The sequence below is a fragment of the Topomyia yanbarensis genome, chromosome 2 (genome assembly GCF_030247195.1).
Source record: "Topomyia yanbarensis strain Yona2022 chromosome 2, ASM3024719v1, whole genome shotgun sequence".
Lineage (NCBI taxonomy): Eukaryota > Metazoa > Arthropoda > Insecta > Diptera > Culicidae > Topomyia > Topomyia yanbarensis.
The window spans coordinates 394,716,292-394,777,217 of record NC_080671.1 but is presented as its reverse complement, the minus strand read 5'-3'; the positions used below and the strand labels follow the sequence as shown (position 1 = coordinate 394,777,217).

The 60,926-nt window shown below is 38.9% G+C and overlaps 2 protein-coding genes across 3 annotated transcripts; one reads left to right on the top strand and one right to left on the bottom strand.

The window, feature by feature from the left end:
• Positions 1-17,540: 17,540 nt before the first annotated feature.
• Positions 17,541-20,200, bottom strand: LOC131684834 (uncharacterized). Its single transcript, XM_058968038.1, has 3 exons — positions 18,845-20,200; positions 18,697-18,787; positions 17,541-18,637 (listed from the first exon to the last, which is right to left on the bottom strand). The coding sequence occupies exons 1-3, from the start codon at positions 19,952-19,954 to the stop codon at positions 17,661-17,663; spliced, it is 2,178 nt and encodes a 725-aa protein (XP_058824021.1). The 5' UTR covers positions 19,955-20,200; the 3' UTR covers positions 17,541-17,660.
• Positions 20,201-25,732: 5,532 nt separating this feature from the next.
• Positions 25,733-60,699, top strand: LOC131684833 (leucine-rich repeat-containing protein 58). Of its 2 annotated transcripts, none has more exons than XM_058968037.1 (6): positions 25,733-25,949; positions 34,886-35,953; positions 53,009-53,225; positions 59,847-60,036; positions 60,200-60,293; positions 60,366-60,699. In XM_058968037.1, the coding sequence occupies exons 2-6, from the start codon at positions 35,460-35,462 to the stop codon at positions 60,442-60,444; spliced, it is 1,074 nt and encodes a 357-aa protein (XP_058824020.1). In that variant the 5' UTR covers positions 25,733-25,949; positions 34,886-35,459; the 3' UTR covers positions 60,445-60,699. The 2 variants fall into 2 exon arrangements, with proteins under 2 accessions (XP_058824020.1, XP_058824019.1); XM_058968036.1 differs by having other exon boundaries at positions 25,733-27,253.
• The last annotated feature ends 227 nt before the right edge of the window (positions 60,700-60,926 follow it).

The window sequence follows — 60,926 nt, the reverse complement described above, 5'->3', positions numbered from 1 at the left end:
GGCTTAGGAGCAAGTACTCATAATGAGATAGAGTGGATGATCGCCTGAAACTTATCATTTTAACGTTTGTCAACGTTTATCTGCATACCATTCAACAGGCACCATTGTTCAATATTAAGTACATCATCTTGAAGTGCAACAGAGTCAAGTCCAGAAGCAATGGAACGAAAAATCTTCAAATCGTCGGCGAAGAATAGTTTTCCAGATATGATACGAGCACAAATGTAGTTTATAAATAAAATAAAAATTAGCGGCCCTAGGTGACTTCCTTGAGGGACTCCGGTTGGCATGTCGAGCAAGCTAGAACGTGTTGAACCAATTTCAACGAAAGCACTCCGACTAGACAGATATGATTGCAACCATCCAGTTAACCACGCAGGAAATCCTAGTCTTTGCAGTTTCAGAAGAGCAATGTTGTGAGGTACTTTATCGAATGCTTTCGAGAAGTCAAAATATATTGCATCGGTTTGTTGACGCTTTTCAACAGAGGGAACCAATATGCTAGTGTACATCATCAAATTTGAAGTCGTAGAACGTTGCTTCACAAATCCATGCTGATTTTCGTCGATGATGTGAGAAGCAGCAGCGTACATCTCATTGTAAACGAATTTTTCAAGGACTTTAGCAAAACAGTTCAAAAGTGAGATTCCTCTGTAATTTTCAACATTATGAATGTCTCCAGTCTTGTGAATTGGAAATATAGCCGCTTGTTTCCATACACTCGGGAAGACGCTTTCAGTGATTGAGCGGTTAAAAATAATGCTGACCGGCAATGACAATGATCGTGCACATCCTTTTATGAATATCGGAGGCAAACAATCCGGGGCTGGTCCTTTCGATGGGTCGACACTGGATAGAGCTTTCAACACGTCTGCTTCAGTCATATTCAAGCTAGGGAGACTGATATTGTACGATGGTAATGTGTCTATATACTCTTGTGACGGAGAGATAGCTGGGTTGGTCTGCAAAAAGGTCTACGGATTCGGCTGTGGATTGCGCACTGGCATCTCCAAGATAAACATTTACGGGAATGCCACCAGCGCGTTTTCTACTGTTCACAAACTTCCAGAACGTCGAGGGGTTGTTCCGAAGGTTGCTTTGGACGTGACTTATATACTCGCTGAATGCACTATTCCGGGCTGTTTCGTATTGAAGTTCGGTTCGGCGAAGAACAGCTTTGTTTTCGTCGGTCTTATGACGGAAGTAACGCTTGTGATGTTTTCGGAGAATGTTGCGTAGACGACGAAGCTCGGAATTCCACCACGGATACTTGTAGTCCACCACGGATACTTGTAGTCCGTCTTCTCTGTTGACACGTTTCTTAGGAACCATGCGGCGCACAGAGGAGTAACAAGAACAAATTCTTGGCCAAAAACCAAAATATTTTTTTTTTCGATTTTTTTGTTTCGTTATATTTTTTTTTTACATACCTAAGAACCTACTGTATAACGTGGCAAAATTAGGAGTATATCAAAAATTGTTAAAGAATTTTTGCATGTATGCCCAATGGTGATATTATAATATCCCTTAAATATTTTAATCGTTTTCGTTATATATTCAGCAAAATCTCTTTCTAGTGATGATGACTGTATTAAATAAGACAATATTATTACAAACGTATTTCAACACAACCGTTTGTTTAACTTCAGTTTAAAACTAATTAAAAAAAGTAGACTTGCTGTGTATAGCACCAGCTTTAAAAAATACCCTTTTTAAACATTTTATTCCAAATTTGAACGATAATAAAGTTACATTATACGGCTAGATCCGGCAAAGCTACTGAAGCAGTATTACAAAGCAAGATTTCAGCTATACAAAAAATATTCGAACTCTTCCGATCTTGTCCGATCCACCAATCCCAAGCGATTTGAAAATAGTGAAATTTTTACTAATTCGAGGTACACCGAAATGCTGTAGGGCCAAACATTATGTATGCCAAAATGTATCTCTATGAAAATATGCACAGGCGTCCCTTTTCTTTTCCCTTTCCCACTGATCAAATGTTTATGCAACTGGAAAAACAAATGTATTCCCAACGATCACCTAGAAAATACTAGTATTCGAAAGGATATAGAAAATTGGCCTTTGCACTAGTAAGTGGGTAGATGCCAAATTGTTCCAAAAACTAGTAATTGTCTACTTTTAGTTCATATTAAAGCATAATAACAATTGCAGCAGCAAATAATTTTGGCCAGGATTCGACCCCAATTACTCCTGTGTGCGGCGTAGTATCTCGTATAGAGTTCCGTAGAACACAGCGACAGCATGATCCAGATCGTTTCCACTTAACAGATCGAACCAGTCAACAACATCGAAGGCCGCAGACACTTCTTCAAAATTACAGCGATTGAAGTCAAAATTGAGACCGTTGACGGATTCGGCAAAAGCGTCTTCTGTTTCAACTTGCATGTTAAACCTCAGCACGAAGGATTTATGGTGAGCGTCCACTTTGAGTATATAGGTCGAAGGCTCGAGAAGTTCGACTAAATCGTCGTAGTTCACGAATGCCAGATCGAGCGTCCGTCCATTTGCGTTAGTGAGCGAGTTGATTTGACACAGTCCCCCAGCGACTATCGTTTCCGTGATAGCTATCTCTTGTTCGGTTGTGGCATTTTCAGGCAGGTAACATTTGAGATCATCGTCGAATATCCATCTGAGATGGGGAAGGTTGTAATCACCTACAATAAGTACACTGTCTGAGCTACTAACTTTATCCAGAATTTGTTGAACTGCAGAGGAGTGGGCATTGTACAGGTCTGGACTGCTGTTCGGCCGCAGATATATACAACAAATATATAGAGCGCTATTTGGTAGTGAAATGCGCACAATAGCTTGTTCCAAGCATTCAAAACCAGGCATTTTTATTACAGTGCCCGTGAGATTATTTTTTAGCGCAATAAGAATGCCACCCCCGCGACGTAGTTGACTAGAGGAAGAGTTGCGCTCGCAACGATAGATTGCGTAGTTCATTGAAAGTTCCGAGTTATGTATGTCAGCACGCAGCCAGGCTTCTGTGAGAACAATAACATTATAATCGCAAGAGGAAAACGCCAGCAAGAAGTCCTGAGTTTTTGTTCTCATTCCTCGAACATTTTGATAGTAGACGGACAAGAAACCGTCCGACTTAGAATTGGAATTGGCGGCCGACTTAGGATTGGAATTGACGGCTTGAGTGGGCAGGCGAGGCAAAGTTGTGCCGATGAAGTGTCGGTTTGGAGCTTGGCTTATTTGAACACTGGCAGCATGTGGCGGAGCAGGCTTTGCTTTGCTGCCTTCGGTATTTCTGCTATCAGTTGAGGAGGGGTGGGATTCCAAAACCCCTTGATCGGGTTACCTTCGGACTCGCGGAATCGGATACCAACGGGCCATGTGGAAGCAGTCATCGCTTTGTCTTTTCTATCAATAGGCAATCCAACTTTGAAGGAAACAAATGTTAAAGTGCGCACATCTCGTCTTTTAGGAACCAGCTTGTGTACTTCGACGTTGTTGGTGTCCAGTCTTGACTTGACCATATCTGTTACCGTATCATCTAGTACCTATGGCATTACCCCGGACAGGTACAACCAAAACTTTGGCTCCTCATTCTGAGTAGAAGCTACTGTAATGATCTATAAAGTGGGAGAATATAGAGAATTTCTATACTAGGGGACCCCGGGGTTAGTTGGCGGTTGGGGTAAGTTGGCGGAATCCCTTTTTCTCTGTTTCTATTAGACATATAGCGCTGCCTCTTCTTGTGTTCCTAAAGTTATGTGAAACCCGTTATCCAATGTGGTTTTGTTGCAAAACGATTTGTTTGGTGGAAGTTGTGTGTTTTCGAGCATACCAAGTAAATTTTCTAAATTTTAAATACTTTTCAATCTATTTCCTGAATGATAATATTTTTCGATAGCGCGTGAAGAGAGCTTTCAGTATCCGTATAGATATTACATTCATATTCCACAAACAAAAGTTATTTTTTGAACAGTTTTTAATAAAATATGCGGTTGGGGTAAGTTGTCGGTGCTGCATACGGGGCAAGTTTGCGGTACTATTTACAGTGCAAAAAAGTCTTCAAAAAAATTATTTCTGGAATTCACTCCAAAGTAAGAAAAAAATTTTCTTGTGTATCTCGCCAATATAGGAGACATTTATTCCGGCCTATTGCATGAAGTATTTCCAAAATTTGCTTTTGAATAGTGAGTACGAGGCAAGGTCAAAATGCCGGGGTATTGAAACTGAAATATAATAGCAAATGTCCGTTAATATACAGTTTTCTCGAAAAGACATTCAGTACGTTCCAAAAGGACCCTTGAGGTTATTGAATCTCCATTTGATTGCTTAGTTTTTGGCGTATACTCAAATACCGCCAACTTACTTGTCTCTAAAAACGAAGACAATGCATCAAACACTTCAAAAAAAATCAGAGATGTTCCCAACAGCCTGCTCTTTCATATCGCGTGTTCTATTTTGCAAGATCTACCTATATTAAAGCGGGAAAAATTGAAAACTGAAAACACTGCCAACTAGCCCCGGTCTCCCCTACTGAGTAAATGAAAATAAATATATTAGCTACAGAAAGAAATAGATATTAAATGCACCTAATCTAGTTTTAGGTTTGATGATGTGGTTCACGTGGATTGGATTTCTTCAAAAACTACGTGTTTCAGTTTATTATGTTGAGCTAGTTGAGCATTAACTAGTGGCTGAACAGTATGTTTAAAAAAAGGTTCCATACATAAGAGATTGTCATCACTGTATCTGAAAACAGCGAATCCGATTCAATATAGACGAGTGTTACTCGTCATCTTCACGAACCAGAGCGACAGTTCGAGCGAGTTAAGAGATAAAAACACCCACTTTCAGTCTGATCATCTCTTATAGATGACAGTCCATTGATCTGAATTGAATGAATCGATCACTATGCCCAAGATCAAATGAGTCTTCGACCAGCTGAACCAATATGTCCCTCCATTCGAAAGTAGAAAGATTCATTTCAGCTGTCCGCCAAAACACTCCATCTAATGAGTATGAGTCATGAGATTCAGAGATCAAAGAACCAGTAGGGGAGAGAGGGTAACAGTGGAACACATTTTTTCAATGATTTATTTTTAGAGTAAGAAAACGTTTTTAATGTAGCTCAATATGATATATCGTTTCAAATATTAGTAAACAAACACATATCTTTTTTTTAGAGGATACGTTCAACAGAAAAAGCATTTTTTGAAAAAAATATGGTTGGTAGTAAAACGTTTCAGTGTACCTCACAGGTATGAACAATGAAACATGGCGTCGTCTTCAGTGAAACAGTATTTTATTAGAAAATCTTATCCAATAATAATTTTTTTTTTTTTATCCCTTTATGGGCAGCTAGGGCCGAGGGTGGTGGCTAACAGGTTTCATACATCCTTGACCTGACGGACAAAGCTATGGTGCCTTGAACACAGGCAACGCAGATCCAAGGCCATCATTGAAATGATAAGTTCTGCGTTTGAGATGTACTTCCCCCGGTTGCCAGACGTATGTATGTATGAATCTAATGTTCAGTCCTGGGTGGTGTATGCGTGGAAGGTGTGGTTTTTAGCGTTCGAGTCCAGGAGTGCATATCTGTCTGGGTTAGCGTGGGCGTTTACTAATTGTGTAATAGTGTGATCGCTAAAGGCTCGAGCATATGAATGCCAGCGTGTCTCCAACTTTGCGTGCATAAATCCGATTTTAGATCCGTGTTGCCATTCGCACATTCACGTATATTCTCGAACGATCGCGCGCGGACCGTGAATCTAATAATTAATTTTCAGTGTATGGTAGAGAAACGTGTTGTCCAGTGAATCGGTCCAACTGAAGGCATGAGTCTAGGCTGATCGAGAGTAGAGAATTCCGAACGTAGCCAGTCTATGATCGCGCGAGTGGTGGGTTAATGCTTGAGACCGCGGTTGTAAAGTTATAGGTGCTGAAAAGTTAACTTAAGTAAAGGGGTGTTGGCGAAATTGCGAGCGTAGGTGTGTGTGGATGATTGAAATTGTAATGTAAGTTCGCGTTTTTGACCAGGTTTGTGTTATCGCGAAAGTTAGCGGCGTTTGGACGTTTTGGATGTGAATGTATATGGGAGAATATGCAATTGACTGTGCTTATGAATATCAGTATGAACCCAACTCAAGATACAGTAATAAAAGGAAAAATAACATGCCGAATGTTTCTTTTTTTAGGTCAATAACCGTGCATTGAAGAATGCTCAAAAACTCTGAACTAGGCCCCATCGAGTCCAGTCTGTCCGTCTCGTCCTGTCGTGTCTGGGGTTTCCAGGTTACATGCATTCACCAGATGAGACTAGCTTATGTCAGCTTACTTGTGCACTGGTTTCGTAGAATCGAGGCGATCATCGAAATGATAGATCCTGCGAGTGAATGCACTTGGCCCAGTCACCTGTCAAGCTTTTGTGTATTTGTGTGTGTTGAGATATGTGTGGAGCCTGTAAATAATATTTTAATACGAATAATATTTTATACTTCAAAACAAGAAATGTGTAATATACTACTTGCAGTTTGTTGATCGTTCCTACTTATCTGATTCCATCGAGTATGAGAATACATCTCCATTGTTCTAAAACCTGGCGACGTCCGATGGCAGAGAAGAATCATTGTGGGCAGCAATGTTGCTCTTCTTGGATGGGTGAGCTCGAAAAGGTCATCACAAGAATATAAACGCATGAGACCGAAAATAAATAAAAAAAAATAAAGAGAAGAGTTAGTATTGTTATTGAGTATTAATAATATGCCGATTTTTTTCGAGAGTTGTCCTACTGGAACTGTAGAGCTAATTGATTTAATTAAGGCATGGACCTAGACTTCTGGAATCGAGGATAGAGACCTCCGGACGCGAACGACTCATGAATGCACGAGTGCGGGGGACTGTAGGTTCACGTTTGAGACCGCGTTTGAGTGATTACAAGTGCTGAGACGTCCACATTATCACAGGGATGTTATAATGTCTGGAAGAGCGCGAGTATAGGTTGCGTGGATGGTCGCGAAGGGCTCCAGCATTTTTATATTTGTTTGTCGCGTGTATGTGACTTTGCATTCGATTTTTATGTAGTTTCGCGCGAACACGGGCATTTGGAGGTTCACTCTCGAGACCGGGATTGTTAATTTATAAGTGCTAAACCGTTCACTTAGTCACCAGGGTGTTATACTTTTTACGAGATCGTGGGTGTGGTCGTGCGTGGATGATCGCGAAGGACTCGAGCGTTTGTATGTGGACGTTTTTGTCGCGTGTGCTAGTATGTAACTTCGCGTGGACACACCATTTTTATAAGCGTGCGGCCATTCGCATGTTCGCGCATTCTTCAACGATCGCACGTGGACGTCTTGTCTAGTTTTTATTTCTATTGGTCCAACTAAAGGCATGAATTTGAGCTACTATGATCAAGGGCGGAGACTTCCGGACGCGACCGATTCATGATTGCGCGAGCTTAGGTTCTTAGGTTCCAACGTTCACCTAATCAATCGGGGTGTTCGAATATTGACGAGATCGCGGGCGTTCGTATTTGTGACCAGGTTTGTGTTATCGCGTAGGCCACGTTTGTACGTTTGGAATGAGGTGCCTGCAGAGAGAATTGGGCCCTAAACCCACATTGTATATTATTTGACCATGGCAGTGGATAATAAAGGTCGCCAAGTTAAGTACTAAAATTGATCACAATGTAGCTTAACTAAAAAGAAAATAATCGTATCCCAAGTTTATGTGATATCATCACTGTAATACTGCTTTGGTGGAAAAGCCCCCGGACCACATCAAGGTACAGTATCATGCCGAGGGAGAAAATCTTATCCAATAATAATAATAATATAAAGTAATAAATAAAAGTATTTTTATGGTAACACAGAAAAGCATATTTAATATCATTAAACATTGCATCATTGCATAACATTCACGTCCTTTTTTCGTGGACAAAAGTGGATGTAGTGAAAGGCATAATCGGCGGTGCTTCGTTTAAAATTTATCGTAACTCTCGTTTCCTAGGATTGTCTAAACCTTTTGTTTGCTTCGCTTTCAGTTTGGATACAGGAACGCAGAGTTTGGATGTTCCACGTCCTTTTCTTTTTGTCGGATCGACAGGAACGAGAGTAGACGGTACACTGTCAGGAACTAAGACCATCGGACGCTCATTTGATGATCCGTTTATTTCCAGTGGTTCTTCTTTAATATTTATCTTCTTCCTTGCTGATTTTCCTGTTTTCTCCAAACGTTTCTGCTTGCATTGCTTAGCCTCAAGTTCTTTTTTTACAGATGTGTCGGTCGCAATCAAGCATCTACCTCTTGTTCGACGCTTTCCCAATTTTATATCCCTGCTAGGGAATCCACAAATATTTTCCGGGCGCACCAATGGCAATAGAGAATTTTCTTCTTTTTTTATTTGTACCACTGTTGTGATGCTCGCGCTATTCTTTTGAATTAGTTGCGGTAATTGTTCATTCAGTTCGTATTTAGATGTGTGTGATACTGCAGTGTCCGTGCTTTTTTCGACTGGAAAATCTGGTTGGAGTTCAGGTTGAGCATTAGATGGGTTTGCCCTTTCAGAAACAGCCGACGGTAGAAAATCAATGTCAGTGAAAATATGACGATTAAATGGGAATATTCCAGTTTTTTTGAATGCTGTAGAAATATTCTCGTTAGTCATACTTTTCCTGTACGCAACACCAACACATTCAGCTACGTTGTATATTGTCATAGGACACCCCGGAGTGCGCATTAGTAATGAATCAATAGCCGCATTGTAGTACAAACTGAACGATCGAAACACGCCAACGTCCAGAGGTTGTAGTTTATTGCTGCAGTGTGGAGGAATTGTCAAAATAGTAACACCGTTGTCTTTTGCCAGATCCAGCACTTTTATGGACAAATGGCTTCTTTTGAAGAATTTGTGTATTTTATGAAGTGCGTCAGCACTTCTACAAAGAGCTCGCGATTCATCCAACCTGATGGGTTCGCCAAACCTAAGGTTCCTGCAGGAGCACCGTTTAGCATATTGCTTCGAAAGTGCACACGAGGGAAAATCATTGCAGGTGGCAGATTGTTTCCTGTGGCACCGATAATCGCACATGTCGTTACTAAAGTTCCTCTTTCTCCACTGGTTACCTTGCTGACCTGTTTCTGTCCCTTTTGCGCAATTATTTTCGGTGATTTTTGAACCGTCATTGTTCCAGTCTCATCGAGGTTGTACACTCTGGTTCCATCAGCGAACTGAGGATATCTTTTCATAACGTCGTTCAACAAATCAAAAAACGCATCAACTTTTGTACGATTGAATGAGGAAGCTCTAGCCATGCTACAACCTTCGGGGCTTCGAAGAGACAAATTAGGATGTCGGCGCATGAAACCGTAAAGCCATTCTTTACCCGCTAACTTGCAGTGGTCCCATTTTGGAGGGTACTTTAAATTATTTGCAAAAGCCATTTCATAGGCTAGCTTCCTAACCTCAATCTTCGTCAATCCGTACATCATATTTGCACATCTGATAATGTATTCCGCCAAACTATCCTCAAGGGCAGTACTGAATATTTTGTTCACTGCATAATTCGGGCGCATCATCACCATTTCTTCCGCGTTTTGCCTCTGTTTTTTCACATATCTGTGTAGAGTGGCAAAGGACAAGTGTTTTTCCCTGGCTACTGAACGAATTTTCTCTCCCTGCAGGACTCTGAAAACGGCGTTCCGCATCAAATCCTCGGTAAAATTTCCGATGTTTGATTTTCGCTTGGGGTTCCGTGGCATCTGAAACAGATAAATGTTCTATATTGGGTGAAATTTTACAGTTTGTTTGATCTTACGGTTCTGAGTTTTTCGATCGTAAGATTCTTACCACCGCAGGATCATGCATCGGATAATGTTAAAAATCCGCCCCTTCGTGTACGGCGATGTAAACCTGCAATAATAACTTATTTTTTTTTTCCATACGTTTATTTGACACGGCATTTGCAAAAGCTTTTTACGCCAGTTTCTTTTTTTACATAGCACGTTACAAAAATCCTTAAGACTAATTTTAACTATACTAGTACTTTGTCTAAAACTAACACTGAAATCACTTTATTGTTTGCTTTTTTCCTTACATTGTTGTATTTCATAATGATCTAGTATTTTCGGGTGTATTTATTTACTTTTTTTCTGTTATTGTCTGAATTTAAAAACTAAATATTCTAGGACACCTTAATTGGTGAATGATTAGCCTTGGATGAGAGTATGAGGAGATGTATTTAATTAAATTTTGACAGACGCTGTTTTTAGAAAATGATAGATAAGTTCCATGTATAGAGGATCGCGATACGCCAGGATGTCTCTAACAGGAACATGGATTGGTCTACCTCGGACTTGTAAAGAATCTACTAATTGTGATCTGGCTTCACGATATTCAGTGCAGGACCAAACAACATGCTCAATGTCATGGTAACCCTCTCCACAAGCACAATGATTACCCTCAGCGAGCCCAATACGACGGAGATGCGCATTTAAAGTATAATGATTGGACATGAGCCTAGACATCACACGGATGAAGTCCCGACTTACATCCAATCCTTTGAACCATGCCTTCGTTGATACTTTAGGGATAATTGAGTGTAGCCATCGTCCCATATCTCCATTGTCCCAAGATGTTTGCCAACTAGCAAGTGTCCTCTGTCGAGAAGCGCTATAAAATTCATTGTAAGCGATGGGTCTTTCATATATTTCACCATCTAGTGCACCAATCTTGGCTAAATTATCAGCTTTCTCATTGCCCGCAATAGAGCAATGGGCGGGGAGCCACACTAGGGTAAATTTATAACATTTTCTTGTCAGGTTACTCAGAGATTCTCGTATCTTCCCCAAAAAGAATGGATCGTGATTATCAATCCTCTTTGAGCGTAGAGCTGCAATTGTGCTGAGACTATCAGTGAGGATAAAGTAATGGTTTGGGGGTAAAGTATTAATTATTTGAAAACTATAGTGAACTGCTGCTAGTTCCGCTATATAAACAGAGGCGGGTTCTGCAAGTTTGAGAGAAATTGAAAAATTATTGTTGAAAATACCGAAACCAGTGGCCTCACTGATTCGTGACCCATCAGTGTAAAACATTTTAAGGCAGTCTATGTGTTGATATTTACTTGTGAATATTTTAGGGATCTCCCGCGAGCGTAGATGATCCGGAATTCCACGAATCTCTGCTTGCATGGACGTGTCGAAGAATAAAGTGGATTCAGGAATATCTAGTATATTGACGTATGTGGGAACATACCTAGCAGGCGTTATTTCTTGTGACATGTGATTGAAATACACTGTCATGAATCTGGTTTGGGGTTGAAGCTCGACAAGTCTTTCAAAATTTTCAATTACCAGTGGGTTCATAACCTCACATCGAATAAGTAAACGAGAAGAGAGATCCCAGAATCGGTCTTTTAAAGGAAGAACTCCCGCTAGTACTTCAAGACTCATTGTATGGGTCGACTGCATGCAACCTAAGGCAATTCGTAAACAGCGATACTGTATCCGTTCCAGTTTAATAATGTGAGTGTTCGCAGCTGAACGGAAACAGATGCACCCATATTCCATTACTGAAAGTATTGTTGTTTGATACAATCTTATCATGTCACTTGGATGAGAACCCCACCATGATCCAGTTATTGTTCGCAGAAAATTTATCCTTTGTTGGCATTTCGTTATTAGATACCTAATGTGGCCTCCCCATGTGCCTTTAGAATCGAACCAAATTCCAAGGTATTTAAAAGTCAGGACTTGGGCTATCGTTCTACCAACCAACTGAAGCTGAAGCTGAGCTGGATCACGCTTCCTTGAGAAAACGACCAACTCTGTTTTCTCCGTAGAGAAATCGATGCCCAGCTTTAAAGCCCAAATTGATAAATTATCCAAGCTATCTTGCAATGGTTGTTGTAAATTTATAGCTTTTGGTCCTGTGGCAGAAACCACCCCATCATCTGCAAGTTGTCTTAAGGTGCATGGGCTGACAATACAATTATCAATGTCATTCACGTAAAAATTATAGAGAAGGGGGCTTAGACAAGAGCCTTGTGGGAGGCCCATGTAACTTATTCTGAGTGTCGCCAAATCGCCATATGAAAAATGCATGTGCTTTTCTGACAATAAATTGTATAAATAATTATTTAATATCGGTGAAAGACCACATTGATGTAGCTTCTCCGAGAGAACATCAATGGAGACTGAGTCGAATGCTCCTTTTATGTCTAAGAACACAGACGCCATTTGTTCTTTTTTTGCGTAAGCGAGTTGGATTTCTGACGAAAGTAGCGCCAGACAATCATTCGTTCCCTTTCCCCTCCGAAAACCAAACTGGGTATCTGATAGCAAGCCGTTCGCCTCGACCCAATTGTCGAGACGTCGTAGGATAATTTTTTCCAACAATTTCCTGATGCAGGATAGCATTGCAATCGGTCGATACGAGTTATGATCGGAGGCTGGCTTTCCCGGTTTTGGAATAGCGATAACTCTCACTTGTCTCCAGTCGTGCGGGACAATGTTCTGCTCAAGAAGCATATTGAATAAATTCAACAAGCGTCTTTTTGCTAGGTCAGGCAGATTCTTCACCAAGTTGAATTTAATTCTGTCTAGTCCCGGAGCATTATTGTTGCATGAGAGGAGTGCAATTGAGAATTCCATCATTGTCAAAGGCGAATCTATGAAATCGTTACTTGTGGGAGCATCGCGAGTGATTTTCTGCGCAGGAGCAGAATCTGGACAAATTTTCTTGGCAAAATTAAATATCCAACGATTCGAAAAATCTTCGCTTTCATTAGTCACGTTTCGATTCCTCATTCTTCTGGCTGTGTTCCAAAGAGTACTCATTGATGTTTCTCTTGACAAGCCATTAACGAAGTGTCTCCAATAACTAGATTTTTTGGCACGACGTATACTGTCAAATTTGTTTTGCAAAATGAAATAATTTTCGAAGTTCTCACGTATACCCCCTTTCTGTTTCATAATTTCTTTGTAGGCAACTTGTTTAGCTTCATATGCATCAGAGCACTCTTTGTCCCACCAAGGATTAGGGGGCCGTCTATTTATTGTCATTCCAGGATTGCATTTCGTTTGGGCTTGTTCTGCTGCTTCAATAATTAAACCCGCTAGGAATTCATATTCTTCGGTAGGGGGTAGCTCTTCTGTCGAAGCAAGAGAAGTGGAAATTAATGTTTCGTATGTTTTCCAATCAATATTTCGTGTTAAGTCATAAGGAACATTGATTGAATTCGTAAGGCCTAATTCACTGTTAATTGAAACAACGATTGGCAAATGATCGCTACCGTGAGGATCAGGTACAACCTTCCACGTGCAATCTAACCGAAGTGATGTCGAGCACAGAGATAGATCTAATGCACTTGGACGTGCAGGAGGTCTGGGGATGCGTGTTGTTTCGCCAGTATTTAAAACTGTCATATTAAATTCGTCACAAACATTGTATATCAAAGAGGATCGATTATCATTGTAGAGGGAACCCCACAATACTCCGTGCGAGTTGAAGTCTCCCAGTATCAGACGCGGAGCAGCCATGGATTCCACTACCTCAAAAATTTGACGTTGTCCAATTTGAACTTTGGGAGGTATATATATAGAAGCGATAGACATGTCTTTGCCTTTAATGTTCGTTTGGACAGCTACAGCCTCAATGCCCGCAAACAAGGGGATGTTAATTCTATAGAAAGAATAGCACTTTTTAATTCCTAGAAGCACTCCTCCATACGGGGTGTCTCGGTCTAGGCGAATAATGTTGAAATCATTTAAGTTGAAATTAATGTTTGAGGTAAGCCATGTTTCACATAGAGCAAAAGCATCGCATTTTAAATTATGCAGTAAAATTTTTAAGGAATCAATTTTAGGTATGATACTTCTGCAATTCCACTGTAAAACAGTGATGGAATCTTTCATTGGAGGAGGTGAATTACCCATTGAAAGATACAAGCGCTGCAAGGATGGGCCATTGAGCAATCAGCTGCTCTAAAAATGTTCTAATTGTTGGGAGGAAAGCTGAAAGTATACTCTTTAGTGGTTCAGAAATATTGAATGCTTTAAAAATCCAATCAACAATTTCAGAAAATTTCAATAATCCTACCCCCGGCTGAGGCTCAGAGGAAGTGGAAATTTTATTATTTCCAGTAATGGTGTTCTGTTTGGATTGTACGTTCGAAAAACCGGGCGGAATTGATTTCGGTTTTGAATCGGGATTTTTCGGTTTTGGGCGCAGTTTATCTATTGGTGGAGAAATTTTAAGGCCCTTTCTTGGCAGCTTGGGAAAAGAAGACTGTTTTCTTTTTCTGGAATTTCCGGGCAAAACAAATGATGTACCTTCGCACGCTCCGTCAGAGTCAGACTGTTCCGAAAATAGAGATGTGTAAGTGTTTTCTAAGAAGATGGGTTTAGGGGTAGCATTTTTCAACATTTCTGCATAGGAGCGCTTAGACCTCTCCTTCAAGGATCGTTTAATTTTATCCTCACGCAATTTATAAATGGGGCATGCAGGGAGCTCATGTGAGTTTTCTCCGCACATTAAACATTTTTCTGAATTTTCATTGCATGTATCTTCTTGATGAGAACCTCCACATTTGCCACACCGTGCCTTATTGGAACAGTAAGTGGCTGTGTGGCCAAGCTGTTTGCAATTAAGGCAATTCATTACACGAGGAATAAAAAGGCGAACAGGGAGACGAATCTTATCGATAATGACATAGTTGGGCAGCGCAGACCCAGCGAAAGTCACTCGAAATGAGTCAGACAGTCGATAAACTTTTTTATCTCCTTCGTGTGATACTGAATGCAATTGCTTGCATTCAAGTATCTTTACGTCTTTAAGTATGGTGTCTTTGAAACGACCAACCCCATGCTTAATTATGTCATCAACAGTCAAACTCGATTCTGTGATGACCCCATCAATTTCAATTTCCTTTGAAGGAATATACGCTCTATACTCACGCGTAAAAAGCTCGCAAGAAGCAATTGCATTGGCTTGTTTGAGACTACCAACGACAATGCGTATTTTATCTTTATTGACTTTGACGATCTCTTTTACATCCGAGAATCGCGAAGTCAAATCTTTAGAAATTTGAATAATATTTAGCGCCTTTACTTTACGCCTAATAAATACAATCCATGGTCCCGTTGACGACTCTGGGTAAATTTTAATTCTAGTCGGATTTACATTTTCAGCATAAGGCTTAGGGGGAGGGTCTGTTACTCGTTCTCCCATCTCTTCATCCATTTTACCTAGCAAGAAAAACTATCACAAAAGGAATGAAAAATATACCTGTTATACCTGTAGAACACACCTCATGTGTTACGTTGTAAACTCGGTGCCCGTTGTTTGACAATGTGACACTTGCTGTCCTTCTTCGTCGCGTTGCTTCTTCAGTAGAGAAATAGGCCTACCTGCAACACTTCAAAACTCTCTCCGGTTAAGCTGCTCGTCGGTATCACCACCACAAGCGCGCTCTCTCCGTTTCCACCGTCGCGGTAAACAAAGGTGGCTACCTGTGGCTTGCTGCGAAAATCCCACTGTCGATGCGGCACTTTTCGGTGCCACTTGTTTTCCTTATTCGTCGTACCACTTCTGCGGTAGACGAATAGAGCAAATGGGTCTACCTGTGACGCTTCCCCTCTCGTCGATTAGAATTGCCCGACGACACCAATACAATATATTTTTTCTGTGTGTACAGGCACGATCACTGTCGATTTCTGCCACCGCGGTAGGCAAATTCGTCTACCCGCGGTTTGCTGTCAAAACACCGAGGATGCCGTTGACCACGCCTCCGACGTATCAACTGTCGACTCACACTTAACAAACTGGTCTCTCTCTCTCTCTCCCACAAAAACGCATACAGCGTCTCGCACTCCGTCACTCTCTCGAGAACAAAACCTTCCACCTGGAGGCACAACCGTCTCGGCCGGTTGCAAAAACTGTTATGTTATAATAATAACTTATTAGAAGGGTACAAACTAAAGATAATTTACAAATTTCTTACGGTTTGGATTGCTGAAAGACGAACCGAATCACGTTTGATGATGGTAAACAAAAACAAAACAATTCTAGGGCAGAGTTGCCAGAATTTCTTTAGGCAGTTGAATTAAACTATATAATTTTTTCCAGTTTGCTAATTTTTGAGATTTTTATTTCCTGTCGACTGTAAAAAAGTACACGATTTTGAAGTTATTTGAAAAAAAAACTTTAAAATGCAGTAATTGATGTAAACAGAGCAACTACTTGAAAGTTTCTGCGTATTTTGATTGAAACAACGTTTTTATATTTGGCAACCAGACGAACGTTGGTATAGCTGTGTTAATATGTATGCACACAAACGAAAGCTCGCTATAGCGAAATATTTTACCAGGTTTCCACTGTTACCCATGCGTTCTTGTTCCATTGTTCCCCGATGGGTATTTTTTGAAAATAATGGAAATGCAAATAAACATGACTGGATAGTGAAAAACTACATTTGCAACAAATATTGATCTGTAAATTTGCTATACATTGCAATATATTGAAAATGTAACTCATAAACCGTAACTCCATAAAACAGAATAATGTATCGCATTGCTATTTTACTTTTGCTGTAGCGAAACAAACAAATAATTTAAAAGGGAGCTAGAAGTATCAGAAATCTTCCAAATTACAACAGCACCTGCATGAAATGTGATGAATGAAATGTGATGGAATAAGACGACTCTGTTTATGCATGCTCATGTTATATCGTATGTTTCACTGTTCCTGCTGATCCACTGTTACCCTCTCTCCCCTACTCGCTCGGATCTCCCACTCTTATCCACCACGCAAGAGAACGCGCCCTTAGGCTCATCACCGAAGCCCAGGGCGGTAATTTAAATTTAACGATATGCACCGTAATCAACAATCCACCAATCAGTTCGAACTTCTAAAATTGTCTCCTCAGTATACTTGATATACGGTAGAGTGCCAATATTCTTTTTTTATACCAAATATTTTAGAAATCCATGAAATGTCAAAATCTGGTGTCAATTCGAAAAAAAAACATTTTCTTTTGATTTTTGAGTTGGCGTTCGCGCTGTAATCATTTGTTTGTCGAGAGTTGCACTATTCTACTATCTCAACAGGGAAGGGTAGCCTGCGAGTAGGCCGTCCCGGTAAAACCTTGGCGTGCCTCCGGATACACTCAAAGCTCATCACCAAAATTAGTGGTACTAGGTTGCACCAATCTCGCGTTTAGATCGATTCGGTTCGAAAGAATCAACACGGCAAAGCATGGAGCTATATGGCTCATGGAAGTTCACATTTGGAGCTTAATGTCGGTTCTAAAACCCAACTCTGACCCAGCCGTTACAACCAGAGTTACACGAATCAATAAAAAAAGTTTTAGCATAGCAGACGAAGGTAGTCATCGCTGCCTTGACTCACATCTCTCACACGTATCGTTCAAGCAGCCGCAAAGAACCACCCGGGACGCTTCATTCCACTGTGTTCTTGTATAGTGCTGTTAAGAGAAAAATCCAACATTATATAAATAGTGATATATTACTATCTATAATTCAAACAGCGATACTTTTCCTGCCGCATAGCAAATCTGTATTTGATCATTTTTCCAAGTAGATAAACAGGATTATCAAATTACATCGAAGATTATTTTCAACCAATCATTTATAGTAGCTCAAATGTTCCTGATTCACGGCCACGGACGTTTCATTCCGCGATTTCCACCGCCAGATCTGCGCGGTGGTGACTGTCGAAAACCGGCCGGCACAACCGACGTCAACATGTTTATTTCATCAAAGTTTACCCCGCGGTGCGGATCCCGGAATGGATTACCTGCGCCTCTTTTGTCACGATTAGCTGGTAGCATCTGCCTAGCAGCCAATTCACGAGCAGTTGGATTCATAGGATTCGGACCAGCATAACGGTTAGCATTTCGTTCATTTCTTTCCATAAGTTCCGACACGTAATGAAGACCGGCGTTTAACTGTTGATTGCGCAATTCTGGAACATCTCGCTCTAGATTGTTCCTTAGGTTGGCCATCGTTCCTGACACATGGCGTTTCTTCATGTACTTCATGATTTCGTTTATTATCTTTACCTGGTTGACAGTCAGCTCGTTCATCGAATTAAGTTCACTGTCTCGATCGCGATCAGTCTGAACGCTAATTTCAATCATACGAGCTCGACTAGCCGTTTGGGTATTTACGGAAACGTAAGTTTTACTACGTCGTTGCACGCAGTCGATACAATTTAAGTCCTCCGTCTGTATTGAACGGTCAATAATTCGTTTCGTAGTTGCGCCGCCTCGAACAGGAACAATAGTAATAGCTTGAATCGTTCCCACATCTGCAGTCGAATTACTGTTTGTTTGTGCACTTATATGCTGTGCTAGACGTTGAGAGATATTACCCTCGTCCAAACCGAGTCGTTCGATCATCTGTTTCATTTTGTGGTTAATGTTGCGGAAAGGTTCACAAAGACTTACATCCTTGGACTTACTAGTGGAAGAATACAAAACATTCTGATCATTCCATATCAACGGAGAACGGTTGTCTAATTTCTTCAGATCTGTGTGATAGGTCGGAGCAACGTACAGGAATCGTGCGGATTGTACTTTTGTTTCCTGTTTGTCTAGAATAGATATGGCTTCTTTGATGTGCTGAATCACTGTGGAAATAGAAAATAAACAATCCCAAATAAAAAAGAAAGTCATGTTTCTAACTAACCTTTCTGATTAACCCGAGACGACTTTCTGCCATCATTTGGATTTTTCGAAGCCAAATAGTCGGATAGATTTATCTTGTTCTCTAAGAATAGCTGAAAATACACAAATTTTGTTAGTTTAAACCAGAAATACCTACTAAAAATACTTACTTGTGCCGTGATATCATCTTTCTTGTCCTGCTGCGCTCCCGCAGAATTCTGAAGATCTGTGGGTTTTTGAGCAGCAGCAGCTGCGGCTGCTGCTGCCATCATTGGATTCATTTGCATCATCATTGCCATCATAGGGTTCATCGTCATCATCATTTTGGGATCCGTCATCATTTGCATCATCGCTGTCATTTGATTCATCATGGCCGCAGGACCTTCAGTCGGTGTTTCTGCCGCTCTACGATGTGTACGCGAGCTGGATCGCGACCTAGAAGAGGAACGGCGACGACTTCGGCCACGATCACGACTACGTGAACTGCGACGTTTGCTGCGGCTTCTCCAAGGGCTTCTAGATCTTCTGCTCTCTCGTTCCCGGCTTCTTGAACGGTATCTGGATTGACTACGGGCATAGCGGAATGATGGTCGTCCAATGTCTTCCTCATCGTCTGAGTGCGACCGACGCAAATAAACCCCTGGACTTCGTGATCTCAGCCTACTCCTAGCCCTCTCAAAGTCCTCCCGGTCTTTGCGCAACTGTTCCTCGCGTTCTTCTTTCTCTCGGTCAAACTGGAAATACCTTTGAGAAGATTCACGTTCTACGGTACTATTTCTCGCTTCCTGAGTGGGACTGGATGGACTCTGAATGCGATTATTTTCCTCCAAGCGCTTCAAACGTGGATCCTTAGGTAAACCATCAGCAGGAATTACAACTACTGAATTTTCCGAAACCTGAATGGCATCTTCCTCTACAGTTATGACTTCACTTTCCATAGGAATAATAGCACAGTCGGGTGACTTCGCCCTCAATGATTCCGATACTTCTTCGGGTTTTGTTGCCGGCACCGGATCTGGTTCTGGCTCATCTCTTTTTTCCACTATAATTCTCGTCTCTTCAGGTGCAGGAGCAATATTCCAAGCCTCGTTAAATTTTCTCACCTTTTCAAGATCGTCCTCCTTTTTCTTCCGAGCCAGTTCTTCGGCAGCTTTCTTCGCTTCTTCACTTCCTTCCTGCAATTCGTCCATAACGTCGAAGCTATCAAGAACCTCATTCCAGAAATCAGCCGGTACACCATCATCGGCACTTTCATCGATAATGCTTGTTTTGGCCGCCATCTTTGTCTACTCCTGTTTGCTTATTCACTTGTATGCGGTTTTCAATTTCCACGATAAAATACAATGTACGCAAAGAGTTACTCACTCCGCTATTATATTTCAATGCATTACACGAAAATTACACAGGTTACAAGTCCAGCAGAGTACTTCTATGTACGATATTTTAAAATTTTCACAAGATGCAAAGAAACAGTGCGCACCACAAATACAACGTTTTCAATGCGGATTGCTGTATGTTCGATTCACCAAGACTTCACATTGATTGACAGGTTGAATTATACCCACAATTAATAAACTGTGAATTTTACCCACAATTTTAAAAGGCGAACCGAGTATCAGCGTTGCCAAATATACCGATTTGTCAGATCCACGGAGCAGAGATGCCAGATTTGAAGATTTGTCATTACGTTAGTAGTGTAAAAGATTCCTAATTAAAGAAAATTATACACGAACTTTAACCCATATAATCCAACGATTCCACATATTGTTTGGATTATATCCTGAACAGGTTGTTAGGCTGGGGGTTGTTAGATAGATTGTCAAAGTAAATTTGACATGAGATTTTGATGTTCTGATGCTTTTTAGTTGGACAATGGTCCAACTAGCGGTGGTCCAACTAAAAAGCGGTCCAGTTAAAGAGTGTCCAACCAGCGAATCACGACTGTACTGCGATTTCTGTTTAGCGTATAGTGATTCTGGAATTTATTCTTTATTCTATTTTAATTATGACATTAGGCTTTGACGCAGTTTTGTGAAATTTGTTCCATTTGAAAACAAAGTGTGATTTGAGTACAAGAAAAATCTTGCGGCTATATCGTTCGATAAATAGAAGTCCTCGAATTTATCCCAAAAGTTGACAAACTTGAACCTAAATCTCAATGAGTGCAGAAACAAATATATCTGTGACAGAAAAAAACTGTTCCTTTTTACTATATTCCAGCATCTTTGAAAAGAGTACTTTTCTCTATATAAACTGGCGGAATTATGTTCTTCCGGACTTTCTTAGCATTCAAGTTCTTCTCCACAAATCATTTTTTCACAAATGAAAATGTTTTTGGAATTCTGTTTGTTAACCAGTAACCCCAGAGTGAATCTAGAAAATTTGTTAAATTTTAATAGCTTTCTCGGTGGATTTTAGATCGAATTGTAATTTTCTACAAAGTTGTAGGCAATAAAATTATCCATCGCTACTGTCAAACTACAACATTGCTCTGCCATGTTTGAATCAGGGCAGGCTTCTCAATAAGTATATTGATATTACAGAAAGTGTGGAATTCACTCAGCTGCGTATGTAGTGGTATTATGCATCAATATAGTATTCAGAATTCATTGAAAATGCATGTATATTCTACTACTTTTTTGCTTTTAACGGAGTTTTGTGAAATAGTGTAGACATAAGGTAATAAAAAACTGGAAAAACGGTTTTTAACACCAATAAAAAAAATTGTTCGTTCTAGCATACCATATTTGTATTTGGTTCTAGCATACCTGTTACAACATCGATATACTTTGGATTTTGCGTAATGTGGTTTTATCGACGAAGACTATCACACGAACCATTATACAGATGCCGCTAGTGTAGCAACGCATTTTAATTTTTAATTTAAACAAATAGGACAACGTCCGACGCATTTTTTGTTCCATATGGCACGTCGGATCTTTGGTGGTAAACCTTCAAACAAAAAACTTTAAGATAAAAAGTTGTTCCCACCCGAATATTTTACATTTTGATTGAAATGAACGAGTGAAATCCATTCTATCACGTGCTGAAGTTGTAGAGATGCCGATTTTTTTCGAATAAAGTTGTTCTATACCAAACATATTTTTGTTTCCCAGTTTTTTAAATTTTAAAATTAAATTAAATTAAGAATACAAATTCTCTTTTGTTACATTATTCGATATAGCTGCACAACAGGGGCGATATTATGGAATCATTTCGAATCGACTTTTTCATACAAGCTTGCATACAATAAACCTTTCGTTTCGAGATGCGTAATGCCACCCCAGCTATGAGATTCGATCAAGGTTTCGATCACTGATTCAAACAATCAAGGATGCAAAAAACACAATTAGGTTCTTTACTGAAACACCTCACTTTTCTTGACAGTTCGATTGTACTGTTTACATGAACTTAGAAAAATTTGTGAACGACTAGATTTTCCCGAAGCATATCGTTAAGAAATTTTCGAAGTCCGTGTAAACAGTACAAGCGAACTGTCAAAAATGAACACTCCGTTCATTTGAGACATCACTGTAAAGTATTCAGTAGTTTTTAAATAGATATTAAAATCATATCTGAAAATATTCACTGTTAAGTTACGACCAAGACGGATACAGGTGTGCACATTTTTTTCTGTGTGTGAGTGCGGTTGTCATTTTTCTTTAATGAAGCCGAAAAAACAAGAGGATATGAAGAAGAAAAGCACAAACAGTTGACCTGGCGGACCCTTCTGTTGCCATAAGTTTTGTTTCGGTTCGGTCATAGTTAATTTAATCGGTTTTTTTTCTAGGTAATCTAGGTTCGGATGTTGATGTTCACTACAAGGGCCCCGGCCGCCATGCTTAATTTTGCAAGTATAATACTAATACACTCAAAAGTGTCAAATGTTCCCACACACTTAAAATCCATTACCTACCAGTAGGTAATTTTTATTTGCTGTCCTTATTTCACTGCCGGAAAACGAGGGAGAGGGAATGATTGTTTTACTCAAACTGCCACTAAACATAAAAGAAAAACCCAGTGTTGCATCGTTCAAAAATGCTCTAAAACTTCTGGCTTAACCATTTCATTTCAACTTACAATTAGTTACACTCCTTTTTGTTTATTTTTCTTTTTAACTAGTTTTTTTTTCCCTTTTTTTGTAACTTTATTTGTATCTTATGTATTTACCGCTATCCAAGTAACTTCCTTGACCTGATACAAAGTCTGCACTAACAGGTTATCGTGCTCAATAAAATTACTCCCTCTCTTTCGTTTTTCGTTGGAGGAAGCGGGATGCACACATTTAAAATTACCTACTGCTAGGTAATGCAAGTTTTCTGTGCACCTTTCTCTCCATCTTGAGTTACGACCTCATGAAAACTTTACCGATATTTCAGTGGGTACTGCTCGCAAAATCGACATAGATCTTTCATTAGGGCTTAAATCGCTAATGTAAATAAACTGCGTTTTCGCTATTGACATTATGCAACAAAAATACTACAAGATTGAGGTGAAAATTAGTTAAAATGGTTTTTAGTTCGATTTATAATTAAAGAAAACAAAACGGGGAAACATGCTTTTTCTTCGAGTTTTCGACTTAGGCCCTTCTTCTCATATGGAATTTAAAGGCTAAACTTAAATTTTTAGACAGAACCGGGCGTACGGTTTTTATTCACAAAATTATTCTTTAAACGGCGGTTCTATTATATAAATGATAAGCAATATCTACTATGATCATGTCTACTCGATAGTTGTTGCACATAAACATTCGAATATTTCGATATTTTCATGAAATTTGAAGAAAAGATGTACGCGCCCTTTCATTTACATTGGGTTTCTATGCGCCCATTTGCTGAGCCCTATTAAAAAATATACTGTCAAGCTCGCCCATTTACCCAGCCCTACCCAGCAAGACAGAGTCATGTGGTTTTTGTTTGAGGCGAAACTGATGTCGTTTTCGCTTGAAGCAGAAACCAACTCAGTTTCGGACCTAAATGCTGTCAAACCGTTTGTTTGAAGCCAGTTTCCAACCTAGGTTATGCGCCACTGAACTGAAAACCGGGTTGGGTTCCAACCTGAAATATATTTCGGGTTCGCTCACACCAACGCTGTTTGGCGAGAACCCAACTCAGTTTCATTAAAAACGTTCGTTTGAAGCAACTAACCTGGGTTAGTTTCTAGGTTCTCAATCGAAAACGACATGAGTCAGTTCCTAACCCCAACTGCTGTCAAAATGTATGAACTGACAGTGGTTGGGGTTAGAACCTGACTCAGTTTCAGGTTCAAGCGAAATCGCCATCAGTTTAGCCCATTTATCGCGCCCTTCTGAAAATTATGTAAACGGTTTAGCCCTTTCGCAAATGGTGGTTGCTGAAGGGCGAAATCACGACTGGGATGCAGATTGGGCGTAAGCATTTTTTTAGTTTCTACCCACTAAAAGCACATAGGAATTAAATTCTTTGTTATATTGTCATAAGGTTTAACCAAAGATGCTTCCGGAAAAATATGGCCATAAAGTAATTTATACCTACAATAAAAACTACATTTAGAAAAGCATCGCCGAATATTGAAACTGATTTTTCTCCATTTCGATCGTGAACCGACAAATGGGCCTATATAACAAATGTACACAAACGGAAATTTGAGTAATATCTTAAAGAGGATTAAAAATACTTCATAATAAATATAAAAACTCATTTATAAATGATTCACACTTCATGAAAATCAATAAAAAACAAAACGGCGGAACCGACTTCCAAACAAGCCGCCAGGCGGATTACGCCTCCTCATTTCTAAGGTAGTGTGTACGGGCGAAATTGACAGCATCATTGCTTACAAAGCCCGTAAACAGAGTCGCCCTAAACAAAAACCAACTGCTTGATACGCCCGGGAAGAATAACAAATTTTCCCCTCCGGCGAGCACGGCGAAACCCACATTTGGTTTTTGTTTCCTGGCGACACTGCAGGGCGAAATTGTGCAATGTACTGGATACTAAGGTGTGGCAATGCTCTGTTGCTCTCTCGCTCAATTTCTGTAACTTTATTACGTAATAAAATTCAACTCCATATATTTTCCATATATCTGCTGCCCACGTGCTTTACAGAGATCGAGCGAGAGAGCAATAGCATTGCCACACCTTAGTATCAACCTCATTGGAAATTGTGAGTGGTCAAAATAAGAGGGCGACCCAAAAATGGCCTAATCAACATTTCATAACAACACTCGGCGAAATATATTTTTTTCAATTTTATCAACGAAAACGTTTTCTTATAAAATATTTTCGATGTGCATCCGAAAACTAGTATTGTTTTGAAGTGTTTCAATACATTTGAAAGCACAGTATGCAAACACTGTTAAAATACGATTTAATTTTATTTTTATTTTTCTCGATTCGATATCATTGCGTCTTCGGCCCTTTGGTCGGTTCATGATCGATTTGAGTACATTGCGATTTAGGCCCTAATGAAAGATCTGTATCGAAATATGACATTTTTACTGCAAGTGTGTGAGTACAAATCTGTGCACCGATGAGAGAGTTGATGCTCGGAAACATCAAAGAGAATAGGAAAAGAGACGAATAGTGTGAAGCCAAAAATACCTTATTGAGCAGACCAATCGTGCAATGTAAATAAACATTACTCATGCCTGAGTTGGAGGAGATAAGTATTGTAAATCTATCAAAAAAAAAATTTGAATTTTCGTCAGAATTTAGTGCAATCGTGATTGTAAGGTGCATTCTAGAGTCTATGTATGAGTAAAAACAAGTTTTAGAATTATTTCATCTCTTTGTTTCGAAATGCACATCGTTTGATAAACAAATCCAACGATCGACAAAAGGTTTGTTTTCAAAATATAATAGGAGTCATTTAAAGTGCTGCCTTTGGAAACGGTTGCCAAATTCTAGTGTTGAAATCATCGTAAAGGGAGTGTTGCCGTTTTGACTGATTTTCACTCTGCGTCTCTTTCACTATTCTCTTTGGGAAACATTTCTTTCTTTCCCTTTCTAGCCAACGCGTTAGAGTATCGTTCTTTCGGGGCTGCATTTGTTTACAAACCTTCAATCGGGTTTAGTGTCTGGTTTTGCTCGTTCGTCTAGCTGGCATTGAATCCTTAAAAGTGCATAAAATTAAAAATTTTAATATTCTCCGAGGAAGTTGCAGCAGTGAATTATTCCGATTAGTTTATCAAACTGTGATAGTGTTTTCTGAGAATGATGTGTGTATAGCAAATTTGTATTGGTTGGTGAAAATTGAATCTTTTCTATTGCGATGTCTAAATTATATAGGAAACAAGTAAGCACATTCAGCTTAAGATTCAACATGTACTAGAACATTTAAAAACACGAAAAGTATTGTTATGTAAATTGAAATACATTTTAAGATAACAGCTCCACAATGCTTTCTGCTACAGAAGCCTTGAGTTTATTTTGCAAAAAACTTTTCCAACGTTGGAACGACTATTGTTATATGTGCAGACAGCCATGGGTACTTCACAACACCATTAGTTCCGCTGGTTCCACTTTAACAATACGTCGGCAGCAGAAGGAAGAGGAGACTCGCCAAGAGCAGCTTAGTATCCTCCGAGAGATAATTGCTGCCCGTGAAATTGCACATCACTGTCGACGCAATAACTATGTTTACAATCAACTGCATGAACTAGCGAACTTTCATTTTAAGATTGACCTTGAAAAGTTGTCCTTAGTACAACGAATGTTTCTCGAGAATCGTTTTATATTCGAGGCGATTGCAAAACATATTCGTGTTAAGGATCTGTTTACTGAGGTACAGGTCCACCCAGCCCTGGATAACTTAACTATCAGTAGGAGTAGCGTCGAACCTGAGCTACTTAATAGTCTAGTAGAATGTCTCTTGGACAACGAATACCGCGGTAAACCCCGCATTTTCACCGATGCTTCCAAATCTGTTGGTGGTCGTTGTGGGATTGGAGTGTATGATGAGACCAACGGAACTCAAATTATGATGCAGCTAAAGCTGGACACCAGTATTATGACAGCCGAAACACTAGCAATCAAAGTGGCTATGCAGCATATCGAGGAGTGTGGAATTCATAACGCGGTCTTGCTAACGGACAGTCAGGCGGCATGCGTTTTTCTCAAAAAGAGCAGAAATACTCGCACCAGAAACACGGTTGCGAATGATATTCTTACAAAGGCCAAATATTCAAACACGACCATACAGTGGATACCAAGCCATGTGCAGATTGAGGGCAACGAAATAGCGGACCGGCTGGCTAGGCAGGCATTGTCAGCGCAGGATGTTGTGCTTGAGAACGATATTTTTGTAAATGACGCGATTACCTACTTCGAGGAACGGCAAGCGACCAAAATCAACCGATGGTATCAGGAGTACGTTACTCAGAAGGGGAAGTCGCTGAAACAGGTGATTTGTGAAGCTGAAGGGGAAGATCCGTACTGGTTTATGACGCAAAGCTATGCGCAATAAACGAAAGTTCTTGTATTTGACAAATTTTAAGACTTTGTGATATTAGTTTTTGCCAACCTACTATGCACCTCGGAGAAGTTATACAAAATAATTACTGTTGTTTACTTCTATTCAGGAAACGCATAAATTGAGCAGTAAGTGTATGTCGGTGGTTCATATTTTTGTAATAGTCGCATAGTTTAGATTAGTACAATTTGTATGATTTTAACACATTTATCTAATGTAGTAGTAAAATTAACGCACGCTAGAAATAAAATCATTTACTCATACAACGAATTTGAAAGCTAATCTCGAGATAAGACTTCATCGAGTTGTTTCTCTATAGATTCGGTTTATTATTATTAATTATTAAGACTGCTTTCACAGTTAAGTGATTTTTTGCAGCAGCACCTTCTAAGCCTACTTGCCATGTGCCTAAGGAGCTAAACAAATCTTATAAACTAACTCAAAGAGAGCCAATCGTTGCAATTGGTGATTGCAACAATTTTTGTCGGAAATTGCTTATAATACTGTTCGTGATTATTTCTAATGTTTTTATGTTTGTGAGTATGTGCAACTCGTGTGTGCTAAACCAGGGAGGACGCTTCAAAATCATTTTCAGAATTTCGTTCTGAATCCTTTGAAGCGTTTTCTTCCTAGTAGCGCAATAACTTGCCCAAATTGGCACTGCATATAGCATTGCCGGTCTAAATATTAGTTTATATATAAATTAATAGGTTGTTCTATAGGCAGCGCCTAGAATTCCCATTTATAAGAGGGTATAAACATTTTATATATTATCCTGTGCATTTTGCTTGGATTCCTTCAATATGATCCTTAAAAGAAGCTTTTTATCGTGAATATAATACCTAAGGCAGAGATGCATCACAGGAAAGTGATTTTTATAGCCTGTCTGAGGTAAAAATATTATAATAGGATTATGACTACGCTTGACCTTTAAGGGACGCCTGCTTGAACGGATAGGATATTAGATTTGCAATTCTTATAAGATGCATGTAAAGTACGATTGGTAAGATAATTGTTAATTATCTTTATTAAGTAAATTAGAAAATTAAAAACCTATTTTTTTCTAGAATAGCAACTTCAGTGAAACGGCTCTCTGAGATATTTTCCTGTAGCACGTGCGCTACTCTAACAACTGCTCAGAAAGAAAAATAAATATTCTCATTGATATGTGACATTATTTTAGTTAGAATGATTTTTCCAAATAATTTACTAATAGAAAAAAAGAAAACTAATTGGTCGATAGCTAGATGCTTCTGCTGGATTGTCATTTGACTTCAGAATAGGAAAAACCTTGCAATTTTTCCATCTTTCAGTATGCTAATTCAAAACATTTGTTGAATATTTTACCACAGTGATTTTACCATGTATATCAAGGTGATTTCAGAAAGAATGTTAAAAATTACATCATAAGCTGGAGCTTTCATATTTTTTAACTTTTTCATGATAGATTTCATCATCTCATCATTGTTTGTTTCAACAATCTCGTCTAGAGACGACACTTGATTTGAAACATTCTCATATTTTTGAAAGACTTCGTTTTCAATAGGACTCACAACGTTGAGATTAAAATTATGGGCGCGCTCAAACTGTTGAGTAAATTTTCAAGCTTGTTCCTCGTTTGTAAGAAGTATGACGTCACCTTCTTTTAAATCTGGAATTTGTTTCTGTGGTTTCTTAAGAACCTTAGTAAGTTTCCAGAAAGATTCAGATTATGGATTGATTTGTTCAACATCTTCCGCGAAATTTTCATTTCTTGAGAGTGTGATTCTATGCCTAATTTCTTTTTGTAGATATTGATAGAAACATTTCATAGCAGCGCAGAGAACAGACATATAAGACAGAATAAACTATCCTGAAAAATCTGTGTAAACATTTAAATGAAAATACATTGAAAATCACCATCGCATACAGGTTCACATGCATGAATCACCACTGTATCCAAGTTTGCATGCAACGCCCGTTTTTTATTCTATTGTTTATTTGATAAGGCCAGCGATGCCACATGTTTTTTTGAAATATCTGTAGAAGAATAACCAGAGGGGGAACAACTTGACAGCTCCTATACAAATCGTTGAAACCACTTTTTTTGGGTCTGTGGGTCTAAAATGGCGGTTCAAACTTTATTCAAGAGCAATTTCTAAAAAAAGCGTAAACTTGTTCACAGCGAAAATTTTCTTGCTCACATTTTTTTATTGTGGATAATTCATTTTTGAAGACTTTTTGGGGGTTTAGTGTTGTTTTGTTTTAAAAATAATGCATCTTTACTCCGATGCATTATTTTTAAATGATTCATGATTTTTTGGAATCATCAGCATACAAACCAGCGGCGCTTATACTAGTTAGTGAGCACCATCATTTAGTCTTAAGGTATTAGGTAGTAATATTTGTATTGTAATGTAAACAACACACACAATGGTACTGGACTGTTTTTCTCCCTCAACGATAAAAATGAGCTGCCATCACTTCTGAATTTCGTGGAAACCTTTGCACCGTAAATGTCGCAGCGCCTATCAGTTAGATGCTATGCTGTCAGAAATAAACAATCGAAGTCAAGGCGGGGTTAAATGCGTGAAAAATAATAATCACAAAACTAAATGTATTTAAGGATTAACGACAAACTTTCGAAAATTGTCATATGCGAAAGATGTTTCAAGGGCGACGGGAGAAGAAAAAACTCACACTAGAAACGTACTCAAATCAAATCATGCATTTTACATTCGGTACAATTTGTAATTCTTTTATGAAACTCCAAAATTACGAATTAACTTGTTTGTATTTATATTAAATTATTACGCTGTTTTGAAATGATCATCTTGATTACCTCTTCCGAATGTAAATAAAGAAAACAAGTTCGTAAAAGACGTCACGGAAATATTTTCTCGCATAGAAATTTACAGTATCACAATTAGTGAACGGCGTTCTATGATGGCGACATCGTTCGAAACACGGTGGTTTCAAGCAACTTAGGCTAAACGTCAAGTTGCGGGAGGGTTGAGAATAACTAAAATGTCTGTAAAAGTTTGTAGATGGTTGTGTAAATCCTAGTTACACTAAAATTTACTTTAAAAATAGATTGAAAACAGAGTTCTATTGTGAAGGAATCACTTGTATTCGCAAACAATTCTTCTAGTGCAATTTTACTAAACACTATTACCCTTTTAAAAGTCTGTAGATCTCTGATTACGTCTGTAGGAGACATCAAAAGTCTGAAAAATACAGACATGTCTGTAAATCTGGCATCGCTGGATAAGGCAGGTTTGCGTTAGCTTAAAAGTGCCAATCTTGGATTTGTTTTACATTTCAAATTACTTTAAACTCCCCTACATATTGATTTTTTTAAATTAAACTAAGCAGAATTTATAGCTATACATATACACAAGGGGGTAATATAATTTTCGTAAGATTAGGGGGGTCATGCAATGCCCGTATAGCGCTTGCTGGCCGATCGCAGTGCCGGCATTTGGCCAATTGCTACTTGCCGGTGACATTTCAAAACGACAGTTTTATTCCTTACATACATTGAAAACTTTACTTGCATGTCAGTTCTCAGTGATAGCAGGATCACGAGAACGCTGATATTGACGTCTTCGAACATCCTTCAAGCGAATCAGAAGTTGAAGATCGTCGTCAATAGTAGGAGTATTAAATTTTATCTGTGTTGTTGGTACTAATAAACTTCTAGCATCGACTATACTGCCCATAAAAGCATAAGAGTCCCATATGGATTTTTGTCGAAAATGAATTATCTGTTGGATTATATTCTCTATCACCACTGAATCACAATGCACAAATAAGCTGACCAGGTTTGTTTAGAAAATGCAAATCTTGAACAGTGTTTTTTCGGCTTGTTGTTTTTGATTATGGGACTCTTATGCTTTTATGGGCAATATAGAATCACTTAAATTTTGTAATGAAGTATCAATGTCAGCTTTATTTTGTAAATCATGATCACGATTAAAATTATTCTCAATGTAAATTTTGTACCTTTCCCAATTCGCCTTGTGATAATTAAGCATTGAGCTAATAGGATTGGAAACAGAAAAGAGAAAGTGAAAAATTTACTGTAAAAAATTCACTACAAATGTGACTTTGATCTGTCAAAACCAAAATCAATTGTTGATGGATTTCTTACAGAGGAATAGCAAATAGATTTATTCGGGAACAATCATTAAAAAGTAGTTTACCGTTGGAATTGCTTTGAGCATTATTCGGTATTTAGCGTCAAAATCACCAATAGGGTTGCCACCTCTGGAGAGGCTTTAACCCGGAGATTTTCACTCATCTGGGGGGTGGTGGATTTTGAGTGGAACGAGACAGAAATTGGAATCAAAGCGATTGCTAGGAATTTTAGAGCACTTTAATCGCTTTTTATTAGCACGTTAAAGTAAAACTGTAAATTTTTCACGCTTGAGGACGATTTTATCGGTTTAATGTGGTGTAGTATTTCACTTACCTGACTAAGTGCCAAGAATACAAAAGCACCAGCTACTCTCACTGTGGAGGTCGAACGGGCATTGCTCTCCACAACTAACAGAAGAAGGAGAGTAAAGGAGACAGAGCTGCGACATCACACTATGTGGTGTCGGTTATTCGTCACCAACAAATTTTAATTTCGCATATGGCTTACCGAACGAGCAGCCGCTGGTCCCCTAAGACGATTTCGCTAGATTTTCAGAGCAGCGTGCACTCAGTGCACTAGCGCGACTTCCGGAAGGTTAATTTGTAGTAAATTTTATTTGTTTTTCATTTTCATTGCTTTGTGAAAGAAATTAGCAATATTTGGTGAACTCTTCGCCACCTTGAAACGAAGGGTTAGTAGGGGAAAATAAATCTGAACTAGAGCAATAGTTTATTTAGACTTTTTAAATATTTTGTAAAGAATCAATTAATTCCAAAAAAATGAACCTATGCTTCTTCCCACCAAACCCGGAGAAATTGATGTAAAACCCGGAGATCGCTCCCGAAAACCGAAGTCTCCGGGTCAAACCCGGAGGGGTGGCAACCCTAATCACCAATTATGATGAATTTCGACCGATTTCTTGTAAATTTTGTCTCCTTTCAAGAAATTAGTTTGTTCGCCCATGCAGTGAAAAGGAAAATACGCTGCAGCAATAGAAATGATACCAAGATCGGTGATTTAATAAAAATCGTTGATTTTTCGAAAATGCTTGAATTTCATGTAAATTTGATAAATTATTGAACGTTTAGAAACAAAATTAGTCTAACAGATGCCTTTAATGATTTCTTCTATAATGTCAATTAAGTCAAAGTATGAAAATATAAAGAGCACTTTTCAAGTGGAATATATGTTCGAAAACTTTTCTAACGGTCAAGATCACATAATCTCGTAAGCATCAAATTTGGGATTTTCACAACTTCGAAAAAGCTTTCCAACATTAAAAAGCGCATCTTTAGAAGTAATAATTTTGGTGATTAAATCACCTTAAAGTAATTATGTCGAATCAACTCTTCCAAAGTAGTTTTGGTTTTTAAACTCTGCTGAAGACGTGGTGTCTTCAGCAAAGTTGTTGATAATGTCACTTTATTGAAAATATTGATACAGTCGTGATTCGCTGGTTGGACACTTTTTAACTGGACCGTTTTTTAGTTGGACCTCCGCTAGTTGGACCATTGTCCAACTAAAAAGCAGTTGAACGTCAAAATCTCGTTTCAAATTCAACGTCAATATCGTTTCAAAATTGACAATCAATCTGACAATATTTAGAGATGTGAACTGATGCATTTACACTGCCAACATCTCCTTTGGAGAGTTTTTGACATTTGTCAGTCGGTCCAACTAGCGAATCAAATTCGTTAGTTGGACAAGGCTGTGGCCCAACCAGCGAATCACGACTGTATTTAAGAAATTTTCCTAAAGCTACTAGCTTTAGGAATTCATCATCTTTTCATTTTTTTTATTGTAAGCTTCAGAGACTACCTTGAATAGAATATGAGTTATATTGTTTATACACAGCAGATGAAATTTTATTACTGTACATATCAGAATAACTTCTTTTAAAGATTTTCTTTCACATATAGTCTAATATATTTCGATATTCCGAATACATGGAAGTATTCATCAAAACATTAGTTGTGGCATGTCTTCAACAATTTTTTTTTCATTTTGATTATAGAGGCTTTAACATTAGGGTCCTTAGGGTCTTTTTCCGGTAAGAAAAATCTCTAGCCTGATATACGGGGGTTGGGAATCGAACCCAGGTGAGCTGCGTACAAGGCAATCAACTGACCAAATACACTATGCCCACTTCATTCAATAAAGTTGTTTGAAATAGCATTTTCGAAAACTTTGGTAAAGACATTAAATCTCGAACTGAATTTGTTTGAAGAGTATTTTTTATAATTACTTCTAGGAGGATCGAACGCCAAAATTATTTTATTAGATGAGGTTCTGCTTTACGTTGTAATATTCTTCAAAAGTATTAAATATCCAAAAATAGCTTATATACGGGTTATTCCACACAGTGACCTTAAAATCTAAAACTTTACAGATTGGAACCAGTTTTGAAGAAATTGTTCATCCAGAGCCAATATAACCTAAATTATTGTGTCGTTTGATCCACCCTTAGGTCCATGGGAACACTTTAATTTTAACGAATTGTTTAAAAAATTGTTTTTCTTGTGATTGTATCTCTGGTAAAATCAATCAGCGAGATGATTTTTGAAGGATTTGTTCAAGGAATCCAGAAAAAATACTAGTTTTTAACGGCACTGTTGCCAAATATGCAACTTTTTAATTTTAAACTAAAGTACAGTAAGATTCCGTTTTTGGCACGTTCCGTTTTTGGCATGCTCCATTTTTGGCAACAAAAAAGTTCCGTTTTTGGCAACATTATTTTTGTTCATAGTAAATCTTTTGAAAAATGCTCAATAATCATTTTGGTGTAATAATGGATATCACTTTTGACTTTATTTCCAAACATAGGAGTCATATTCACTAGATATTGTGGGGGCGGGCATAGCGAATACAGTTAAATTTACAACAAACAAACATTGATGTTAATAAGGTCTTCCACATAATATTTTATTTGGTCGGCTGCTCAGATAACAAACAACTCAATTGAACAAAGCTGTAATATTACAATGAGAATATGTCTAAGAACTGAAGAAAAATATTTTAACACTCGGTTTATTAAAAAGGAAGAATAAATATGTATCGATTTTGCCAACCTCCCCACTTCGTCACCTGCTAAAAACGGTTCATCACTGTCGACTGGTCAGAATTCAAACAACTCAATTGAATAAAGCTGTAACAGTACAAACGCTACGACATCCCACTTAACCTTATAGCAAATAGTCAATTCGCGCATGTACGCAAATACTCATCACATCGCAGCTTACAAATGTTTTAGTATTTTTGTTTCCAACACGAAACCCAATTAGATCCATACAGTCCGTCTCTTCTTTGTGCAATGTTCTGTTCTAGAGAATGGAGTGACGCAGTGGGAATCTAGCAGATTTTTGATCGATCAAAAACGGCATACGAAACCCCTGTGACTTCGTTATCAGTTTAACTGTGCTCATACACTAATGGGATTTTCGATTGATTGACACCGGTGTAGTGGATTGCACTGGTTTTGCACTTTCTAGCAGAAATGTCAATGGAACATACCCAGTTTTCTGCACTTCTGCTAGAAAGTGCAAAAACGGTGCAGTTTCAGTGCACTCCACTACACCGGTGTCAATCAATCGAAAACCCCATAACACTATTCAACCTGCTTTTATTTTTCAATTTTTTTCAGTTGCTCGAACGCTACACGTCAGTGTAAGCTCAGCCGTAGTCAGTAATAGACAGATCTGCCGCCGGTGAACTGCTATTTTTCTCGTATAATTGTATGCTACAGCTACTCTTCCACTTGATCAAAGGATACCTCGCTCTGAAACACATTCACAGTGGTACGGTTGGTGTTAACCCGCGGCGTGGTTCAGTATCACTCGGCAGAAACGTGCCAGCCGGCAACAGACGAACACTCCCATGACTCAATTGTGATAATATATACCAACACACTAGACTGTTGATTATCGATGTGAACATATAAAGCTGTGGGACAAATCAAATGTTCTTCTCATTTGTTATCAGTTAGGCAGTGCCTGACAAAGAGTGTACAGCGTTGAAGAGCACATACAGTCGGATGTGAAACGTAGTGGTCTGACTACTTAGCGGGACTGTGTGGTGGTGGTCAACTAGACACGGGCTGTGATGTGAAGTGTAACTCGAGATTTTGAGCAAAGCGTGGTCTTGTAGTTTTCGACCAGAAGAAGCAAGTTTTAATTCGTTTAGTGTAGTGATTTTTTGTACTAATAAAAAGCACAAAAATGGATGTGGTATACACAAGCGACAGTTGCGATAGTGATTCGCGAGAGCAGAAAACTGCTGACTTTGGTCATGCCAACAAGCGCCATTTGAACGAAGATCTCCTGCGCATGTGCAAAACGAAAAAGTTAGCCGAAGATATCGAAACGGTACTACTGAATCATAACAACTTGTCCACCGTTCCGACATCCATAACTGAGTTCGGCAACTTGCGGGTGTTGGACCTTAGTAACAATAGCTTGGAACAGATACCAGAGTTGATAACACAACAATGCCAGCTGACGACATTGATCGTGAAGAATAATCTGCTTAGTAACAAATCACTCCCAAAAACGCTTCTTTCACTGAATGGTGGCGGTCTGAAGGAACTGAACTTGAGCGGGAATCGTTTCACACACTTTCCTGAGCAGGTGACAGAACTAAAATCGCTCAAATACCTGTACCTGGGCGGCAATCAGATCACGAATGTCTCCAAAGACATCTGGAAGTTGCAAAAGTGAGTATATTCAATGTGCTATACTGTCGTGATACGCTCAACAGTCCCACCTGCATAGCAAACCCTTAACAAATAGAACTGTCATGCGAATCACGATAGTATAACTGTACAATAAAAATACAATATATGTTCGAAACATTCTTCACATTTAGAAAAATATATGTTTTTAAAAATACTGGTTTAACAATAATCAATAATACAGTACAGAAAGTCAGTACAGAAAATATTTTTTGTTAATTAGTTGGCTGACGGCTAGCAGCATTTAGTCATCTAAGCCGTCGGCCAACTAATTTCAATTTTTCTTACTCCAATACAACCATTAGAGTTCCTAGACTTTCGGTGAATGCACTACATACGATCTTGCACTAAATACATAAGCTTAATTTTCTGAGGGTTCAGTCGGTCAGATGTTTAAAAGGCGCGTTGCGCGCGCTTGGTTAAAATTTGTTAGTTTTGCTTAATTTTGTGATTTCACATGCTCACTGGTGTGTTTCATAAAAAGCACTTTTTTACTTTTTAGTGACATTCTTTTAGCTAGATATTACTAAGTGGGAATGGTATGAAAATTTATTTATTTTCTGTTGCTGGTAAGAGTCGAGCTTTTTATTTAAACTTTGTTCGTGCTAACATAATTTGTAATAATCAACACAATGGTTAATTTTGTCAAAAAAAATATGTGAAATAAAAACGCCAATCAATGTGCATATATGAATTAAACCTCAATTAATTAATATGGCTCAATAATATTTATTTTGAAGACGCGACCTCTGCAATGATGAATCCTTAATACATCCAAACAATGCTAAGCTCAAGGCATTTTTTTTCAACTTTATATTCTCACCGCTGGGCATTTAGCGTAATGTGCCTCTTATATCAGTTGAGCTTATGGTAACCCACACCTTTGGTTGGAAATATCAATTAGGTAAAAGGTTGTGCAATGATAAGATCTGATTATTTTCTTGATAAATATTAACATATTTATTCCAAACTTTCAACTAAAACCAGCTTTTGCTTAAAATAGAATTACCTTCTTAAAATATCTGCTATTTTTCTTCATTCACATAGTGAATCTAAACAGGACGGCACGGCGCTTAGCAAAACGATAAATACGAGCGGTCAATTACCGCCTCATATCTCGTTATTCCGCCACCATCATATTACCTATTGCACTGATAAATCGATCATGAATCGACCAAAAGGCCGAAGTCGCAATGATATCGAATCGAGAAAAATAGCTTTGAAAATTCGGTTCAGAAAATCAAATCGTATTTTAACAGTGTTTGCATACTGCGCCTTCAAATGTATTGAAACACTTTGAAACAATACTAGTTTTCGGAAGCATAACTAAAATGTTTTATATAATAACGTTTTCGTTGATAAAATTGAAAACAGATTATTTCGCCGAGTGTTGTTATAAAATGTTGATTAGGCCATTTTTGAGTCGCCCTCTTGTTTTGACGACTCTCAATTTCGCCCTGCAGTGTCGCCAAAAAACAAAAATCAAATGTGGCTTTCGCCGTGCTCGCTGGAGGGGAAAATTTGTTATTCCCCCTGGGCGTAACAAGCACTTGGTTTTTGTTTAGGGCGATTCTGTTTACGGACCTTGTAAACAATGATGCTGTCAATTTGGCCTGTATACACTACCTTAGAAATGCAGAGGCGTAACCCGCCTGGCTTTTTGTTTACAGTTGAAAGTCGGATCCGCCGTTTTGTTTTTTATTGATTTTCATGAAGTGTGAAATATTTATAAATGAGTTTTTATATTTTTTATAAAGTATTTTTACTCCTCTTTCAGATATTAATCAAATCTTTGTTTGTGTACATTTGTTAGTTTCGCCCATTTGTCGGTTCACGATCGAAATCTCTTTATTTTGTTGAAAAATAATAGGTACTTCGCTGTGATACACGAAATATTTTTTTTTCTTTGTTGCAGAGATGCCAGGTACTTTTTTCAAATGTCTGCAATAATAATTTTAAAAGTCTGGGAAGAACAAAAAATGTCAGGAAAGCTAGTGTAACCAAAAGCCTTTATATTCAAAAATCTGCAAATATCTGCAACCAAACTAAATAATCTGCAAATATCTGCAACCAAACTAAATAATCTGCAAATATCTGCAACCAAACTAAAAAATCTGCAAATATCTGCGTCATCGAAAAAATCTGCAGCTTAAATTAAGTCTGCGAATTTGCAGACTTGTCTGCAAATCTGGCATCTCTGCTTTGTTGTGTCACTTGCGGACGGCTAAGACCGCTCACGGTCCATCTCGCCACCGGGGTTGTCTTGTTCGTGGGTTTGGATTGCTGGATGTTACGTGGTCGTTTCGACGTTATATTCCAATTTTGGTTTTTTTGATGAATGCTACAATTTGTTTCAATTCCGCCTCGTTGTTTTCTTTTAGGATTTTCGTTAGTGGTTTGCAGTATTCCAGTACGGGGTGTTCAGACCTCTCGTTATTGTATTTGGTACAGTAGTAGAGTAGGTGTTGCAGATCTTCTTTTTCGTCATATAGGTCACAATTGTCGTTTGTTTCCCATCCCCACTGGTGCCATCTGTCCTTAGTGTTGGTGTGGCCTGTGCGGATGCGGCCGATGATTATTTTTTCCTCTGTGCTAAGGTTTAGATCGTGAAACCAAATTTTTTCGCCTGGCGTTTGCATGAATTCCCGATGCCATATACCTTTTTCTTCCGACGTTTGTCTGTACTCCGTTGTCCAGTCGTCCCAGGTTTCAGCTTTCCCAAGCATTATGGCATCAGAAAGCGTTAGGGAGTTGAAAGTTGTTTGAGGTCCGTGGGTGGCTCGTACAGCCTCTTCGTCGGCCCTTTCGTTTCCAGGGATACCTTGGTGACTCGGGCCCCTTTGTATTTTGATGCTGCGGTTTGCGTCTTCCTTTAGGGATTTAGGAATTTTGCACGCCAAGAAGTTGTCGCCCTGCTTTTTCTTGTTGCTGATAATCTGGCAAGCTCCTTTCGAGTCCGTGAAAATCACTGCTTTCCTGTATTGTTTTTCCTTTATGAGTTGGATTGCGGAGAGGATCGCCAAAAGCTCGGCATTCGTGATGGTGTAGTTGGGGTTGATTTTCTAGGTGAGGACTTGTTGGTCTGTGTGGTCAAAGACTGCAAGTGCCAAGCCTGCTGCTGTTTTAGATGCGTCTGTGTAAATGTGGTGGAAGTCGCGGTAGTGCAGGTCCTTCATTTCCAAAAATTTTTGTTGTCAGGATTGTTTGCTGTAGTCTTCCTTTTTGTTCTGGGGTTCAAGCATGTGCTCTTTGATGTACTTGTCAGTTCTGAAATCGGAAAATTTTCTTCTGTTGAAGTAGGGCATTGTCCTGTCGTTTGGGTTCAGTTGATGCACAATGAAGTTGAATTTGGCGGCGGTTTCTGACCAGTAGGAATCATTTCTCGAATCGTTTCTCGTTGCTCTGTCTATGAACGGATATAACTGGTTGCTATGGTACGTGCTTTCCAGTAGCTCTTTCAGGGTCAGTTGCTCTCTTCTGATGTGCAGCGGCATCTGTCCGGTTTCCGCATGCATCACGTGGATTGGAGTAGTTTTTAGGTACCGCACTGCGTATGTACGAGTTGTGTACGGTTTGGAGTTTCTGTAGGTTCGTTTTTGCCGCGTTCCCGTAGATTTGAGCACCGTACTCTAGGCGGCTGCGAATGATGGCGTTTCCGACCTTGACGAGCGTGTTAGGGTTGGCGCAGCTGCTTCGCTTCCCGAGCATTTTGATTATATTTAGTTTCGCTGCAGCTTTGTCCCGGATGTCTTCGATGTGCTTTCTGTGCGTACAGGTTCGGTCGACTGTGAATCCCAAGTAGCGATGGGTGTTGTTGAGGTCTACGCTTTCCTGACCTATTTTGATTTTCACTCCACTGGTGTCTTTTCTCGTGAAGGCCACTGCTGCACTTTTGGAAACGTTAATTCTTAGTTCTAGCTTCTCGAGACCTGCTTGGAGATGGATCAGGTAGTTGTTGGCTTTTTCAGTTGCTTCTTCCAGGCTAGTACCAATCACCACCACGGCAAAGTTGTCAGCAAACTGGACGAGTTCGCATCCATCGAGAATGATCTGATGCAGATTAGAGGTGTAGAAATTGAAGAGTATTGGGGATAGTGGGCATCCTTGGGAAAGACCTTCGCTGATCTCTCTGTAGGCGACTCCTTCATGTGTCTTGAGGATGACTCGTCGATCGTTGAGGTAGGTATGAAGCCAGGAAATTAGCTTGTTTGGAATCTCCAGGGATTTCAGGGTATCAAGGAGCTTTTGGAGGTTGACGCAGTCGAAGGCCTGCGAGAGATCTAGGAAAACTGCGATGGTATGCTTCTTTTCTAGTTGGGCGTCTTTTACTTTGTTGATGACGTAGTTGACGCAGCTCTGAGCTGAGCAGTGTTTTCGGAAGCCGAACGATAGAGCGGGGTGCAGGTTTCCTATTTCTGCTATCTCATTCAGTCTGCTGTTGATCACCGAGTTGATGAGCTTGAGGTTGACATTCATGAGGGCGATGGGCCGGCTAGATCCGGGGCTTAGCGGATCGCCCTTATTTTTGGGGATTGGTTTTATCTGGGTGGTTCTCCATCTGTCGGGAATATCTTCGGAAACAAAGACTTCGTTTAGCATCTCGCATACCTTTAGCAGCATGTCTCGTCTAAGTTTTTTGAGGATGCCGTAGGACATTCCGTCTTCTCCTGGAGCAGAGTGAGCCTTCTTTGTTTGTAGTGCGCCTAGTATTTCCTCGACTTGTAGTGCCATTTCGTATCCGTTCCAGGCGATGGGGGTCTCTGATGTTGGTTTCCGGACCGCTCTGAGTTTACCATCGTAGTAGTGTGCTAGAAACTGTTCTGCCTCCTCCAGCGTTGTTTCCGGTTTCCTATTTACTGGTTGTGTAAGCGCTGTGTCCAGGCCCTTGATGATGTTCCATAGCTGCCTTGGGGAGGTATTTTCATCGACGGCCTCGGAGAGTTCCTGACAGTAAGCTCGCTTTGCCCTTCTGATGAGTCTCTTTAGTATTGCTCTTGCTTTTTACAGCCTAATGTGGTTTGCCATGGTTTTGTGTCGGTTATAGTTTCGCAACATTTCTCGCTTGGACTGATAGGCCTGGTTTATTTCGTCTGACCACCAGCGCTTGAGGAAATTCCCCTTTTTCTCCTTGACAACGAAACTGGCTTTATTGATGCTCTCTTCGAAGATTGTTTGCATTTCCGCTGGGTTGTGGATATATTGCGGTTTTAGCTGATTGATCAGGTCCGCTGCTTTGTTTTTGTTCACCCGTTTCACTGTTCCTGGAACTAACGTTATCTCGGTCCCTATTTCTATTGCGATTGACAGCCGATTGCTCCCGAATCCCTGTGGGATCATTTCCCAGGATGTTTTTGATGCCAAGCCTCCTGTAGCTAGTGTGAGGTCAATTGCTGTGTTATTCCTGCTGACCGTGGACATGCACGTTGGCGTGCCATCGTTCAGTAGTACGAATTTGGAGGATTCCAGGACACTATTGAGCAGGTTTCCTTTGGGGCAATTCGACGAACTACGGTCCCAACTTTGGTGATGACTATTGAAGTCTCCCCCGATGAGGATTTCTCCTTGAGTGTTTTCGAGCGTCTCGAAAAATTCCAGAAAATTCTTTCTTGTTTCTCCGCAGAGGTTTTGTCCCGGCGGGATGTACACTGAGATCAAAGTGAGTGGGGAAAAATCTTTTGTAAGTTTGATCCCTACCGCTTCAATAGGCAAGACGTTCTCGAACTGGATCGTTTCGTAGTCTAGAGTCTCGTGCACCAGGATGCCTACTCCCCCGTAGCCTTGATTTCGTCTGGCGGATACCAGTCTAAAGTGTGCCAATCTGAACGGTTCTTCCTTTTTCAGCCAAATTTCCTGCAGCAGTGCCACGGTTATTGAGTTTTCCCTGAGGAAGTGGTTGAGCTCTTCGTGTGTTTCGACAGGGCGAAGGCTTTGGACGTTATGCTGCTGGATTTTTAGCTTTTTACACGCCACTGTAGCTGTCTGTGTTGGTTCTCGTAGGTTCTTCTTCGGGGAGCGGATGCCCTTCAATTATTGCTTGTATATCTTGGCCTATCTCGACCAAAAGATGATCCCTGTCTAATTCCGATTCCACCTGTTGTATCCTTAGCGCAATCTTTTGCTGAAGGCTTTTGAGATCGCTTACCCAGCGTTTGGATCTCGTTTCTGCGAGGAATTCTTCTCGCAGCCATGCTATGAACCGTTCAAATTCGGTTGCTCGGAATGGATTCTCTTGGCATCTCATGCAAGCTGTGCTGGGTGCCATGTGGTTGTCTCGGGGCCGGGATTCTCCAGGTGTGTTTGGATCCAGTTTTTCGCGGCTTGTTTCCCTGGATCTTGAGTTCGCCTGCCTGCGTTGGGATCCGTATCCTCTGGGGGGTCTTGTGTGGTCGTTTGCCCCGAGCCTTGGGAATGAGCCTTTATCTTCTTCGTCCCCCATCTCCGCCAGGAGGTTGAAGCGATTTTGCAGCTTCGGGAAATGTGTTTCGGCCTGGACGAACGGTATTTGTCTCTCTCTCATAGTTTTTCGTATTTGAATGTGTCTTTGTCTCTCCGGGCACTTTGGGTCCTTTGCTTCGTGTTGGAGCTTGCAGTTCGGGCATTTGGCTTCTGTGCTGCAATCCCCGGTTGGGTGCTTACCTCCACAGGTGGCACATCTTGCTCGGGCTGTGCAGAACTTGGCTCCATGGCCGAATCTCCAACAGTTTTTGCATTGGCGTATTGGGAAGATGTACAGCTCGGGTCTGAAGTTGCAGCCGAAAATCTTGATGGATTTTGGAACTTGTGTTCCTTCGACGGTCATCTTGATGTTCATGGTGTCCTGTAGTTCTTCGTTGCTGCCTCGCCTCTTGATTCGCTGAATCTTCATTATCCGCTGCTCTGCTTCTGTGTTCTGTAAGATTTCCTCTTCCTCGAAGTTTGTGGGGACACCCCTGATGAATATTATGGTGTTGTTTTTGTTTTTGGGATCATACGGTCTCAAGTTGGCTTCTGTCAGCTTTATGCGTCTTAGTTCTGTTTCGAACTCGGTATCGACTTTGAATCGGAACTTCCCCAGTTTGATAATTTCTGAGAATTTGGCAAATCCTTTCTCTTTCAAAATCTTCCCCAGAAGAGTCGGGTGGCTTGTGTAGTTCTTCTCCGTGTCAATCATCTCTAGGATCAGCGTTTTAGTTTGCCTATCCTCTTGTTCCGAGATGTTGTTTGTTCCTTTCTTTTTCGCTTGTTGCCTGATGACACGGCCGCTGGTGCTTTTCCTGCTCTCTACTAATCGTTTGATCCTTTCGGCGGCCTCCGCGCTCGTTACCGCCATGTTCGAGTCGGGCGCACAATTTTGTTTTTCTTTCAGTGTCGGTTTACGCCCGGACCCTTCTTTTACGACCGACGCTGAAGGGAGGTTTTCGGTAATTTCCGTGTGTACGAAGGTTAACCGCACTTCTTTTACGACCGGATTCTTCGCGATATGGTTTCGGAACCTAATTTTTGCGTGGTTCAATGCACTGTCGATTTAATCCGGACGTTCGACCGATGATTCGTGTCTGACTTGTTCGCGACGAGAGTTGTACGCACTTTTTCGACCTAATGCACGGCCCTACGTGAATGGGTTTTCCCTAAAAACACTTCCGCGAAAATTGTAATTTCGCACTTATTTCGCGCTCGTGGGCAGTCGTAGCCGCTAGTGATTCAACAGGTGATAAGCCCACTGGCCGGTATTTATTTTCGATCGCGGAATAATTCCTTAATATTATCACTTTGAACGAATTTGCACTCGTAGGACGTTTTTCACTCGCTTGTCCTCTAATTTATAGTTTCACTTTGATCTGCTTATTCCGTTCCACATAAGCAAAAATATGTTGAACTAGGACGTCAAACAACAATCATCCTCAGTAATCGAATCGTCTAACTTTCTTTTTGCCGCCTCGCTTGTCGTCCATCGTTGAATTTCCTCGACCAGACGGAGATCGAAATGAATTTTGCAAACACAATAAACGGCTTCGATAGCCAGTTTTAACAGTTAATTTCACTCTTCACTACAGCAGACAACTTTCCATATCAGTTTTCAAACATTTTTAAAGGAAAACACAATATCCGTCAGAAATAGCAGCAAATTTTCACAGCGAAAAAACTTCCACTTTACGAGCACGCTTCCACCATCTTTTTTTCGAACGAAATATTATTTGTATGTAAACAATTCGCTATTCACAGAACGGCATTCAACAGTTATAGCTGTCATACGAAACCAATGACGTATAGTAAAAGGTCTGACAAATAAAGGGATTTGTCTACGCTGGCAGCACGAAAAAGGTAAACAACCCCGAAGTAACCAGTGATGACGTCATCGAATTCAAAAAAATTATGCTTTCAATGGAGAAATTGAATGAAATCAGCTTAAAATTTCAAAATAAATCTATTTGCAGCTTTAAAATTGCTGAACGTATACAGTAATACAAAGGCATTTATTCTGCATGTTAAACATTAACCAACGCCCTTGCCGGGAAACTCTTCGAAACGAGCACAAACGTTTCTTAGCGGACCGTAATAAGAAAAGGCATCCTCAATCACTTGCTTGCTGGCGTTGTTGTCTAGTTCTCCAACATAGGATAAACAAAGCGTTGTGAGGATACCGAGGCATTTTTCTTGATTTATAATTGGAGCTATCACTTCACATTTTACATTTTTTACACCAAAAGCAAATTTTGCCAAAAAAAACACAAGCTTCCCCTTTTCGAGTTTGCCTTTGATTCTTGTGCGAATCGAAAAAGAATATTTTCTTTCTTAGCTGTTACAAACTTTGGTTACTAAGGTATGCAAATAAACATTAAGAAAATTGAGGCAGTGTTGCGTGAGAAATTCATATTTCATCACTACCGTGGGGTCGCGCAATGTACTGGTAACTGGCAGTTAGTTTCATGGGCAGTTTTTCTTCGGAATTTTTCATGAAGTTTCAGGTCGTGTCGTTGCATTAACCCTTACAGGCACAATTTCTTTTTAATTTTCTGTAAATTATTTCACAGTGTACCGGATGGATCTCGGATGCCATTGAACTGAAGCCAACTCTTCCGGTGCGTTTCCGCCTGTGGTACCTCCTGAAGTCCTTTTTGTAATTCATTCTCCCCTATAGCATACAAAGATTTTGTTCACACGACGGCATTTTGCTAATTGTTTGGAATAAACAAACGGAAAAATCACATACACTATTGAACATTCCATATGTGTATTTGTGATATGTATATATGTATCATCTGCCAGACTTTTTGATTTTAGACATGGATACGAAACGTGCAATAAAATGTTCTGAGACGTCATGTGACAAAAGTTTTTGCATTCACACCAAATTTTTTTCGCCGAATGCCAGTAAAATTTGGATGAATTTTCATCATTGCGCTGTCAATTTGACTTACTGAATTTTCAGCAAAGCGAATCTGTCAAACAGGTTTAATTCAAATTGCCGATTTTTCGGCATCTTGCATTGCTGAAATTGACAACCAAACTACGCTATGCACCCCTGAGGGGCAAACTCCTATGTGCAGGCTTGGTAATCAGACAGCACATCATGCGACAACCTTGCGGGGAAGATGCAGAGGAAAATACATCTCAACCGATTGCCAACGCATGTACGGCAAACGCCAACCCAAAACAGAGTTTTCAATACCAATGCCTGAACCACAAACGGTGGCCAAATTTGTGGCAACAATGATGACGGATTTACACTGGTCAACAATAAGTGCAAGAAGCAGGGAAGAATAGGGCATTGCAAAAAAAACTCCATTTTGAAATTTCAAGGGACCCTCCTTTTATATTGTGACAAATATCAAAGTAAACTCACATACCAATTTTCACATTATTTGTACAATTTTAAACCCCCGCTCACTTCGCTTTTAGTTTTTAACATTGGAACTATGGGAAAATATGAGAAAAAATTATATTATATTATATTATATTATATTATATTATATTATATTATATTATATTATATTATATTATATTATATTATATTATATTATATTATATTATATTATATTATATTATATTATATTATATTATATTATATTATATTATATTATATTATATTATATTATATTATATTATATTATATTATATTATATTATATTATATTATATTATATTATATTATATTATATTATATTATATTATATTATATTATATTATATTATATTATATTATATTATATTATATTATATTACACTCAGGTTTTTTTTACGCAGGGGATACGAGCCGCGTAAATGAAAACCGCGTAAATTTCAAAATCCGCGTAAATGAAAACCGCGTAAATTTCAAAATCCGCGTAAATGAAAACCGAGTAAATTTCAAAATCCGCGTAAATGAAAACCGCGTAAATTTCAAAATCCGCGTAAATGAAGACAACTTAAATTTAAGAATCCGCGATAAAGGGAACCTCATTGATGGATACCGCGTAAATTTCAAAATCCGCGTAAATGAAAACCGCGTAAATTTCAAAAACCGCGTAAATGAAAACCGCGTAAATTTCAAAATCCGCGTAAATAAAAACTGCGTAAATTTCAAAATCCGCGTAAAAAAACCGCGTAAAAAAAACTTGAGTGTATATTACATTATATTACATTATATTATATTATATTATATTATATTATATTATATTATATTATATTATATTATATTATATTATATTATATTATATTATATTATATTATATTATATTATATTATATTATATTATATTATATTATATTATATTATATTATATTATATTATATTATATTATATTATATTATATTATATTATATTATATTATTTTATATTATATTATATTATATTATATTATATTATATTATATTATATTATATTATATTATATTATATTATATTATATTATATTATATTATATTATATTATATTAAATGTCATAACTTTTGAAGCACCGCTCGAAAAGTTACGATTTATACCTTTTCGTAAATAAAAAATTCTTAGCATTTTAAGTATCTTTGTTTCCCAACAATAGGAAGTTTTGGGTCATTTTGTCCCGAAAGTTCCCCATTCTTAATAATAAGTTTTTAACATTGGAACTATGGGAAAATATGAGGAAAAATATATTAAAGTTATGTTTTGAAGTACCGCTCGGAAAGTTACTATTTATACCTTTTTGTAAAGAAAAATTCTTAGCATTTCAATTCAAGTACCTTTGTTTCCCAAAAAATAGGGAGTTTTGGGTCATTTTGTCCCAAAAATTCCACATTCGTATTAACTATTCTGCTCTATGTGGCAAAATAGACATTTTTGCAGTTTCCGTAATGTGGAGAAATCGAACGGTACGTTTACGACCTTTGTCAGAATACGAGAAGTTGGGGTTCTAAGGCATTTTGTCATTCATATCAAATTTAATCATTGTTTCGCGCATATATCTCTAATATTCTTCAATTATTTTTTTAAAGTACCTTGTAGAACGTGGAAAAGTCTCAGGAACGAAATAGAAAAGGATTCGTTGCTAGTAAAATTTATAAACATTAAACTTTTTGACATTTAGTCTACAAACCTCATATTTTTCATCAAATTCCCTAATATTCCTGTATTTTTCCTGTAACGAAACATTTACCCCTGCGATTCTTGATCCTTGTTTTACACTGAAAATAGTAAATTAAATAATAATTTATGGTTCAATGGAGTTGATAATATGGGTTTTTGAAGTAGAATACTTCTAACGTTTCAATATGGGGTCCCGTTTCAAAAATTTCAGTTGGGAAATTTTCCCAGATTTGAAATGCGAATATCTTCCGTTCTACTGGACGAAATCGCAATATTTTTGCACTATCTGATCGGAAATTTGTGCACGTATTTCGTATTAAATTTCGGAATTACTGCGACTACTATAAATAAACCAAAACAAGGATTTTCAGAAAACAGCGAGGAAAATGCGCAATTTGCCAGCATATCCCACGCAGAGCCGTCAAAAAGGAGCATGTAAGCGTTTCATTACATACGGGAATGTTATATATACAGGTCACGCGAGCTTGTTTTGTATCAGTGGGTGCTCGCTTACCACACGAGCAACATGCTCGTCCGGACGGTACAATGAGCGGTATCATGTTTGCGTTCCCGTACCAAGTGTCATCGCAAGGTTCTTCGTGATAAAATGCAGGGAATCACCAAATCCGCCATTCGGCGTCTGGCTCGTCATGGTGGTGTAAAATGCATCTTCGATTTAATCTACGAATGATGATGGTGTGCAAGAAAATGTCATCCGAGATGCCGTGACCTACACTGAACACGCCAAGCGCAAAACGGCAATGAATGTCGTCTATACTCTGAAGCGGCAGGGACGCACTTTGTATGGATTTGGAAGTTGAAAAGGTAGAACTCACTTGTATCATTATAAAAAAGGCCCTTTTCAGGGCCACCAAAATCATTTCAAAGAATAAGTTTGCATTTTCTGTTTCATGGACTGTTTCTCCCTGGAGAGCAATTTATGTTAAACCCTAAATTATGATTTATTTCAGTACGCAAATTGCAAATATGGTCAGAAACAAACTGGAGTGAAGTGGGAAACATTTTTACTAGGCGCATTCAAAAAAGGTTTCAATTCTCAAACATTTTACCAAGGTGCCGTATTACATTACTCTATTTACCTTGAGTGTTCGATAATCTCCGTAGTGGAAACACAATTTCAATTTTGTTCTTTATCAAAAATATGTGGTCGGCCAACAAAGGTGTGGAGCTACGATGAACACATATTGAGGACAACACAAAAAAGGACGAGCTTACATTGTGCTGTAGTCAGGTATAAAAACTCAGCATGCTGTTGCTCACGCTCAGTTCGTTTCCAGCATCAGCATACAGCAGTTCGTTTGCAGCATCGCCCGCAAAATTCAAACTGCCGTCCGTTTGCTGCTATCAGAAGAGTTGGCCACAGAGATGCCAGGTACTTTTTTCAAATGTCTGCAATAATAATTTTAAAAGTCTGGGAAGAACAAAAAATGTCAGGAAAGCTAGTGTAACCAAAAGCCTCTATATTCAAAAATCTGCAAATATCTGCAACCAAACTAAAAAATCTGCAAATATCTGCAACCAAACTAAAAAATCTGCAAATATCTGCGTCATCGAAAAAATTTGCAGCTTAAATTGAAAGTCTGCGAATTTGCAGACTTGTCTGCAAATCTGGCATCTCTGGTTGGCCAAGCACGCCGCACAGTGGCGGCTCTTCAAATAAAAGTCGGACAAAACCTCAAATGTTACCTAATTTGGCTGAAAATCACAATTTAAGCTAATTTTAAGGTACTGAGCTCATTTTTGATGTCAAAAGTCGTAAAATATTAAATGCATTTTTCCATACAGTGTCATTGAACCTTTCTTATAACTATGATCCCGTTTTCATGATAGATTTTCCGTTACTGTTCACCATTGTCAGCAATATCATAAAAAATGAAGAATACTACTTTAAATCCATTGTATAACGTGTTGGTTTACTGTAGATTGTCTAACTATTTTACACAAAACACCATGCGCCTCCATATCAGCAACAAAGCTTCAAAATCTCCTTAAACCTTTTTGCGCACCTAGGCGCAGAACGAGATCATGATATTCGAAAAGTAGAGGTTATTTCCCATAGAATGTATACTATGTGACCGTTCCGAAATTTGTACAGAATACATTAGTGGAAAAAGCATTTTTGATCTGACCACCTCAAACATATTTAAACTAAAAAGTCATAGTTCCAAGCAAAATTACCAAATCTATTTTCTTCACTAACCAAGTTCTTCCGTTCCTCTACACAATGAAATTAGTTGTGCTAAAATCGGACCAAAATCAAAAGAGCAACATGCATTTGAAGTGAAGAGAGCAATGGTGGTTTCGGAAATGAAAATCATTAAAAAGTCCGGACTTTGCTACGTTTAAACTCATGTTAAAAATCATGTTCTGATCCAATGATCATAAAATTTTTAATATACATCATTCAATACATGATAAATTTAGGAAAAATATAAAATATCAATATTTCAAAAATAAATTTTTGAGGTTTTGGCCAGCCTCCAGCCACTGTGCGCCGTCTTCGATGAAACCAAAACTGTTACCACCCACTGAGACGTCCAAAAAATTGTTTCAAAATCGTTCAACACGGGTCCAACGATGGACTTCGTTGAACGGTTATTTGGACGTTGTCCAAATTGGTCCAACGAACGTCCTTCATTGGACGATTTTGAAACCAACCGTTCTTAGAGGGCATATACACCAGCACCAAGTAAATTTCGAACACTGCCCAAACAAAAGGCCCTTTTCAAGGCCATCAATTTATCGACAAAGAATGAAATTGAAGTTTTGTTATTACAAGCATCAGCTTGTCAAGAGCGTAAGTGAGCCACTTGTGAACAATACCGTCGCTTTCACGAGAATGGCACAAAATCAAAAGTTATTTGTGATTTATAGACAGTTTAGTGTAATGATTCAATTTACACAAATCGAACGTTTTCTAACGTTTCGATATAGGTGCTCCGTTTCAAAATTTTCGGCCAGAATGCTGCCTGTTTTTTCAAACGTGAAAATCTGCTGTTGTATTGAATGAAAACCTTCGATTTTTGCGCTGATTGGAAATAGTTGTGACTAATTCTGTAGAATGTACAATTACTGAAAATAACGGATTTTGTGAAAGCAGTGGTTGGTCCATACAATTCGATTCTAAGCGAGCCAGACTAGTTTTCGTTGGAAGGTACACCTCTGACAATAGAAGTAAACTATTTTATTTTGAATTCAACTACAACTTCCTTGAAAACAGCACAGCTAAAAAACTTTTGGGAAAACGCGCAGACCTAAATTTTCCACTATAATGGAAACTGCCTGTGCCCCGCCGCACAGCATCATCAAGATTGATAGTAATTCAAGCCGGGAGGAAAGAGGTTGTAAGGCAATGGAAAACGAAAATTTCATTTATATCTTACTGGAATATAATTGGCTGGTCCTGAAAAGAACTTGTTGGTTTGTGGTTTATTTTGGGTCACAATTTAGGCCTGCTCGATTGCTGATAGCTGTGAATTTCTCGCAGGGCGACTGTTTCTGTTCGGTAACGATGAGGCTTCTTAACGCCAACCGTGACTGGGGCACTTTTACACGGCCTTCGTTGCCAACCAGCCCCCTGTCAAGGACGACGTGTCTGTACAGCCAGCATCACTGCCATGAAAGGCAAAACATTGATTTTGAACCGAATGATTAGAAGCTGTATTTGGTTACAAAATGTCAATTAAATTAAATTATTAAATCATCCCACAAGATGCAAAACGTCGTGTGGAATGCTTGAATATCGAGCATAGTGCCGACAATAATTCTTTGTTTGGGGCTTTATACCTATAACACCCCATATATGTCGGTCGCTGTCAAACTCCATATGATGGTATAGGGTTGCCAGGAGGCTGTTGCCAACTGCTTGCGGGGAGCCTTTCCTCCGGTGGACTTACGAGCGGTTTGTTTGGTACAGGCCATGTAGCGAAAAATGCTGATCTGCTATTTCTCTGATGCTGGTAGTAGGACGACGGTCAAACGCTCGTTTGCGTGCCTTCATTCATAAAAGTTCAACAATATTTTCAAAGAATGTTGCAAATTGTCAACTTGATAATTCCAAAAATACTCCAAATAAACTATGAATGTGCTAAAGTCGACAAAGTCGCATAGAAATTGCTTATTCCAGAGCAGAATTTACCGGTCTAAAGTGTATTCTACTTCACTCCGGTTATGTCTCTGACATTACCCACCCATCTTTTTTTTCTCATTTTAAATAAAAATTTCCATTTTTCACGAAAATTTCCGCCTTTTTATGAGTAAATATCCCCTTATTCGAAAAATTATCTCAAAAACTCAACGTAGGGGTTAGGTATTTTTCTCACATAATGTGTATGAGTCGTTTGTCGATATTTTCCCATAGAAAAATTACAGAATGTTATTGTAATGATACAAATAGTTTTGATCAATTCGCTTAACGCAAAATTCTAAAAAAATTCGTAAAGAAAGTGTTTTTTCACGCTGATGCCCTTTAAAAAACCTATTAAACATGTACGTATTTAGGATATTTCCACAGCTTTTGAAAGACTATGAAACATTTTGCACAGATTCGTGAGCCGACTCACACTAGAAGTCGACAAAGGCATCGTGAAAATCTGATCTAACTTTCTCCATTTGCATGTTTCCTACGGTATTCAAAGTTTAAGTACCACGACTCAAAACCTTTTATAACTATTTTGTACAAAAGATATGTAGAATATGGGTATTTTTGAATTTAAAGCAGAATGTTGGATAGGGCGGCACACTTTCCGGGACGTCTGGTCATGCGGGGCAAGTCCTTAAAATTCGGAACTTTCTACTTGAACGGTAAATGAGATAAAACGGTCTTTATAAATTAACTTGCTGAGAATTTTTAAATTTTCGTTTTGAATTTACGATTAATAAACGAAAAATATTTTAGCGTGACAATACGCATTATAGAACGACTTCATAAATAACTTTTCGCATTTATCGAATAGAGATATTGAAACAGATAAGTAATAGGGTAAAATGTCTTGAAATTCAAAATTAAATCAGTTTTTTTTAATCATTTGGTGTATTTTGGTGTCCGTTTCTTCCTCAAATAATTTATTCGATATACTTCCCTAGATAAAACAGCACAATGATCTAGAACAAAATTATTGCAGGAATCTGCATTCGACCAAATTATGTACAAGTTACTCTCGATGTCGTAACATTGCAGGAATTGATCGATTGAATTTGCAGGAACTGATTGATTGATTTTTTGGAACATGCTCTATAATTTTGAAATATACGTATTAGCGTCGACCACAGAACAGCGGAAGAGGCACAGTTGCTTTTGAAGCGATACTGCGAGAATGGGATTGGCAATAATTTCTGCTCAAACGTGGTATATGGTTTCGGTTTAGTCTTTGTAATGTACATAAAAACCTATAAAGTTGAATATGTGATAAAATTCTTCTCCATTGGGTTCGAATAAGAAAGTGAATTAGCATCCATCATTGAAGATGTCTCACCAAAAAAATCTCGTGCTTCTATTTTCAGCCTCCAGCTCCTATCGCTCGGCGGAAATTTGATCACCGATATCCCGGAAACCGTCGGGCTGCTCAACAATCTCCACGCTCTCGTACTCTGTGATAACCTGCTCGAGGCACTCCCGAGCTCGATAGCCCGGTTGGTTCACCTCAAGTCGCTACTGCTGCACAAAAACCGCCTCAAGCATCTGCCGCGCGAGATCATCACGCTCAAAAACCTAACCGAGGTGAGATGGCTTGTTCTTGCTTGTTAGTTAGTTAGAAGTGGTATAGTAAAAATTATACCTACGTACATATTGTGAAGCTCCGCGAAAGAACGGCTCAAAAGCTAGTTAGTTGCTATTATGTTAGAAAATTTGAAAGGGGAAAACTATAAATTCCTAGTTGAAATTACCCGATCTATGAATTTATCTGTTTAAATTTTAATAGGCAGAAAGGAACATATTTCGTCAAATTCGTTTATATTTCGAAACAAACCGCTTGCAGTTGAGCTGTTTTTGCATTAAGCCCGTCATTATATTCCATGCATACTTTGTTCGACGTGGGTAGCCGTCTTATCGGTTGTGCTCATAGACTGTTTTGGTTTCACCCGTCGTCAGTATTTGGAACGATGTTATTTACGGAGGGACATCGAGATAAGACGAGGAATGAGGTTTGCCGGGAAAGAGTCTGGAGACACCAGCAAACACATTCTCACCTCTGGCCAGAGCTGATTGTGCAGTGCGCAAAAACACTGAATTGCAATCGCTAATGAAAGGTCATTTCGAGTTGAATATATTACTACTTGCAGGCATCATCGTGAGACAGCAGTTTTGATCGTTTACTAACCACTTACTATCAATTGACAGAAAAATTGAAAAGTGATACGTGAAGTCAACAATCGGGAACCATCTGATGCAACAAATTCATTGCCATATCAAGACGCGGATTAACTTAGCAGGGAGTAGCAAATCGCGTGCGGTAGACAATGGGGTTTCTTGACGACAGAACAATCATAAAAGTTTGAATTGATATCTTTATCAGGATCGTAGATAACACTGAAACAAGCAAGAAGCAATTGATCACGACACTTATTTGAGTAATTATCAATAATGGTGTCATACAATGTTGCTTTGTCAACTGAATCAAAAATTGCATTTTTGCAATCGAATATTTCAAACTTTGACGGTCTTACTTTTTAACGCTATTGCTTCGACGATTAAGTTTTTTTTATTTGAATGTTAAATAAATGTATTGTATTATTTTACTCATAAAAATAAAGGTTGATAGTACGAGCAGAACCCGTAAAAATTCGTTTGAAACTGATATGTACAAGCCTTTCAAGTCATTTATTTGATTACTAAAACGAGTTTAAATTCGACTTTTGGTTGTAGCTGAACTGATTCAGCTGAGCTTTGAAACTGTCTCAATTTCAGCCTCAAACAAAAACGGCATAAATTATCGTAGCTGAATTGATTTTATCAGGTGAAAATTGGGTTTCCAACCTCCTAACTAGCTTACAGTCAGAAAAAAATGGAATATTTGTTATCAGTGTTTGGCTTGAATCACATAAGGCACCGTGTGAATTCTCGATTGGAGTCACTATCGGTGTTTGAACTACAGTTTATCTTATCAGACGCAGGGGTGGACAAAATACATCATAATTTTGATGAATGGGGAGGGTTGTTTAATTTGAAAAAAAAAAAAAAACTACAAGGAACAGCCCCATGGAGTTGTACGAACTGTAGACGTAGGACTTCAATACGTGAAATATTTTATTTCTTATTATATTTGGATTAATAATTAATCAAAAATATTTTCTTCTACAGTTCACTTCATGTATAACCAATCAACATCGAATGGTACATATTTAACCAAACCGAATTGCTCATCAGATCGTTTTATTTATAATGGGCGATCGATAAACTTATTTAAGAAGATCTGAAGAAAGCAGACAGAAAACTGCGAACGATACCCGTACTAATATCTGGAACTGTTTTAAATCTTTATGAGAGATTCTCAGCCTGTAAAAACTTTTCGACATTATTGTAATTTTCCTAAAGTACACATATAAATGTGACGAATGCAGTGGTCTTACTCCTAGAACGGTTTTGTGGGGTACATTTGTACCCCAGATCTTGGGATTAAACTGTTATTCCGTTACGGTTTATTTTAACTGCAAGTTATCTTTATAATAAATCAATTTGATTATTAAACTTCCATTAAAGCAGGTATAAACCTATTTGTTTCATTTGACCAACTTAATAGTTGCCGCTTAAAGTTTGTCTGGGGTACAAATGTACCCCACAAAACCGTTTACATTAGTTAGAAATTCGGAAAATTTATTATCAGTGTTTCAAAAATCACTCCAATCAGCATGCGTTGAAAAAACCATATTTCGACAAATCATTAAAATCGATGATTTCATCACTCATGGTTTTTTGGCTCCTGAGGAGTGAAAACCGCCAAGGAGTGAAAACAGGCTACTAGATTATAATTGCAGCATACAGTTTAAAAGCCCGAGCTAAATTTAAATTTTCAATTTTCATTTTATCAAGCACAACAACAAAACAGATCCTTGGTACAGTTCATGGCGAAAGCTTCTTTTCGATAGACCTCGAAGGAGTGCCATTTTAGCTATAAGTCGATTTACACCAAAAGAACGCATTGAAAACGTTCGTTTACTAGTGAAAACTGTATGTGTTAAAAAATATGGCAGGCTCACTTCACCCTTTCCGGCGGAGTAAATAAACAAAATTTTCGAATTTGGGGGACACAGAACCCACACGTTATACATCAAACACCACTGCACGACCAGAAAGTAACTAGTTCTTGCAGAGCAAATTCCCAGGACGCGTTGTCTCAAAAAATGATGATTTGGAATGGCCTCCTCATTCTCCGGATTTAACGGCGCCAGATATTTTTCTGTGGGGTTACTTGAAAAGTAAAGTGTATTCTAGCAAACCTAAGTACCTTGACGAACTCAAAGCTAATATACGAGCTGAAACTGCTGCGATTAAGCCCGATATGCTGTCCAATGGGTTCTATCACATTCGCCCGAATTACATTCGCCCGAAAGTCATTTACCCGAATGACGTTCGCCCGAAAACCATTTACCAGAATGAACCATTTACCCGAATGTCATTAACCCGAATGGACCATTTGCCCGAATGCCACCAACCCGAATGGACCACTCGCCCGAATGTCATTAACCCGAATACCACATTCACTCAAGCATAATATGAAATCGGTAATTGTCTAGTTTAGTGACTTTAGTGATAGAAGTCCGACTTTAATGCGGTTTTTTGCCAAAAGGATGTATTTTAACCTAAATAAACCAAATCCGAGCGGGAATGTGAAATCTTTAACCAAAGTTTGATAAACTGAACAATAACAAGTGAGCTTATACAGTGGAGCTAGTGTGATGCGGCTTGGCCGCATATCCGAGGCCAAGGAAGCGGCGCAAAGCCGCTGAGGTTCCGTTGGATGAGGTGTTGATCCACCCGTCGCCGGAGTTATAAGCAAACCTGCGATCATCTTGTTTGCCCGGTTCACTCAAACATAGGGGCTATAGCTAGTTTAAAGCCGACTGAGCGGCAGCAAAGTCGGACAGTGCACCAGAAAGCGATTTGGCGTGGTCACATTAGCCAACCGTACACTGACCAATGTGGCTATGCGACATCGCTTTTAGGTGTACTATCCGACGTCACTGAGGTTCTGTTGACAATGTCACAAATGCTCTTCAGGTGCAAACTGATGCATATAGGACGCAGTTGTCAGCTCGAGCGGTGAAATCTTGTGATAAACCGGACAAAATAATAAGAAATCTTTCGGAAACACCATCGATCGAGGTAAATATATATTAAGATGTTCCGTTAACGAATTGAATCAATTAAATTAGTAATTATATCTTGCATGGTGGAAGTCCATTTGGCACAACACCGTTAGTAAATAGTAGCTCATAAATGTTATGTGGCGAAGCTAGTGTGATGCGACTTTGCCACAATTACAGAGGTCGAGGAACCGAAGCGGAGGTCCCTACTCGGCAAACCTGTGATCCATTGGCATGCTTGGTTTACTGAAATATAGGGGTTGATTCCTTCTTTAGATATGAGCAGTTCTTTGAGTTTGTATACTAAATAAACCTCGCAATCAAACCGGTGATCCACTCGTTTGCCCGGTTTACTCATACTTAGGGATTGATTCCTTCTTTTAAACATGAGCAGCTCTTTTCCCACAATTAGGGGTTGATTGCTTCATTCAAACATGACAAATCCTTGGATCTGCATGCCAAATAAGTTCGCAAAGAAACTGTTGCTCCACTCGTCTGCCCGGTATACTCAAACATAAGGGTTGATTCCTTCTTTCAAAACAGCAATTTCTTGAATCTATATACCAAAATAGCTCTCTACGTAATATTGGATTTCGAGACAGAATGATTCTTCCACCTAATTCACGGATGATTCTTCCATCTAAACCAAAGTTTTTTCAGAAAAATAAAACAACTTGGTCGTCAGACAAAATATTCGGAAGATCACCGAATACAACTAATTTACAAACAAGTTGTTGCCTTGGCTTTCTTGCCCCATCAAGGTATTCCAATGGTACTCGAAGAATTGAGGAATAGTTGTCCAAAGGCTCTCGACGATTTTTTGTATTACATTAGTAAAAATTGTATTTTTGGTAGGAAGGAAACTAATCAAAAAGTTTCTCGATAACCCTTCTTTGCCCCCCACTTCGTAGTCAGTTTTCGAAAATGTATCGACAAAGATTCCTAGAACCACCAATAATGTGGAAGACTAGCACAATAAAGGGAACGGGTTGTTAAGCCGTGGAAATTCTATGGTGTGTTGAAGCAGTTGCAGCTTGAAGAGAAAAACCCTAGTACGTATGTTTTACGTACACTACAAGCGGTACCAACAGCTAAAAAGCCTAAAAAGAACTCACGAAAGGACCTAAAACTGGAAACCCTAGTTAAATCATACAAACCAGGTGATTGGATTAACTATTTGACTGGTGTAGCTTTAGTGTTAATTTCTTCATAGCATCAAATGTAATAAAATTTGTATTTCATCTTAATAAATTAATTTTTTTCGATTGACATTTCGATGTTTTTTGGGTATATGGAAATCGGGCGAATGGCATTCGGGTTTATGTTGCATTCGGGCGAAAGTCTTTCGGGTGTTCGTGGCATTCGGGTGAATGACATTCGGGTTTATGTGACATTCGGGCAAATGTCCTTCGGGTAAATGGCTTTCGGGCGAATGTCATTCGGGCGAACGTGACAGAATCGTCCAATGTCATGCAAAATGCCCGCAAAAGAGTTGCTTTTTGTGTATCAAATGGGGGTGGTTATATAATGTGCGTTGTGAAAACGGCTAAATAATGGCGAAGCTGTTCAATGTTGTAAAAGGATACATCCAGCTGGCGCAGCCTGTACCTACTGCTGGGATAATTGAAAAATTAAACATACAAATCTTGAAGACCTGTTAGCAAAGTTTAAAATTAAATTCAGTCTATAAGCGGCGACAGAACAAGAATCCCAAACCGGATTGGACAGAAGGAGCCAAAACCAGGAGTGAAAACCTAAGAGTCAAAACCCACTTGGATTGCTTTGATTTTTTTACTCACTCCCAGAAACGTGCATAACAATGATTGGTTTCCACCGCTCCTTTGGAAACAGGCTCCTTGGTGTGAAATGTCTGGTTTATTTGAAACACTGGTTCTAAGAAATAATTCTGTGCGATATGCGCAAAAGCTTTGAAAATATATCGTGAGATGGCTGAATTATACGCGTTTAAAACCTGGCCACATACCAATTGTGTTGAATTTGCAAAGTGCACCCCCATATCGAAAACAAAGACGTAGTCCTACGTCAAAAAATTCCACTATTTTGTTTTTAATAATCACAGTTGTATGAATAGTTGAAATATCTTTTAAAATCACTCGAATTGGTCGATTTCAACGTGTGTGGTGTGAGCGGACATGTAGGCGTGGTAGTCCTTCATAAAAGGCTTGTCGCCAGTAACATGATTTGCTTGGCTTAGACAGAATATCGCAATTCCGAGCTTATCTAGGCAAACTTTCGCGATATCTGTCATTGCTGAACATTTTTGCTTCAGTTCTTTCGAAAACTTCAGAATACCTAGCGGATTATCTTTGATCCGAAGAAGTTCAGATATGGTTCGACTGAGTTCAAGGTGCATGATTTTAAACAGAAAGTTGGAGTCTTTGATGATGAATTTTGTTCGACGTCCATTTTACCTAACCTTTGTCAGCAATCTATCTATCTATCTATATAAAAGTCGATGTTTGTATGTATGTATGTTAAGCCTAAGCGACCATCTTTGAAAATGCAAAAAAAAGCAATTTTTCTCATTACGCTCTACACAATCATTATGATAATTAATCAACGGACTCGGGACATTGTTTGAATACCGATGATTGATTTTCATGAAGATTTTGCTAATGGTGTGGAAGAAACTTCTTTTTTTATTTTCAAAGGTGGCTCCTGTTCTTGGCTTTCTTAGTTGAACCATAATACTATGAAAAGGTTTCTACCCGAGGCGTGCGTCTGGAGCCGAGAGCGTCCCATGGCGGCCAAGGACGCCGTCTTTAACAACGGCCTGTTGAAACTTATTTGATTCGCGTATCGGAAAACCCGTTTAACTCAATATAGTAGACACTTATAGCTTCCAAAAAATGCAAAGAAAAAAAAATCAAGTTTTTGAAAATTTTGAATTTGCGCCACCCCTTAAAAAGAAACAAAAAAGGACTGCACGACATTAAATGGTCGTAAACTTATCATTTCATAATGCTTGCCATCCCTCTGACCGCCAAATACTCACCCTGTTTCCAATTGATTTCAGCTCAGCCTACGTGACAACCCGTTGGTGGTGCGCTTCGTCAAGGACATGACCCTCAATCCACCCACTCTGCTAGAGCTTGCAGCACGATCGGTGAAAACCGCCTCTATCCCGTACGGTGCCGGCGATCTACCGCGAACTCTGGTTGAGTATCTGGAAACTGCCAATTGCTGTGTTAATCCTAACTGCAAAGGTAAGCATGTGTTGCACAATACATATTGGTTCGATTGTATTTCGATCTGCGAACCTAGCTCCGCCAAACAGCCTTTAGAGCGCTTTGTGTTGATTATAAGAGTCTCTCGTCCATTAATCCCATGAGTACTTATTGTAATTTCTTATCTTTTTCCCCTCATCAGGAGTATTCTTCGACAATCGCGTGGAACACATCAAATTTGTTGACTTCTGCGGCAAGTACCGTATTCCTCTGCTGCAGTATTTGTGCTCGTCCAAGTAAGTATTTGTTGGCGAAAAAAGTGGGTCAACGCTGACGTTTTGTAATGTGGTATATGTTTTTTTTCGCAGGTGCATCGGCGATACTAAATCTTCTGACCTGCACGGAGAACCGAGCAGCAGCATGATGCGAAAGGTTTTGCTTGGGTGATTCTGGCTGTCATATGTTCTACGACTGTTTAGCAAGAAAAACGTACTAATCCAATTCCGTAGAAAACTATACTGTCGAACAATTCTGAGGGCTATTTACAAAAACGAAGCAATAATTGAATTATTAATGTTTATCAACAGTCTAACCTTAAAATTTGTGATTGGCTCCAAGAGCTTGTGGTTTCCGGGTAATCATAATCCTAACAAATCTGATATTGAATATAATGCGTCGTATGATACCCGGCTGTTTTGGAAATGGTTGGTTTTGATGATCCGAAAATCTGTACTGACAGTAAAACTAATTGAAGAAATGCAAGGAATGAAAGTGACAATCTGCGTCAGATAATATAATTAATAAGGTTTTCTGCAACAGATACACTTTAACTAGCTTACAGAGCTAGGAGAACGTGGATAAAGTGATTGGTATGCAGCTGGCAAATCGACAGGGCTTTTCGCAGCAACACAATGGTGCACAAAATTTGT

Excerpts from the sequence above, each read along its gene's own strand:
- LOC131684834 (XM_058968038.1), bottom strand. The coding sequence starts at position 19,954 with ATGGCGGCCAAAACAAGCATTATCGATGAAAGTGCCGATGATGGTGTA. Across the intron at positions 18,788-18,844 it reads AAGATGATATCACGGCACAA|CTATTCTTAGAGAACAAGAT; the intron begins GTAAGTATTTTT and ends GTGTATTTTCAG. Across the intron at positions 18,638-18,696 it reads GTCTCGGGTTAATCAGAAAG|TGATTCAGCACATCAAAGAA; the intron begins GTTAGTTAGAAA and ends CTATTTCCACAG.
- LOC131684833 (XM_058968037.1), top strand. The coding sequence starts at position 35,460 with ATGGATGTGGTATACACAAGCGACAGTTGCGATAGTGATTCGCGAGAG. Across the intron at positions 53,226-59,846 it reads CGCTCAAAAACCTAACCGAG|CTCAGCCTACGTGACAACCC; the intron begins GTGAGATGGCTT and ends AATTGATTTCAG. Across the intron at positions 60,037-60,199 it reads TGTTAATCCTAACTGCAAAG|GAGTATTCTTCGACAATCGC; the intron begins GTAAGCATGTGT and ends TCCCCTCATCAG.